This window comes from Cupressus sempervirens, chromosome 2 (assembly GCF_028749045.1).
Source record: "Cupressus sempervirens isolate cs-2001-9-10 chromosome 2, ASM2874904v1, whole genome shotgun sequence".
NCBI lineage: Eukaryota > Viridiplantae > Streptophyta > Pinopsida > Cupressales > Cupressaceae > Cupressus > Cupressus sempervirens.
In genome coordinates this window covers 732697676-732769764 of record NC_143119.1, presented here as the reverse complement: position 1 = coordinate 732769764, position 72089 = coordinate 732697676, and the positions used below count along the sequence as shown (strand labels likewise).

General features: G+C 34.2%; 1 protein-coding gene across 1 annotated transcript; it reads right to left on the bottom strand.

The window, feature by feature from the left end:
• Positions 1 to 25220: 25220 nt before the first annotated feature.
• Positions 25221 to 50287, bottom strand: LOC149575469 (peroxisomal 2,4-dienoyl-CoA reductase [(3E)-enoyl-CoA-producing]-like). The gene is made up of 3 exons (XM_089816043.1): positions 50086 to 50287; positions 49790 to 49934; positions 25221 to 25299 (listed from the first exon to the last, which is right to left on the bottom strand). Exons 1-3 carry the CDS (start codon positions 50285 to 50287, stop codon positions 25221 to 25223), a joined length of 426 nt encoding a protein of 141 aa, XP_089672169.1.
• Positions 50288 to 72089: the final 21802 nt, after the last annotated feature.

The following is a 72089-nucleotide window of genomic DNA, read 5'->3' as shown; positions in this document are numbered from 1 at the left end:
TTCATTCTCTAAGGCATATTTTACTATCTTAGGATCATGCATGCTTAAAAAACCTGTATCACTTCTTAGCCTATTCCTTTTCATTGGTCTAGCTTCTTTATCTCCAATAATTTCCTTAGTAGGGTGATGTCTTCTGACATACTTTAACAATCTTGGTTCTGCTCTTCTTTCTTCAATGGGTCTATCAACTTTAGAATCACTATGTAATTCTCTATTAGGTAGATCAACATTCCTTTCATGTATAGTTATCTCATAATCATAATGTACTCTAACTTCTATTAGCAACTTGGTTCCTAAATGCAACTCGACATTCATTGTATGTGACTCTACAGTCATTGAAACTTCCTGTTGATCTAGAACTTGGTTTACATAACCTTCAATAGTAGGCATACCTTCATAAAAGTTTATAAAATATTTTTACTCTTTAGGTTCCTTCATAGGTTTAGCTTCATGTACCTCTGTATATTTATGAAACTTCACATTTGCACTTTTCACAATTTTGTTAGTGTTAGTATTCAAACACTTATAAGCTTTACTTCTTTTGGAATATCTGAGGAATATACCTTCTTCATTTTTAGCATCTAATTTACCATTCTTAAAATTCTAAGAATGTGTTACTTGCTTCCAAATACCTTAAAATATTTTACATTGGGTGAGTATCCATACCATAGTTCAAAAGGTGTTGAATGAGTACCTTTCTTGACTAGTACATAGTTCAAGGTATAGACAATTGTACTTACAACTTCTCTCTAGTATTTTAAAGTAACATTCTTCTCCATCATGAGTGTTCTAGTACAATCCATTATAAATTTATTCCTCCTTTGAGCAATCCCATTTTGTGGAGGGGTCCTAGGTGCATAAGTTTGTCTCTTGATTCCTCTATCATTACATAATATCTCAAACTCATTTGATGTAAATTCTCCACCTCTATCAGATCTTAGACATTTCAAAAATTTTCCTAACTTTTCAACTCTAGTCAAGTACCACTTAAACATTTGGAAAGCATCAATTTTTTTTTTTAGAAACATAATTGTCATCATCCTAGAATAATCATCAAAAATAGTATAATTTACTTTTCACCTTTGAAGCTTTTCACATAAGTTGGTCTACACAAATTAGTATGAACTAATTCTAGAAATTATTTAGAGTTGTGAGTCTTACTTTTAAAAATAGATTTTTTTATCTTGCCTAACTGCCATTTTTTGCAAATGATATTATCTGGTTTCTTCAATTTAGGCAAACCTCTGACTCTTTTCATGTTACTAATACTCACTTAGTTATCAAAGTTTACATGACATAACATCTTGTGCCATAACCACACATCATCAAATTCTAAAACAAGACAAGTAGCATCATTCATGTAAAGATAAAATAGACTCCCTCTAGTCTGATCACCTTTTCCAATTATTTTCCCATCAGGGTCTAGATCTTTTCTATCTTATTCTCAAGCTGAACTTTGTAACTTGAACTATTTGGTTGTGACACACTCAACAAGTTATAGTTAAGTCCTTCTACATAATAAGCATTTCCATACATGATCTTTTCTGTTAGTTTGATTTATCATTTATCTTTTATTAGACAAGGCACATCATTACCAAATCTTACACTATTTCCATTGTAATAATCAAGGGTAATGAACTTACTTTTATCTCTAGTCATGTGATGTGAACACCCACTATCAATGATCCATATATCACTCTTGTTCACATAAGATACTAGTGTAGTTGACTCATCCTCATCAGAATCATCCTTCATTGCACATACACCATTTCATCATGATGCTCATTAGATCCATCTTTGGTTTCCTCTTCAACAATGTAGCAAGTCTTCTTTCCTTTATCTCTATAATCTTTCCTGTCCTCATCTATTTTTCTTCTATATTTTTCTCCACTTCTATTTTTCTTCCTTTTTGGACATCTAGCAACAATATGACCAACCTCATTATAATTAAAGCACGTGATAGGTATCTTAACTTTGAATTTTCCTTTGCCTCTATGAAATCTCCTTGCTAACAATGCTTCAAGCTATTCTACATCTTCTTCATCTGTATCCCTATCACTAGAAACATATTTGACCTTTTCCTTTTTATTTATAGGTTCTTTAGATGACAGTTTAGCTTTGAAAGTAGATTCAAAATTTTTCGTTTTGAAATTATCAAAATTAGAGAGTTCAAAAGTAGTGAGCCTACCCATCAATCCTTCAAGGCTTAGATTATTGGCAGGTATACATCTTAGTTCTTGTATGTTGGAAAATCTAGTAGCATAGATAAGTAGCACAGTCTTGTCATCAATGATACCATTATCTCCTCTAATAGCATTCACATCTTTTATTCTAGCGTAATATTGAACAATGTTCTCACCTTCTTGCATTCACATGTCATTGAACTTCCCTCTAAGACTTTCAGATTTGGCTCTTAGACCATTTCTATCTGCTCCATAATTTGTGTGTACAACATTCTACATCTTCTTTTCACTATCACAATCTTTTATATCATTGAACTCTACGTAACTTAGGGTAGAGGCAATCTCCAACATTGCCTAATTGTGTTCTTTCTTCTTTTTCAAACCATCTACAGTGAGGGCTCTAGTAGGATCAACATTCATAGTGGCAATGGTAGATTGTGCATGTTCTCCAAGACCTCCTAGGTGTAACTTCATCAAAATTTTCCATGCAGGAAAGTTTTCCTTGTTTAGTTTGGGCACCTCCATTTTATACATCTTGATCTTTAGCTCTTAGTACCTTCAAACTATTTCCTGTCAAGCACTATGGCTCTGATACCAATTGTTAGAATTCTTTAGAATAATTTAGAGGGGGGGTGAATTAGTTATCCAAGATCAATAAGTAAAGAATAAAACTTTTTAGAACTAATCAGATCCATACCCATAAAACCTAAACATGCATACATCTATTAGATCATACAATACTTTAACTTTGCAAGTTACTATCCTAGGTCAAAACAACTTTATAGAAATGTAAACATGAAACATTATAAAAACATTCACACAATTTGACACAAGGATTTTACGTGGAAACCTAATTTGGGAAAAACCACCAATAACATGCTACTAATTCTCACTCTTTTGAAGTGATGCCTTGTGAAAAGCCAACCCTATTAAAGGTTACAATACACACTATTAAATGTGACTTGGTTAAAGGATTTCAAACATCCTATTAGGAGTGAGCCTTGTTTCGAGGAATTTAGATCATTCCATTAGAATGTCACCTAGTTAAAGAATTTACAAATGACTATTAGGTCAACCTTAATCCAAAGGATTTTATCTACATTGGTACAATTATTAGAAAGTAATAGTAGGACTTGATCTGATAAAAACTTACAACTCAATTGCAGATTACAGATCATTATTTTGGTCCTCCATTCTACTTAGCATTCATACTCTTTAGATTTGATAACTTGTTCACCATTCAAGCATTCATCCCCTTAAGCCTCCTTGCTTTGTATGCCAATTTTAGCCTCTTCTATTCAACCATTGAATGAAGCAATACCCTAGACTCATTGGCTTCCTTAGGTTCTTGCACATGAAAATCTTTTCTTTTGACCAACTATCCCTATAAATATAGAACTTAGATTTTTTTTTCTTAACCATAATTGTCCATTTTAGGATTAGGTAGGATTAGGTAGGATTCAATGAATCTATCCACTTCTCCATTTTGTTCCTCTAGAAACTTCCTCTATAATCTTCCTTGAATTCACCTCAAAATACTTTATCTTTGAATTTTGTGCCACCAACTCATCATAGTTATCTTCCACACACTTCACATGATTCAAGAAATTAAATTAGTCAACTTACATTTGTCAACTCTATGATTTAAAACTATTTGTTGTCACTCGACATCTATACTATTCTATTACTTGGCCAACACTAGTTTATTGATGCTCAACATCGACTAAACTTTACTCGATAAATACTAACATTCACTTAGCTTGTACTATTTACATCTTTTCTCGACACCTCTTGATTTTCACTTGGCTTCCACTAATTTCTCCTTGGCTTGCACTGACTACTTGACAAGGCTTGGCAAACACTTTTCTTACTTGATCTTTTGCTAGTCTTAACTTGAGTAATCTTTCATTTCAGACTTTAAGTAGATAAAAAATACACTATAATATCAATGTATTACTTGGTCTTAGTGCTTCTTTTAAATACCAAATAACTCAACCTTTCTCTAGGTTCTCTTGTTATCTCCTCTTTTCAAATCCTCATATTCAATCAACTAAATGATAGCTTTCAAACCAAAAATCAATTGCCTCACCAATAGGTAGCAGGTTTGACATCATTGAAAAAATAATAATTGTTCCATTATAGGTTCTTCACTTCAAAATAATCTCATATCAATAATTATTTTCTATATACCATGTTGCCTTAGGTTGACTTTGATCTAGTGGTTATGTTTGTGGGTAGTAGATAAGGTTTTTTTTCCAATATTCCATAGATAACATCGAGTGGTTCACCCAAGGGGGTGCATATGTGAGGTAGTCTTTGGACCCACAGTTTTGGTCCCATTTCAATACTGATGGCATTGGTTTGATTCGTTAATACTTGGTGACGGGGTGTTTGAGAGGTGTGTTGATATTATTGTGGTGGAGGTTGTTGGTAGCTTTGTTGATAGTAGGTGTTTTGTAGGTATGATGATTATTATTGTGGCTATGTTGGTTGGTAAGGAGTGTTTGATGTATTAGGTATTGCATCAACCACTTGGATATGTCAGGTGCCAGTGGCACCATCTATGATGATATTCTTGTTTTTGTTTGAGTATTGTGCTTTTTCATTCTATTGGCCTCTCTCTTAGGTATTTTCTTTGTAGATTTTTTATGACTCCATCTTTAATGAGTACTTTCTTGAGGCCCATTCCCTTTTCTTTGATTTCATTGTATGTTTATAAGCAATTCATAACCATGTGGTGTGCAAGACTAGGGTGTGCATTGTTGATGAACATCTTGACAAGGTGGCGCTCAAGTATATTGCATGAAATCTAGGTTGTGAGAGTTTTCCATCATTGGAAGTAATTGAAAAGGATTTCTCCTCCCTTTTTTCAGTGTGAACTAAATCCACTATAGCTCAGTCTCCACTAGGTTAGTGTATTGGGCCACAAAAGGTTCTGAAAGATTAACAAAGGTGTTAACCATGCGTTAAGGTATTTGATAGAACCATTTGAGAGAGGGACCTGCTAAACTCTTAGGAAAAAGTTGCATGATGAATATGTCATTGTAGGAAACTTCTTTATAGTGCATATAAAATTTGTTGACATGTGTGATTGGATTTCCTTTGCCTCTGAATTTATCAAATTTGGGGATTTCAAGGTGTTTAGGAAAGGGTGCATTGTTATGGACCTATCAAATGGACATGGATACTCATTTTAAAACTTGAAGGTTTTGGATTTTGTTCCATCTTTTAATTCTTTTAAGGCACTTTTTATTTCCTCTCACTTAGGGTTGATGAGTGTTATTGCTGGTGCCCCCAGTGGAGGGTATGTATCAGATGGATTAGGTGAGTATGGATGATTTTGGTGGATGTATTATGGTGGGTGGAATATGGATTATACTTAATACAAGGATGATATTTATAGGTTGTTGGAGTGGTGGTTGGACATATTATTATGCTTGCTAGATGTGGTTTTTGTAGGTTGTTTGTTGTGGTAGAGGGTAGATGTGGGGCTATTGTCTAGCCAGATGATTCTATATGAAGGTTTTAATATGTGGCTAATGTAGCAAAGTTTCTTGTAAGGGTGGCGGTGGATATACTAGGGCTATATGTTGGGATTGTGCACTTGATTGAGGTGGCAGTTGGTTTTGTATGGACCCAAACAGTGGGGGTAAGGGAATTCTCCTATTATTGACAGTGATCATCGTGGTATTGTTTGGTTACTTCCTAGGGGCAGGATGGGAAACTAATTTGTGATAGTAGGTACAAGGTTGACTGAGGATGGTGGTGTTTTTTGAAATTGGTCATAAATGGATTGCCAGTGAAAAGATTTGTAGTCGATCCTTGTGACTGTGGAAAACTCGAAGGACCAAGTGGAAATATGGAGGTGATGTTTTGAATGGGAAAAAATGGATTGATATTGATATTGGGTGTGATAGAGGGTGGATTGCTAGACCTTGGTGAAGGCATACCTATGGTATATTGAATTGCTAATTGGATGTTTTACTAGAAGGGATTGGTGGTAGCACTGGTGGATGTGTATGAGTTTGAATTGGTAACTTGAGGAAAGGAAGGTGTAGTACTGCTAAGTGGAAGGGAGGTGGATTGTGAAATTGGAGTAGTGAAGGTAGAGTTGTTTGTAGATGCAGACAATGTAGTAGTGGTATGCTGGGATGTTGCGTGGACTAATGATTGTGCCATGGTTAGGTGATTACTTTGTGGGATGGGAGCATTGAGTTGGGTGGATGGTATATTTGGATTCATGAGTTCTAGTTTTATTGTTTGATGACCTCCTTTTCATATGAAAAAAAGGTCATTAGGATTAGATGGACCAATGGGTGGTGGTAGTCTTCCAAATAAGGGATGGGTGGGATTTGATATGTCCAAACGTGGTGGTTGCCCAAAGCCAAAGGCAACAACATTGTCTCTTAGGAAGTTGGTTGTGATGACTTGTCTATTTCTATCTATGATACCATTGACTAAGACTAGGATCCATGTCTTTCTTCATACTTTTTCTGAGACATGTGGTAGGTGGCATAAAATGTAAATGTTCCTAAGATGCAAGATGGTATGTTTTATGTGTGCAAAGATGTGAAGGGAATCTATGATGTGAAAATTTTCCTAAGATAAGTATGTATGATTGTGTAAGGGATTGTTAAAGATATCATGCTTAAGTTTCCTAAAAGGATTTATAATGTGGTACTAAGTGTAGATGAGATATCGTCCTGATGTGTAAGCTCAAGATGTGAGGATATGTCAACTTTAGGATATACAAATGATACTGTGGAAGATGCATGATAATCAAATATGGAACCTGACCTTTAGACCAAGGTGATGAGGAGCACAAGTGAGAAACAAAAAAATAATACGTTAGACAATTATTAGTAAAAGGGGTGATTACGATGGAATGATGGATGTAGGATGCAAGAAAGACAACACTAACAAAGTGACACTAAATGTTTTAAGGATGATGATGATGAAAGATTTTGATCTATGATAAGATTTGGATGGAGGTGGATTTCTGAAATATGATCTAAGGATGATGGATCTAAGGAATCCTAAGGGGAGGATAATCTATTTGATAAACCTAAGGGGTAAACCTATGATGTGATAAGTGCAAAGTGTGTGTTGAAGAAGAGGCCCTAATCAAAGTTGGTGTAGCTAGTGTAGTTGATGAGGCTTTTATTGACACCACATCTTAAGGTCATGTTTTGAATATTTTGGTCCCACTTGGTTTGTAGGGAAACCTCAATACCTTCTTTCTCAATTCTATCTAGTTTGGCAAGTCTTGGATCTAGTGTTTATTTCTTACATTCAGCTTCAATATCTCTATAGACTACTGGTTTCTTAAGTTTGACCTTTTTAAACCTAGGTTTTGGTTGATCTAAAATGAGGTTTTTTGCTAGTTTTATCCCAAATTTTGTTGTAAGGTAGTAACTACACTGAGTAGGCCTATTAACTTAGGTTGGAGAAGATGAATTCTTAGATAGAAAATGAGTCTAAGTGGGAAAGGAATGATTTTTACCAAAGGATGATATAATAGAATTTTAGAAGTAAGACATAAGATGGACCAAAAATAGACTTAGGGTTGTTGCAAATATACTTGATAACAATCATTTTGAAACAACAAGGATAATACTCTTTTGATAATGGATATGGTGTATTGTAAATAAATAGTCTCTCAAAGGACAAAGAAATTTTGAGAGAGACAAACAAGGGATCTCTTTAGCAAAAGGATGTGATAGAACCAAAGTAAGTGGTTTCAATGTATTACTCATTAGGCCTACCAAGAGGAGCCCATCTCAATGTTTCTTGGATCCAGTGTGCTATTTCCTTTTAATAAAAGAGGTAAGTCAATACAAGAGTCAATCAAAAAACTTACATGTCAATGATCCATTAAGGTATGACAACCTTCTGTAGGGACAATGACTCTGGGGGATGAAGTCCAAGTAGCCTTATGCCTCTACTAGGGAAAAGAAATATGTTAGGTAACTTCAGAGAAGCCTTATATTCTCTTGCACTATGAGTAACACACCAAGACTAAAAGGCTAGCAACTAATTTGGTTTGTAATAAGATGCATGGAGTCATGTAAAATGGTTGTTACACACATAATTCACTTAAGAATCTATCTGACCATGCTTAAATTGTGGAAAACTTTTCCCACCTTAGGCTACCATTAGAAACACATCACCTGAACTTGTCCTAGATTGAGAAAAAATATTAGGTTTCTTCTCATTTATATACTGGCTGGAGTGGTTTACTAGTTTATGCTTCTATCCAAGGGGGAGACACTTTCTAAAGGATGATGAACTTGCTAGAAGCACTCATAGGTTGTTGCAAATGATTTTGCTAATGAATTTCAGTACATGCGTAGCATAATTTAATGGTTCTACTTTGCAAGAACATAAAAGATAGCTCAAAGATGTGTTGAAAAATATATCTTAAGACACACAAAACACTTTGTTCATTCCAACTTTGGAGCTTTTATATTTTCTATCTATGATTGGTGACACTTGTGATTGGCATAAAATGTTTATTCCTACTTGAAAACGATGGCCAACAAAGTAAATCGAGTCAACAAAATAAATCATGCATGAAAGTTTTGAAAGAGATTGGAAGAAGGGCATTTTATCCTTAAATCATTCAAGATTGCGTGATTTTTTTTTAAGCCCTAAATTTGAAGTGTTTCACTTTTAAATGTTCATTGATTTTTTAAGCACTCAAGATTGTGTGAAAGTATTTTATGCCCTAAATTAAAGTTTGATTCATAGCATTGGTTCTTTGGTCTTTGGAATTCAAGATTGTATGAGTTTGTTTAACCATTCATTCCATTGAAAATGAATTTGTTGATTTCATTTAAAGCACTCAAGATTAGATTTTTGACCAAGTTTTAAGCCCAAACTTAAGGTATGTGAGTTTTACAAAATGGTTAAGTATAAAAGTAAATTATTTTAAAAAAACCCTTAAAAACTTAATTAAAACCTGCAAGTTTCTCCATTTGTGAAGATTCTCACAAAATAGATGAAGTAGAATAATAGTGAACCCACCAAAATCAACAAGTGATCTCACAAGGTGGAAATGCGGTCAAAGTAACAAGAAAGTTGCCTATAACTATCAAGAAAAATAATTAAAAGTGGGCCATAGAATAAATACTCAGAGATCTAACCCACCAATCAATGATCTTGCACACTTGAGAAGTGTTCCTACTGAAGAGTTGAATCACAGTTTAGACGACAAATAAAAAAAGTTGCAATCACTTGTCTTTTAGTTTTATGTAGCGTGGTCTCACAAGACATACGTATGAACTTGCAATATTGTACAAGTGTTCCCATGGATGTGGGGTAGGTGGGAATTAAATAGAAGATCTAGGTAAGGGAAAATGGCCATGTGTTAGGAAGGATAGATTATAATACTGATCCTACTTTTGTAGGTTACACATTCTTGCAAATAATTGATCTCAAACTTGTGACCATGAGATCATGAAAAGTTAACTTTTTAGGTTTTGTTGTGTTAGTAAGGATGAGATGGTTGGAAACATGTTACCTAGATTGGTACTTGTAACCTACAAACAAGCTAAAAAAAACATAACACACACAACCGTAAATGCAATACATTAGTTCTTTTATTTTTATGGATTAGTAAAATCAAGCAAGGAAAAGTGATTGAGAATGATCTGAATGTAGGTTCCCTTTGGGCATGTCAAAATATATGATATTAGATTAGTGTACAAAGGACATCAAGAATTAGGCTAACATTCACAAATTAAAAATAATAACAACATATAAGAGGATGAAAGAAACAAAGAAGGAGAATGTAAACCAAGTATGGTGAGCTCCCCAAGTGTAACCTTGATTCTTAGATATGTCCAAATGATATTTGGATGTGTGCCCAATAATTCTCAAACTTCATGCTAGTTTTCAACCATAGAGGTGAGTGAAGGATTCAACAATGTAAGCATGGATGGATTTTTCCATTATAATGGTATTTTTGTGGTTTATGAGCTCTCAAAATAGCATTATAAGTTTGCATATAAAGGTGGATGATTTACAAGAGAAGGGTCTAATTTATAGGCCAAAGGGTAGTGAGATGGAGGACCAAGATGTAAGGATGGATGAAGGGTGAGGGAATACTAAGATTGAAGGAAAGAGAAGCACATAGATTGTGCTTCTTCAAATCCATAGTCTTGTGACAAGTGTCACAAGGGGATTGGATGAGAGAGGAGGGTCAAAATGGATGGTCAAAGGGAGTTATGAGGGAAGAGGAGTGTGGAAGAGGGATGTAAGAGACATTAGGCTTAAGATATGAATGTAATAGGGGTGGGATGGAAATTTGACTTTGCTTTAGGTTAGGACTTCTTAACCCTTCATTAAAGTTGTGCAAATGTTTATAGAAGGGATTAGGCTTAGCTTAGGAGGGGATTAGGATGCAAGTAGCATGTTGGAGGGTTGCAAGTGGATAGCATTAATGATGTGGGTCAATTAGTTGGCTAGGAGAGGTTAGCATGGGTGAATGGGTCGAATTTAGCTCATGATAAGGATTTAAGAATAGTTAAAGGTTGGGAATTTATTTATTAAATGATTTATTTAATAAAATGGGACATAGAATTAAATAAAATAAACATGGAGAAATTATTTTATTTAATAGGAGAATAGGGATTTAACTGATATTTAGACTTTGATTTGTCATTTAATTTTATCAATTGGACCATAGTTAATTAAATGGATTAATTAACTAGGGGATGAAAAAATTAATTAAATATTAAATATTTAATCAATAATTTCCTAGAAGATGTTTAAATAAGATTACATTAATGATGTAATTAGATTTAGGTGTCTACAATAGCAACGGAGTTGGATTTGGTATTCTTGGAGCTTAGATGTTTTTCATCTATATTACTATTAATGAAAAAGGGGGAGATTGTTAGCATGACTACTAATGTTATTTCTTCGAGGGAGTATCCTAAACATTGGAAATATTATTAGGATGATTGACATATTGCATTCATGGTTGTGTTTCTCATTGATGTCAGTATATCCTTATTTCTATAAAGATTGGTAAAATCACATATAGGAAATGAGGTCGTATAGACTGTGTATTAATGATGAGGTCAAGAATAGTTAAGTGTATGTTCTACATTGTGTCCTAATGAAGTGTACAAGTGCATGTACAAAGGGTCAAAGATATGCAATAGTTATTCAAGAATTATAGAGGATAATGTATAGACAGAGTACCTGAGAAGCAATTTTTAATGTTTGGATTGTATCTCTTAACGTGGATAGAATAATGATGAGTGAAGTTAGACAATAACCGTAGACAAACTGATGATGATGTTAGTTAGTGTGCAAGGTTTGAGGTTGTACATATGAGAATTTGTATTTACTATGATCCTATAGTGTTGTGTAATTTTAAATTGAATATTTATCTTAATGGGGTCCTATTATAATTAATTGAGAAATCCTCAAGGTTGACTCAAAGAATTATTTTTAGGATATGGTATAAAGGAAGGTTATTTTCCTTGTGGTAAAGTATAGAAATGATATGAATGATTGTACAAGTGATATGCAAAGTTGATAAATGCATGTGAGTGATCCGAGAGATTATTAGATGCAAGTTAGAAAATGTAGTATTGAGATCTAAAGAGGTTTGGTTTGATCAAGAGGATAGAGAAGGAGTTTTGGTTATTTAATTTTATTATTTTGCAAGGAATAATATAGAGATCAGTTAGACAATGTGTTCGGTGGTCTTTCTTTGAAGCTTTTTGGATAGTGGGTACTTCTACCTTCTACAACTCCTAACATGGTTGGCACAACTTCTAATAGGGTTGGAATCTCCTAACAGGGATTCAAAGTCTCCTAATAGGGATTGATATATACTAAATGTGTTTCATTAGCTATTAAGATAGTCCATCATATATTAGTAAATTATTTTGTGGGTACCATCCCCATTAGGGTTTTCCCTTTGATTAAGGGTTTCCTTTGTTAACATATCTAGTGTTATTGTGTATTTGTATCTTCTTATGGTTTCTAGTTATATTGTTCACATGGTTAAGGATTAATACAATTGATAAATGTTTTATTATTTAGATAAATAATTCACCCACCCCCCTCACAATTATCTTGGTGGACTTTATTTTCTAACAGTTTTTGTAAATAAGTATTTACTATTTACACTTTACCTAAGTTTACATAATTTAATTCATTTTCATATTACTTGTCATGTAGACACCTAGAGATTTACATATTCATATGAGTTCTCATGTAGATAAGATAGTAGCTTGGACTCAAATTGAGGACATGTCTCACACCTCTTTTTATGAAATACACCTTTGTATTCTTATCCTCTCATTGTTGCATGCAAATTCATGCATAATGGAGGATAATCCACTCTTGGTAGACATGCTCATAGTTTTTGTGCTTATCTCTTACATGAATTCTAGTCATCTTGATTGCCTTTATATACAAGACACTTCTGTGATGTATTGATCCACTTTTCTAATTAATCAATTCTCATTTGATGATCACTTGTCTCTCTTATGCTGTCTTTTGTGATTCTTGATCTTGGCATTTCATTCTTGCTTTAGGATTTTTTTTACATTGTGTAAGAGCTTGAGGGTTATTCTTACATGGCATCAGAGCTATAAGATTTTCATTGCATAGCCATTGGAGAGAGAGAAAAACTATCAGGTTATGATTGGATCTTGTTAGTGCAAATGAGATGTTGACATCATATTCAAAAGGTCCAAAAACCCCTAAATTTGACTCTTGTTTCATCCAAATAATACATTTAAGGAGAAATATATATTTTTGGAGGTACGACGATGATAATTTATAAAAAATAATTATAGAGGTGATTTTCAAACAATATCTCACTCATACAGACTCCTTTCTTTGTGTAATTTTTTTGTTTTGGGATAGAATTTTATGATTTACATAATGGTGTAGGTTATTTGTGATCTTGGTTCCTAAATTTTTAGGAAAATCATATATCCCAAATTTGTCAACTTCAAAGGCTTTGTTCAGGTTCATATGGACACATATTCATGTGCTATTTTTTTTGAAAGTTCATTATTTTTTGTCTACTTTCTAGATCTGGTATCAGTTTGGAGTAATTTGAAGTGACATAGTACTTTCAATATTTGGTCTTTTTTGGCCTATTTTGACACTTGTAACTAATTATATCCTTGAGAGATCTTGTGTCTTATCTTGTTGAGTCTGATATAGCTTCATATTTTCTATTGTAACCATCAAAATTAGAAGTCTACTTTGGTTCATTTTGACAAGTGGTAATTGCACACACTATAAGTATAAAGTGCCAAAATAATTCATTTTAGGGGGGGGGGGGGAGTCTTTTATTGAGTGATTTGGGGGGATGGGAAGGTTTATTCAGTGTTTATGCTTCTCTTTCTCTCATGTTCTTTCATTTTGCACCATGGGTTCTCCTAGATTTCCAATTTTTACTCCATATTGTTATGCTACAAAGAAAATAAGAGCATGGAGTAAAATGATGGAAAAAATAAAATTTGATGATATTGATGGAAGCATGGTTACATAATCTAATATTGATAAAATAAATTGATGGAATCATAAAAATAAGGTTGTTATTGGTACTTTGAGGAAGTATGTACATGATCATCTTATCTTCCATATTGACAATTGTAAAACTTTAAAGGAAGCATGGGATAAGTTTACTGGCTTGTATGCAAAAGTAGAAAAAGCTAGGGGTATTTAACTTGACGAGAATCAAATTTCATTGGATCCTAAGGATTTTGACACAAAAGAACATGAGCTTAGGTTAATAGTTAAGGATTATGGAATTACCATAGAGGATGAAAAATTGATCCATAATTTGATGAGAAAAATTCCTCCAGTGTATGCATAATTTTTTTCCAGCTTTGACACTCATAAGTTGACCTTAGGTTCTTCATAAACCATGACTTAATTTTATGCTTTCACATAGATGTTGATGGTAGACAAATTAGACTTAATGAGCATGGGGATTCTCAATTTTTTAAAGTCTCAAGCATTAGTGGCTAGTAAACAAAATCAAAGAAAAGAGTCTAACAAGAAACATAAATCATGGAAACAAAATTTAGAACAAGAAAAAGAAAACTCAACCTCATTACCAAAAGAAAATGTGGAGGGGGAATTGTCCAAGAAGGAGTTTCTTACTTGTGAAGATTGCAAGAAGAATAGACATGAAGAACATCATTGTTATGTAGGTGTACTTCTAGTTCCCCAATTTTTAATCTTTAAATGTCACCTCCCATGAAAAGAAATTCCCTTAATGTGTTCCTTCAATAAACACATTTGATCTTGGAAATTGTATTAGTTCTAGGAATTTAAAGCATGAGACTAATCTTTGAATTCTAAACTCCTCAAACAAAGGCATTAGAGGAATGAAGAATGGACTTTATTGAAGTCTTAGTGATTATAGACTATTCTACAAAATGAATTATAATCAATGCAAAATTAGAATTAGGATGGAGAATAAATTTTTATAATTTCTACAATGGGGCTATCTCATTATATAGTAAAGCCAAATTCATCATGCAGACTCAAGTTCGAGAGAAAGATGAAGATCTCAATACTGTTTTGAAGTTGAAATCGAAGTTGATTAGCATCCTGCATGTGAAAAATATGATTATGTTTGAAAGGTAATGAAAGAAAAATGCACGATAAAATAGAAGGAATACACAAAGATGTGAGCACATGGAGAATAACAATGAACTCTTTATATGGGTAAGAAGACCCCAAAACTCAACCCACGGTTACATAGATACAAGGTAATCACCAAGTGCATCACAGGTATGTGGAAGCACACATATAATAAATCATGTAAAATGGAATCATCTTGAGTAAGTGATTCACAAAGACTATGAGGCCATGTGAATTAAAAATCAAATCCCATAAATCGGGCAATCCCATCATCTATGTTCAATGATACCTGCAAGTGTAACACATCTTTAGTATGAAAGGTAATTGAGATAAAAGCTATCTAACTTTGCATAAACTAAAGTCACTAATCAAATTTGGAATCAAAATATATCTTTTGTACCCTCTTTTTTTGTCATGGCACGAGCCTATGGGTGCTAAGGAAAAGTTGCACAATCTCTCTAGCCACATGATGCGAAGGTCCAATGCTCGAGCTCAAGCTTCATAGCAGCCTAATGTAAAAGAAGATTTTGAAAATGAAATGAGGGGAACATTCCTAGTTGGAGTTTTTTTCCTATCACATGCTCATGTCTAAGAAGATATGCCCATGGCTAATGGAGGTGCCTTTAAATTCTATTAGTGAATCTTTCTTCATGCTGGAATCTGCAGATGTTATGGTGACTATTTGATAAAATGTCAATACAATCACCACAACACTAGAAGTCACAGGACATCAACCCTTCACCAATCATAGTGAGAAATGTACTTCACAACACTGGAAGTCACCTCAGGATCACATAAAGAATGACATTGCATTCAATATTGGCCAGAGATAAGTATATGCTCAGGCTCATATAAGTGTAATTGATGTAAAGTTTCAAATTCAAAAATAATAATAATTACAAAGGCATTATATTTAAAAATCAAAGGCAATCAGTTAGAAAGGGGATTAGATGAAAGCAACAAATCTCTTCTTTCAAAGAGGGAGTTACATTGGTGACTGAAGGGTCATGAAGATGGAAAGGTGTTAAATAAGGAATTCAATGATGTAAAAAAGGGTCTTCTTTTTCTGCAAGAGTAGGTATTGCTAGAGTAGAGGGGAGGGCATTTAACTTCTATATTTTCACTTATGTAGGGGAGATTGACATTCAATTTTTGTAATATATTTGGCTGTAGATTGCAAGCAAATATAATCAAAGTGTTGTGTTTAAAAAAAAGAAAGGTTTTTTTATGAATTAGAGTATTTGAGCATTACTTTTTTCTATTACTTTCAATTAGAGTATTGTTATAGTCAATTTTGAACACTTTCTTGCATTTTTATTCAAATAGTGAATGGGTGATAAATTAGAGTGTTGTCATTCATTCTTGTTGTAAAGATTAGGATGTTTATCATTTGATGTCATTGCATTCACATAATCTGCATTCATATTGTATTACCATTATCAAGAAGTCATAGAATTTGTGGGTTCTTGGCATTGGCTAGGTTTAGGAGCTAAAATCTACCAAAGTTAGTTCTATCTAGGGCTAGCTTGGTTTTCCTCTTTCATTCTTAGGTTAAGAACGTACCTAGTTAGTTTAGGAATAAAACAAGATTCATTGAATATCATTGATAAGGGAGTTGCACCTTTAAATTTAAAGGAAATATATCAACCTGATGACAAATTATCAAACTGTTGGTATCAAATTGCTTCTCACAAATTTGGGCATTTAAGAGTTAAAATGAAAAGAACAATCTATTTACCAACATGTTATAAGAAGGAGATACATGAACTCGAGAATATTCTTAAGAAGAATCAAACTAATCTACCTTCAAGAATGATTGCTTCACATTATTCTTCACATTTATATTTTGATAAAGGAAAGGATCACATGGGAACAGATCAAACATTAGTGTCTACTTCAAGTCATGATACCGAGGCTTCTCATCATATGACATCTTCACACTCTATGTTTTACTCTATCTATCTTACTGAGAAATCATACTTACATGAAAGTTATTGGGAAAGACATTATTGATAAATGGGAGGGATACTTCAAAGATGTGTTGTATGTGCCTCACCTAATTCATAATCTTCTTTCTATGTATCAACTCACTGATGGAGATACATGGACAACTATGGAATGCATAACTAATTGAGTTTTTATTTGAGACTTGGAGACTAGAAATATAATTTCTATAGGGGTGGTTGATCATGCATATTCACTCTACTAGTCCTCATACTTTTCTCATGATGATGATAGTGATTTTTTAGTAGATTTTGATCACATTTCAAGTAATGATTCAAATTTTGAGGAGAAATTTGGCTAATTGAACTTGGGTGCTCTCACATGTGATCAAGTTCTTGAGCCATCCACTTCTTCTCCTCCTATTTAGATGACATCTACTATTGTTATTTATGATTACATTTACATAGTCATGGATTTAGGTGATTTAGTGTAGGAGAATATTCATTTTCTTCCAAACTTAGTTCCATGGGATGACTACTTGACATACATTGTAGGTTTATTTGTGGATTCCTACATTGCATATTTGGGAGACACTATTGATGACATTAATATTCTCTTTGGTGAAGATGATCCTTATTTAGTTGTTGTGAGGCAACACTCGGACCATCATCTTCATTCTCTACTTGATCATTCTTTTGAGGTTGGCATGATGGTAGATACTTTGATACAATAGTTGGAGTAGGCCACTTTCTCTTTAGAGGAGACACTTGGGTCTTTGATTCATGTTCTGCATTCATCCTTAGTTGTTCCTGACTTTTCTTTTTTAGTAGAGTGGCATAGGACACATGATTTGGAGGAGACACTTTTTAGTATTGACATGGGCACACTTGAGGAGGTTTCAAAGGTTTCATACATTTTGAGGTTTTTGGGAGGCTTCACTAATAAACCTTTGATTTTTTTCTTCCTAAGGGGAGGAATACTGTTCTATACTCATGGCACAATTCCTACATCAATCCTAGAGCATCTACCATAGGTGCACATTCTACATTGAGGGGATTCTACTTGGTTTCTCTTCCTCTTCTCTTTTTTTTTTGGGTGGGGGGGGGGGGGGGGGGGGGGGTGGTGGATAATATTTTCCTTACATGAGCTCTTCTCTCTCATGTTCTCTTATTGTACTTATCTCTCTTTTTGAAGGGGGGTTTTTACAATGAGGTTTTTCCTCTTTCTCTAGTTTATGGGAGATTTCATTACATCTATCATTTTCACTTAAATCTTGTACATGGGTACCTAACATGGCCTAGTAGCCAAGATACATCTTGCATTATTATATAGCTTTTGTGAGCTTAAGTTCATTTCCCTAAGTTGCACTTAAGGGGGGGTGTTGGTGTAAATAAGTACTTACTATTTACACTTTACTTAAGTTTACTTGGGTTAATCCATTTTCATATTAGTTTTCATGTAGACACATAGGATTTTGCATATTTATATGAGCTTTTATGTAGATAATATAGTATTTTTCACTCCAATAGAGCACATGTTGTCTCACACCTATCTTTATGAGACACACCTTTTTATTCTTATCTTGTTATTGTTGCATGCACATTCATGCACAATGGAGGATAATCCACTCTTGGTAGACATGTGATTAGTTGTTATGCTTATCTCTTGCATGACTCCTAGTCATCTTAATTTCCTTTATATACAAGACAGTTCTATGATGTATTGCTCCAATTGTTTAATTAATCCATTCTCATTTAATGATCTCTTGTCTCTCTTGTACTATCTTTTGTGCTTCTTGATCTTGACATTTCACTCTTGCCTTAGGGAAATTCTTACATTGTATAAGAGCTTGAGGCAGATTCTTACACTAAAAAATTATTGTTTATGGTACCTTTAGAAAATCCCAATTTCACCAAATACTTATCCAATCTTTTATACCATGCTCTAGTGCTTGTTTCAAGCCATACAATTCTTTCTTAAACTTACAAACCATATCTCCTTCTTCTGTTAAAGGAAAACCTTCAACTTGCTCAACGTAAACTTCTTCTTCAAATTATCCATTTAGAAATGTTGATTTTGCATCCATCTAATACACCTTGAATTTCTTGTTAGTTAGATATACTAAAAACATTGTAACTTCTTTTGTTGTAGAAACAAGTGCAAATGTTTCCTCATAATCGATAACTTATTTCTATGAATACCCTTTATATACCAATCTTTCTTTGTTTCTCATAGCCTTGCCTTGTTCATTCATTTTATTTATAAAAATCCACTTACTTCTTATAAAATTCCTATTCTTAGGTCTAAGAACCAATTCCCATGTATCAATCTTCTCAATATGATCTAATTATTCAAAAATTCTCATAACTTTAATCAAAAAATCATCTTTACTAGCTCCATCAACACTTTTAGGCTCAACTTGTAAAATCAAACATAGTTCTTTTCCTTCTACCTTATTCCTTTTGATCACTCCTTTGTCCTGGCTTCTAATAATCTAATCAGTAGGGTGATTCTTTATCACATTCCTATTAGGTGTCATTGTCTCAACTCTAACTTCAACTCTTGGTTCACTCCTTGGTTCTTCTCTCTATTCAAAAACTTGTATGTCATCCTAGAAATCTATGCTATTCTCATAAAAAAACTCAACATTCTCCTAGTTAGTCCTCATATTAATATATCCATCAACATTATAATCAAGATTATTTCTTGAAGTTTAAACTTCTCATCCACTATAATATTTGTATGCTTTTCTTTTCAATGAGTAACAAAGAAACATACCTTCATCACTTTTTGAGTAAAACTTACAAATGTCATCTTCTCTCTTAATGTAACACTTAACCTCCATAGATTCCAAAATATTTAATGGATGGTGCATTTCCAAACCAAAACTCATAGGGATTTCTATTAGCGCCTTGTCTAATTTGTACTTTATTCATGGTGTATATTTTTTAGATCACTACTTCTCTCCAAAATATCTTTGCAACATTATTCTAAAACATCATAGCTCTTATTGCCTCTATTACCAATCTATTTCTCCTCTCTACAATACCATTCTTCTTAAGTGTCTTGGGGCTTAAACGTTGTCCTTTAATTACATTCACTTTAAATTTTTTTTTTTTTAAAACTCATTCAAAGTAAACTCTCCACCTCTATTAGATCTTAAACATTTAATCTTTAAGCTAGATTCATTTTCAACTCTATTCTTAAACACTTCGAACTTCTCAAATGCCTCATATTTCTCTCTACTAAAATTTACCCATGTTATCATAGTAAAATCATCAACACGAATCAAGAAATACCATTCACCATAGAATTCTCTTGTTTTTTAGGACCACTCAAGTCTCTGTGTACAATCTCCAACTTCGTTAATGTAGTAAACTTCTAACTTGGAAAAGAAATTTTCTTATGCTTCTCCATAACACATTCCTTGCATACCATGTTAGTAGGCTTCATAATTTTAGGCAAATCTCTAACATCAAGTTTAGTGCTTACTTTCACAATGTTATCAAAGTTTATGGGACAAAACCTCTTATACTATAGCCAATTTTCATTAATCTTGGTAGCTAAACATGTCATCTTATTAGGATTCGATTGAAAAACATTACCTCTTTTCCTTGTACCGATAGCTATCATCTTACCATATTTAACCTTGATAATGCATGCCTTATTAGTGAATTATAATTTATATCCCTTGTCAACTAGTTGTCCAACACTCAAAATATTATGTTTTAGACCATCAACCAAATAAAAATCATTAGTGTTAGTATTTCCATCAAAAGTAATAGATCCTATTCCTTTATATGACAGGTTTTATTGTTTCCAACTCTAACAATTCATCCAGCATAACTTTTGAATTCAATGAACTCATTCATATCTCCAATCATATTATGTGAACAATCATTGTCTATGATCCAATCAGATTTCTTTCTTTCAACTTGTGATGCTAATGTTTTTTCTTCTCTAACTTCTTAATTTTAACAAATCTTATTTTAACACTTTCACTCAAAAATCTTTCTACACTAGCTTCTATATTTTCATCATTTTCATAAAGATATTCTCTAGTCTTCCTAGGCTTGAAATTCCTTCTATATTTATTTAATCTTTAAGGTCACTAAGAATCATAATGAACATATTCATTACAAGTCCAAAATTAAATATTTTCTTGCCTTCAGGTTCTCTTTTCACAAGTAGGGAACTTCCTTCTTTAATCTTATTGTCTTCTTCTAATTTTCCTTTCTTGCTGATAGTATAATCTCCACTAGTACTTATACTTCTTATCAATATAGGTCAAAAAATTAATGTGCTAAAAAAAATCTCAATTTTAGGTAGATCTCCACTCTATCTCAAATTAATCTCAGTTGATTCCGATCTTCCAAGAAGAGTTTATCTTGTGAAATTCTCTATGCAAGGTATAACCTATTCAACCATCTATATTATATTCTTACATGTAGGTGCCAAAGTTTTCAAGATATCCCATACAATATCATGTTCATCCTTCTTTCCATTATAAGCCTTAATTCTTGTAATAATAGTTGATATTCTACCAAAACTACTTCTTACAAATTCATTTTCCATAGTTTTAGCTTCTTGAAATAAACATATCCAATTCTGCAATCTAACCTTTCTAGCATGCAAATCACCTTCAAAAGTAGATTCCAAAGATTTCCATATTTCATATGCTAAATTTAAAGATTTTATCTAATTGTACTCATTTTCAAGAAGAGCTATCAAAAGTGTTCCTCTAGAAAGCACATTATACACAAAAAATTCTCTCTAAGGTTTAGTATAATTTTAAAGCTTATCTTCTTTAACTACTTCTTTTGTTTCTTAGTGATTATCCAATATCCCAAACCCATGCATAGAAAATGTATCTTCATTTTCTCCTTACAAAAATCATAATTGTGTTCATCAAACTTTAGACTTTCCATTCTAAAATGACTCACCATAGATCTCTTTAATTTGTTAACATTTTCCTTCAAGGACCTAATTCTCTGATACCAATTTTTAGAAAGTAAAGTCCACCAAGATAATTAAGAGGGGGAGAGGCATGAATCAAATATCAAATTAAAATAACTCTTATTAACTTTATTAAATTTGAAACATGTAATCAACAAACGTGAAAACTATAAGATGATAACCATATGCAATAACACCATATTTGTTAATAGGGAAACCCTTGATTAGAGGGAAAATCCTAGTGGGGATGGTACTCACAAAATAATGAACTAATATATAAACTCCTTGTAAGAGGATGGACCCTATTAGGATTCAATGAATAAAATTCAATACATATTAGTCCCTATCTATTAGGATTAAACCACGGATAGAAATAATAATTACATGCAAATATAACTAATAATAGAAAATAATAAATCACACAAAAAATAACACAAGACGCAAATATTTAACATGGCTCACCCAATCCCTAGGCTACGTCCACCAAATAGCAAGTTTGATATTATTATGATCTAGTGATTATAACTTGATTGCAATATGTAACTCCTTACAGTTCAACACTACTGCAAGAACCAATTTTGCATCACAACTATGAAACAATCTAACAATCTCCCACTTGGGGACTGATCAGGCTCCACACTAAAAAACATTATTATGATACTTTGAATCCATGTGAAAATATTGCAACCCTATTAGGAGCTGTGCCAACCATGTTAGGAGTTGTGGAAGGTAGAAGGACCCAATGTACAAATAGCTTTAGAGGAAAGACCCCTAAACTCATTGTCCAATTGCCCTTAGTAATATTCCTTCTAAGAACAAGCTCTTTGCCAAATAGAGACTCTTTATTAGATCATCATACCTTAACTACACCAAAAAATTCTTTGATCCCAAGATATTCAATATCAGGTCATTGGATCTCATATCCAAGTTTGCATACTCGCATTTCATAATTTCACTTCAACCACACAATCACAAATCCACTTCAACCAAACAATCTGTAATGCCTCGCCAAGGGATCCAAAGTATTTAACCTAGAATTTCACTAAGTTTGGTAGCATTTATTTATTTATTTTTAAACATAAAAGTAAATACCACAAATAACTTATACACAATAAAGGAAGCAATAGCAATGTCCATATAAAAATAAACATAACATACATAACAGATTACATTCTTTAAGGATCCCTTAATGTTGAATTACATCTAAGTCAACTAACATTATTGAATCCATCAAATATAACAACCACTTGAAATAATGATAAGTCCAATGTTTATACATTACATTTCTAAATGCTCAATCATCTACTGTACATGTCACAGGGTATGAAAAGCTTAAAAGAATATACATATGTGGAATAAGATATATCATCCTATTCTAAACCATGATACATCCAATAAAGATAATCACATGATACACATGATACATCATCATAGAAGATATATACATCCATCATAAAGATCAAACATAATAAACTAAGTGCACGGTTCCTCCCAACTGTTAATAGCATCATTAGACCATCGTGGGCCCTAGCCATCCCTCCGTGCATAACATTCCAAATCACTGAAGAGATCATCGGTATTAACATAGTAGGAATGTCACTCCTATCATATACTACATCAGATGTAGAAAGTAATCTAACATGCAAATAAAAGCATAAGATAACATCATCTAACATATGCTAATAATCAATGAAAGGATACATATCCACCATCATGAAGGATGCATCAGCCATGATGTCTTAATAAATCTCAAATGATAAGAGTGGAAAAACACTACCACTCAACTGCGTGGTACCTAAGTGGTCCACTGCCACCATGCTGAGGAGATAATCTCAAGTCCCAAATAGGCTATCCAAAACACATAGCATAAATCTCTATAAGTCCAGGAATCCTAAAAGTATACTAACTCAAAGGTTCCAAGCACAAAACTGACATCTAATTCCCAGAGGCACACAAAGACATGTAGGAACCTACTATGCAAGCGGAAAAGTGTCATTGCATATATCATGTACAAGTTACCCTGGCAGTTGGCTAAACTCCGCGGGTCCATACTGATCTTCATGCAGCCACTACTATCCTCTCATACTGACGAGGCATACTATGGAATGTAAGGTCGCAACCATGTGTTCTCTCTACTCCCATCCTAGTCTGTACAAGCACTCGAGGCATGGGCGAGAACAAAATAATTATCTTTTTAGGTTCATTTAGTTAGTATTAGGTGTGAATGTTTTCACTTATTAACCAACTTACAATGAGTTACCCTGGCAGCCTCTTAGGGCCCCGGCCCCCATTGCAAGCCACTTCTCGACACTACAAGCAGATAACCTACCCTAAGCTCATGGAATCATAAATCTCAAAATCATAAAGATAATCCATAATAAGAACATTAAATATGCATAAAAGCATCAAATCTCCATGAGCAAGTATCCATAGAAAATCATGACCACAACAGCTCTCTATTGGCAACTAAAGTGTCAGTGATGATCAAAGTATCCAATAGTTCTCAATAACCAAAATATATCTCAAATCATACTGATCAAAGACTCCAAAATGGTTGAGTCAAAACATGTCACAACATGACATCATAAATCACATTTCAGTCCCATCACGGCGACTAGAAAATAAACCAAGGACAACTGATCGATGACTCAAAAATGATTGGTTCAAGTGTCTCATAAATAAGAATCTCAACTATAACAATCAGTAATTACAAACATTACATAGAGCATTCCATCACATAACCATGGTTGGGTTTATAAAGATCGGGATTAAAACATCATCATGACATCACAATCATAACCCCCAAAGCCTCTGGTAGACATCCTATAACTGGTCAACACTGGTGAACCCAAAACCCAAAACAAATAGCATTAAGAATACACAATGCAAACACATGTTTTGGTTTTGCTAAATTTACATTACATACTTGAATTTAAATGTGGAGGTCTCAGTTTACGTTTTCCAATTTTAAACATTGAGTAGAGAAATTGCATGTTTTACCTAACACATGTATTGTTTTGGATGGATAAAGGTTTTCCTTTAGAAGTCTAAAAACCCATTTTCCAATTATAATATTTTGTTGAAAACGTCCCCCATCAAACTATCAATTAAATTCCATATATATATATTTTTTATAATTTAAAGCAATTAATTAAATCTTAATAGTTGGATATTATAAAAGAGTTCACCATTATAAAAAATGAACCTTTGATATAAATCATTTATCAATTATATAATAATTTAAATTTATTAATAACATATTTACATACTTACATATATATATATATATATATAGATAAATAAATATAAATATATATATATATATACATACATATATAAATATATAAATAATTATTATTACATTTTATAAAATCGAATTACAACAATTTTGATTGATACAATATAACATATTTAAATTTATTAATAATGAAAATTTGATTTCATATATAACATGAAATGACTATTATATAAAAAAACTTAAACAAACACATATATAAATATGTACTACCGGTGATACACAGGACCCTGCAATCGCAGGGCTTGCGACGTATGTGGGTACAGTGTACCCCTGCCGTCATAGTACCTGCGACAATAGGTAAATTGTGACCACAGTGGGTACGAGTGTGTGGGTCTCGTCGCCCTCCACTTTTAAATTTACATATATATTTTTTAAATCGCATAAACGATTTCATTTGCTATTTAATATATGCAGTTTCAATTTTTAACAAAGTTTTTCTTTGAATAACATTTTAAAAACATATTCAATCAATCATGGTGAGATATCATTTGAATTTTAATTAAATAAATAAATATATGTATATGTGTGTGTGTGTGTGTATACGCAGAGTTTTATCAAGTATCATAGCATATATACATGTATGCAAATTCAAAAATATAAACATGTATATTTTACAATGAACATATACACAATTATTTAAAAGTTCCAATTTTCAGAATTTTCCTATAAACTATTTGATCTCTAAATTTATCCAATAATTCATCTAATGGGTTTGGCTATGAATTTAAACCCTAGCCCCATGTTCTTTTCAGATTTATGCATATACAGTTTCTCAAATAAATTTTAACTACCCATATTGAGAATGCATAGGAAAATCCTCAGAAAACATATGGAAGACATGAAGAAGACAGGAAGTGTAAGATGCGGAAATAGCATAAGTAAAATCACAAGAATCTACCCAGATTCTGATGCCAAATCGCTCTTCCTCAGAAAACCCACAGAGAAAGCTCCTCCCTTCTTCAAAGTTCTCGAGTCCTCCAATGCTCCAAAATGCTCTCCAAACGCTATGTTTAAGCTTCTAGGAATGCTTGAATATAAAGAGCTCTCAAGAAACACCTAGAATGTCTCTAGAAATAGCTAGAAGGTGTCACCAACTAAGCATGTGTCTTTTCCAACCTTCTAGATGAGTCTTAAGGTTGTAGACACCATGTGCTTAATTGGTGCACTAACCCCTATGTTGTTGACATATGAGAAATAAAAAGGTGTGTTAACTCCTAGGCAAGCTTATAACTCTTACTTAATTTTTATATAACTTCTATTTAAATTCTTATAACTTTCATTTTAATTTTTATAACTTTTATTATTATTATTTATTTATTACTTTATTATTATTTTATAATTATTATTAATTTTTAATTTCTAATTTTCTTTTATTTAATTCTTTTTCCTCAATTAATTCTCATTTAATTAATTATAATCAAAATATCAAAGATCATGATATTTTATATTAATTTCTTCAATTAATTAATTTATTAATTAAATCTATTTATTAAGACTTAATTAATAGAAAATTCACCATACACCTCCAAGATGAAATATGAAAACTCATCATAGAACAATTCACACAAAATCAGTCTAAAGGGTTAAAATCACAAAATATGTCACCTGACACATTCGGTGGGTAAAATATATAGATACTTGTCCTACCTCACTAGGACAAATGGTTTAAGGGTTTGGGATTTGGACTTGAGAATTTATTTCCCTTCTCTTATCATTGAGATAGTGTAATAGGGTATGCTCATCCTGGAAATTTAGGGAAGTCGATACCCGGTACCTACATCCTGCATAAAAAACCATGCATGTACATACAATATATATATATAATGCTAAGCTAAATAGGCAATGGCAGGAAGTGGTGCATCGTGTAGATCCCGACTAAGCAGGCGACTATGACTCCCTTCCTTAACCATATCAGAAATTCCATACAATATGAACAAACATGCACACCATACACATGCAAGTATGGGGTAAGTATCCATAATAAAGTACATGAGATAATAAACCATCTAACTAATCATCAACAATAACTGAAAGCAATGTAATGATCATCATGCATACATGAAATGTAAAGTCTAAATGATCTCATCATATACCAATTGAATCCATAACATAGTATCTGATAGTCTCAAAACAATACTACTAATCCATCAACATAAAACTAGTCTAACATAGTCCGATAATGATAACAACAATGTCCAAAAAGATGTGAACAAGGGTAGGCACTACACAATCACAAATCCACACAAGGAAAATAATTTTCCTCTATACCAAGTCCTAAAACTAATTATTGAGTTGATATTGAACTTTTCCAAATTTAGAATTATAATATAGGACCACATTACGATAATATATTACAAATTACATTAAATCTTTACAACTTTTCACAATTAGAACCAAATTATCAGCTCACTATCTTCAGAAATCTTCATGTAATGCTCATTGAGATTTATGCATTTAATGACTATATCTTCATCATGTCTTCTACTTCTATACAAGATCACATAACCAAATTCTATCTCTTTTAGGAGATATAATCAAAACATCAGTAATTGCTTCTTAGGAACTCTATCTGAATCTTGTCTTCAATAAATCTCATATATCTATCAGCCTTCTTCATATTTCCACATGCACACTTAACCACATCATTAGGACACTCTATAGAATAAATCTTCAAACTATGCATAGTCTCATCTTCAATCCTCAGATTACACAACCTCAATCTATGTCTACTATTCCGTCAAATCCCACAGAATAACATATATGTCGACATAAATGACAAACACTAATATGAATGCAACATATGATCATTCCACCAATTCTCCAGCAATATTAGGATACTCCCTCATAGGAATATCAATAGAAGTCATGCTAACATTTAGTTTCATCAATGGATATAATCTAGGCTTCCACTTTTCCAAGGAAATGATGTAGTTGTTGAGGGACAAAGAGCCCAAAATAACTAAAGTGAGGTCCTCTTTGGCTATGAACTTATACAGGTAGAGGCTACTGGACATAGAAGAGATATGTAGACTTATATGGATAAGCTAGTTCAAAACCATGGGAAACAAGAAAGTTGCAGAGAAATGTGGGAGTCTTAATACCTTTTTTGGTGAATCTTTTAGTTTTCCATATGCATTCCATGTAGTACTATTATTGTTAATATTATGAAGGAACTATTTACTCTTATAAAATATTTATGGATTTCCTCTAGTTCTATTTGTGCATAAAACTCGTATCTTTATCAAGTATCATTGTCCATTCCTTTGGTATTGGTGCTTCACCTAGTCCCAAAACTAAGAGACAATAAGATTAGTAGATAAATACTAAGTTGACATAAAAATGCATTTCATTATGCGAGATTTCACTAAGTATAATTCCACAGTCAATAAATTGACTCCCCTTACATATGATAATTATAAAAAAAGCACTAAATTTCTCAAACCCATTTGACTCATTACTCTCCATTAATTTGTAAAGTGAGACAATAATATTGGACATATATTGAGAAAAATAAAGTTCTATGAAAGATCTTGGTAAACTAAGTTTTTCCTCCTTTTAGATCTTGTAATTGTTTTTTTGCTATGATGTTGAGACATAATTTTTTGTTCTTAAGAAGATATTGTGCACAATATCTTGACTAATTCTCATAATTTGGCCCTTGGTAGACAACTTTAGAATAATTCAAAAAGAAATACCAAGTTGACTATCAACTTTACATCAATCATTAAGAAATTTCTAATGTCTAGGTTACAATATTTTTGTTCCAAGTTTATGCAATGATAGATGATTCCAAATTTTTGCACTGAGTTATGAAAATAATTAAAATATTTGCAAGTCTATAATCATTCTATTTATTTTTTTTCTTACATTTGGTATGAAAGTAACAATTTGGAGGTAAGTTTGACCCACAAATAGGTTTTCACTTCTATAACTCTCTAACTTTTTAGTGCAACTTTTCATTTTTTAACTTGAGAAATAATATGCTCCTTCTCTTAGACAACTTTGAGAAGAGTTAAAATTAGTTAGGGAATATGTTATGTTGATTTTAAATGAATTTTACTTTTAATTTACATTTCTTAAACACCCAACTAATGTTGGAATCAATTATTCAATTGTGTATTGCCATTGATGTTTACACAAATGTCAGTATTAACCAAGAAATATAGAGTTTTCAGTATTAACCTTGTATATCTCAATATTAACCAAACATTCAAGTTATGAATACTTTCCAATAGTAACTGATGAATTAAAGGAACCTTCTTGCAACATTGACTGAGTGGTTGGGCATCAAAAGAGTTTAGTGTTGACCTAGTGGTCGAGCAATGAAGATGTCATAGTGTCGATTGAGTGTTCAGTTCCAGTGTTGATCGAGTGACAACAAATTTAAATTGTAAAATGTTTTATTATTTGAGGTTGACTAATTGGTTGTTTAGTGATGTTTTGAAAGTATTTTCAAGCCAGATTTTTATAGATTATGATATATAAGAAAGGTGAAGTTGTGAGGATATGATGTGGAAATAGAAGATTAAATAAATGAATATGTGAATCAAGGAAAAGAAGAGTAGGAAAGTGTGGAAGTTAAGCTGCAAAGAAAAATCTCATTAGGAAGGATCCAGAGGTCAATACAGAATAGAGATCTAAATCAGAAAAGAAATTTGCATCATAAATCAAGGTAAATTACTTTTGCTTTCTAAAAAATGTAGCAGTAATCTCTTAATAGAGTTGACTTAACAGTCATTTTGTAAATCCTCTAACAAGGTAACATTTCAAGATTGAAGTGTTTGAAGACCTCTAACAAGGCCACTCCTAATAGGTTGATCTAAATCCTCCAATAGGGTCATACTTAATAGTATGTTTTGTAACCTTTAACAAGGTTGGCTCCTAACAAGACTCACTTTAGAAGAGTTAAAATTATTGTGACTAGTTGTAAGGTGGTTTTTCCCAAATTGGCTTTCCACATTAAATCTTTCTGTTATTTTTGTTCATGTTATTTACTTATGCTTTTCATTTTTGCAACTAAGGTACTAAAGGTTAAAATAGACTAATACATCTTAAGATTTCTTTGTTAACCAAGCATTAGTCAAATTCTAATGTTAACCAAGCTATCTAGTATTGCATTATCAGTTGAATTTTGTATTGACATCTAAGGGTCAAGGATTTTTTTTGTGGTAACTAATTCACTCCTCCCCTCTTAGTTACTTTTATTACATTTCCAAAAATTGGTATTAGACTTGTTGGCACTTGTAGGAAAAGGTTTTAAGGACCTAAATTAAAGATCATCGTGTCTTACAGAAGGGAGATTCCTAAACTTAATAAAGAATGATATTTAGCATGGTAGGAGTTGATGAAGCTTCATATATCAAGCATCAATGATGATGGTGTATTCTACCCAGAGAACAAATATGTGGAACCACCCAAGCTTATGTATGTGGAGAAAATAAAAGAAAAGGTTCATAATATTATGATGATTGATATTGCATCCTCTTTAAACTATTCTAAATTTGATGAAGTCAAGGATTTTCCTACTACATTTGACATGTGGGAAAAGTTGAAGAAAGTCTTTGGAGGTGACAAATATGTGCAAAGAGTCAAGGCAAAAAGTTTATGAGGAAAGTTTGATTAACTAAAGATGAAAGAAGTTGAGAACATCACCAATACTATGAAAGGGTCAAAGAAAATGTTAGTGCAATCAAAGATTCAAGAGGTACAATTGATGATGAAACCATAATCAACAAGTTACTAAGAAATCTTCTTCCTATTTATATAATTAGAGTTTCATTTATTAAAGAGATTAGATGAAATCAAACACATGATCTAACCCTAGATACTCTTGTGGGAAGATTGAATTCTTTTGAGTTGGATAACTTTGATAATTATGTTCCTTTTTCTTACAATCTTGAATATGCATTCAAAGTTAAACTAATCCTTGGTAGAAAAGGAGGGAAATCAAAACAAAAACAAGTTGAAAATGAAGATAAAGATGATTCAAATGAGGATCTTGAAGTTATTGAATCTCTCCTAGCAAAAAGAGCAGTAAAGGGAAATGGAAAATTCAAAGGAAAGATTCCATTGATTTGTTTCTCATGTGAAGAAGTTGGTGATATTGTTGTAAGGCATCCAAACAAAGAAGACAAAGATGAAAAGAAATTCAACAAATTCAAAGGAAAGAAAGACTTCAAAAACTAAAAGGACTTTAAAGGAAAAGGTAAGAAATCATGTTACAAAAGATTTTGATAGTGATGATGATGAGGATGAAGTAGTTTATATTGTTGTCAAAGATGATACTTACCTCTCATGTTAGAAAAAATGATATATTGATCATAGATAGTGTTTGTTCTCATCACATGACTAGTGATAAAATAAAATTTGAACATTTAGAACACAATGGTGGTGGAAGTGTAGATTTGGTAACAATGAACCATGTTATGTAAAAGAAAATGAATCATATAATTAACTGATAGAATCAAATTTGAGAATTATAATGCCCCACTTGGAGGTCCTTAGAACAAGGATAAATAAAAGCCAAAACACATTGTATTTCTCTTTAGAACAAGCATGGAATCAAACAACATCAACATGCAATTGATCAAAAGATCACAATGGAAGACTTAACCAAGCAATCTAAACATCCAATGATCTTCAAGCATCACTACATACCAATGCATTCAAACTAACTATGAAAATTTAAGGAATTAAGAAAAATATAATCTCTGATCTGTCAAAACCTAGGAAGGTGTGAAATCTAATATGGAGTCCAAAACACCTAAACCCACTTCCCAATCACAAAAAAAAAAATGCACCCTCTTTTTTGTGTGAGGAAGTACAAAAGAGCTAGACTCTACTTGCTTGTGCAATCAAGTGCTACCACCCATGCAAGGAAAATTTGCTGCCATGCAAGGAAACAACCTATCATGTGAGGAAACACTCCTTTGCGTGAGGGACCTTTCCTTTGCACGAGCAGATCACAAGGTCATGCAAGGAACACCTAGCCACTTAAGCTAGTACTTTATCACACTAGGAAGCTCTATGTTGCACATGAGAGAATGCATTCTTGCTCAAGCATCTAGCTAGGCCTACATGAAAGAATGCTTTCCTCATGCACAAAAACACATCTCTAGCATGAAAAATGATGAAAACAATAAAGAAAAGATAAAATAGAAACATGGAAAGAATAATTCCTCCACACTGGGGAGTACCAAAAAAACATAAATTGAGGACAAGGCACTCAAAAGCATGGAAATGAAAATGATATGAACATGAGGAGAACTAAACATCTAACCATGTACTCCATATCATCTAGTAATCATGCAAAAAAGTAACATCATAGTGAACATAAATCAACTATCACTATAAACTGAAATAACATAAATCAAATGGAAACAAACTTTAAAAGATATAAAGAACTACATGAGCATCTAGCTCTAAAACTAAACATGGAGGACTGTACACCAGTCCCCAACAATAGTAAAGGTAGTTATGCTTCCTAACCACGTTGAACTTGTAGGCCCACTCTCACTATGATGATAGATATAGTGATTCAACCACAAACACACATAGTACAATCATCCATGGCTAACACACATCCCCAGACACTACAAAGGACTAAACACAAGATCATGAGATAATGCAATACAACAGGTCTTGGTTAGACACTCTATGGGACTACTATTTAGGGACTCTAGTGGAGAGTAGATCTCTTGGAATTGTGAAGCCCAAACTAAACATCGTGCAAAAACTCTACCTTGGGAGGCCATCACACTGTGACCTTAGAAGATAACCATATAGATACCTTCCCTCAGATATACCACTAGGCACTCACAGTTTTATTATCTTAGTTTTATTACTCAATATTTTATTTAGTTATCACTTATTTAGAAAACTATTCACACTACCTTGTCAAAATGCAACCAGGGTAATGAGAGAAGCCCCTCCACATGTTTACCCTACATACCCATGCTCTTCACATGATGATTGCCTATAGGAAATTAAGTTTCCCAACCAAACCTCAATGAATCATAACTCCACTAATATCAAATGTGAGTTCAATCCTTGCAAGAACCTAACAAAAGCACATGCATGTGCTCATATGTGGGTACACCAACAACAAGGGTCAGATGAGAAACAAAAAATTATAAGTATAACAAAATCTCTCAACCGACCTATATTCAAGAGTATGGATTCAACACAAATCCCAAAGAAATAAAATACATCTAGGGTTAGATAGATATCCCTACATATAATTTATATCCACGAACAACTTTAGTGCCAAAAAAATTGAGAAATTTGGGTGACACACAAATCGAGGCAAAAACCAAAATGCTCAAAAATTAAAACCCATTATGTCATTGGGTATAAAAGTCACAAATACCAAATCAAAATTGGGTTCAGAGTTCATATGGAAAAATGACCAATATAATGACCCAAAACCCCAAATCTTGAAGTCCAAAAAGCCTCAAATGCTCATACCTGTCCAACTAGGTAGAGCTATCATGCATGAATGAAGGGGAACACTAGTTCTTAGCCTCGAAAAAATTTACTACTAGAAAGAGACTCCAAAATGGAGTGAAAGAAATAAAATGAGAGAGCCCTACCTTGCAGCCAAAATGGCTAAAACAAGAATGCACATGATAAATTAATCACCCTGTGGTCATTGCCAAAAATCTTAGCAAACAAAGGTCTCTCCAAGACGGATCCAATGAGCTTAACCTCGCGATGATCCCATGCCCATTGCCCCTACAAAAAATCAATCACTCAAATTTTTTTTTGTGAGAGAATTTTGGAATCTACTCTCCAAATTTCTATTCCACAAGTGAAGAGTGACTGAATAATTTCCCTTTTGGGATATATATTCACTTTTAAAGTGAAATATAAAATTAGGAAATTGATTGTGAGAAGAACCTCCTTATAGCAATATCGTGAGAATGCTCGAAATAACAGAATACAAAGTGATAGCAGAACTCAGAATAAATCTACTGATCGCAGGCCACTTCGAGGGGGTAACCTCCTTTGAGCAAGCTCAATACAATAAATTCGTCCGTGCCCATCAAGGGCCTCAACCTATTCTTATATACTGGGTACGATCTAGAAAAGTAATACTACCTATGCATGTGGGATAATAAAATAAACTCACGGGACGACTTACAAAGCATATGCGTCCAACAACTCTACTCTAACAAAATAAACAGAAGGAACACACAGGTTCCTAACAGATTGACCCACTAAAAAAACCCTTTCTCAACCCAAACAAAATTGAGTGATTCCATTTAAAATGAAATTCAACTATGACAAAGCTATTGGAAATTAAAATAATTAAATCAAATATTAAATTCCCATAAACTATTAAATTACAATATTTCTTAATAAATTTTGTGACAAATGCGAACCTTTATATGCACAAACATGCTCACAGGTCTAATCACATTATGCAAATGAGTTTGGATTTATTAAATTGTAGGAGTATTTAATTAATCAATTGCCCCTGTCAGGGATATAAATCCTACACATTGAACAACATGATCAAGTGCAATTGCATAGAATAATATAGCCAAAGCAATAAATGCGTTAAATCACTTAATTAACCATTTATTTAATCACATTAAAATAATCTATTCAAATAAGTCATTGCATCATAAAACACCTCAAAGCAAGAATGAAGTAAATAACCATAGAATCAAATCAAAGTATCCAAAATCTAATAAGTCCATCACATAATCACAATAGAGTACATGTTTGAATAAAAAATAACTAGATATCATCATAAAGCATCATGTCACATTAATAAGCATCATCATACAGATATGATCAAATTGAACATCATACCATCTCACATCTATCATACTGGCAAATCAAAATATAGTATGTGACCATTAGGGCATCCCAAATTTCATCCAACATGATTATCAAAGTATCTATCAAATCAAAATATATAACAAGGTACAAAATGCAAACATATGAGGCACTACATCCTCCCCTACTAGGCATAGTCTTACTCCTTAAAGGTTGCAAAAAGATAAGGGTACAAATCTCTCAACTGTGTAACATCTTCACAAGTAGCATAAGTCTCATCATTCGAGTCCCAATAGACCCTTACCTTCTCTATGTGCCGACCTCTGAGGGTCAACCTATGATGCTAAAGGATATGAATAGGATCTAAAGAAAGGTTCCCATCCTCCACCTACAAAGCATCCCAATCATGTACATGGGCCACATTGGGAATATAAAACCTCAAAATAGAAACATGGAAAACATCATGGATGCATGATAGGATAGGTGGAAATGCTAGTCAATAAACAATAGGGTCAATCCTCTCAAGGATCTCAAATGGTCTGAGAAAATTTGGTGCCAACTTAGAGCCTTTCCCATAACAGATGGGGCTCTTCCATGGATGCACTCTAAAAAAACCTAGTCACCAAATAAAAAGTGACAATCCAACCATAAACAATAGGGTCAATCCTCTCAAGGATCTCAAATGGTCTGAGAAAATGTGGTGCCAACTTAGAGCCTTTACCATAGTAGATGGGGATCTTCCATGGATGCACTCTCAAAAAACCTAGTCACCAAATGAAAAGTGACAATCCAACCTATGGGCATATGCATACTTCTTTTGCCTATCTTGAGCAGTAACCAAACGCTCTCTAATACAAGCAACCTACTACTCCATATCCTAAAGCATCTCTAGACCTAAAATTACTTGTCCTCTAAACAATCCCAACTCAAAGGGGTACAACATGGTCTACTATACAAGGCCTAAAAAGGTGGCATGCCAAGAGAACTATGGTACCCATTGTTATCAAAAAACTCAACAAGATATAGATAGTCCTCCCACTTCACCTTTGTGTCCATCACATACATGTGAAACATGTCTTCTAGAACTTTTTTCACTCTCTATTTGACCATTGGTACCTATGTGGTAAGCTGAACTAAAATTGAGTTGCATACCCAAAGCATGCTAGAGATATGTCCATAGTGATGAAGTAAACATTGGATCTCTATCCAATATAATATGATGAGGGATTCAATGCAATCAAAAAATGTCCTCCAAGAAAACATGTGCTATAGAAGAAGTTGTGTAGGATTTTCTCATGGGTGAAAAATATGCTACCTTAAATAACTTTTCCACTATCACCATAATACAGTCATGTCATCGTAATGACATAGGAAACCTTATGATAAAATTAATAGATATGGTATCTCACTTCCACTCTGGAATGGTATGTGACTGCAAAAGGCCTATCAGATGCTGATGCTCTACCTTCACTCTTTCACACTCAAGACATCAAGCAACAAAATTAGAAACATCACACCTCATTCCTACCCAAAAGTACAATTTTCTAAGGCCAACATGCATCTTCTTGACATTAGGATTTGTGGTATATGATGCACAATGTGCTTCTGACAAAATCAACATACATAGATCACCAGACGCCAGCACATAAATGTGCCCCAAGTATCATAAGCCATAAAAATATAGGTAATAACCTAAAAACCTCACTTCAAGGGTATGTCTAGACTCAATCTCACAAATCCACGTGTCACTAGGAAAAGCCTTCGAGATACAACCTTACAAATCCACTCCCAATGACAAAACTGATATCTCATGTTGTCTCCTACTCAAGGCTTCTACAACAATATTCTTTTTCCCTTTGATGTAGTAAACATCAAAAAAATATTTACACAAGAACTCCATACAATGATGCTATCATGCATTCAGGCTTGGATGAATAAAGATATAATGTATGCTATGATGGTTGCTATGCAGCTCAAACCTATGTCTCAAAAGGAAATGTCTTGAGTGCACAAGCACATGCACCATTACAACAAGTTCTAGATCATGGGTGGGGTAGTTAAACTCAAGGGCCTTGAGTTTTGAAGACTCATATGCAATCACACAACCATCCTACATCAACACTACACCCAAATCCTCCAAAAAAGCATATGTACAAACCATAAAATCACCTACAAGATTAGGCATTACAAGGACTAGTGCACTGGTCAAACACTCCTTAAGAGCCTTAAAAGCTAACTCACATTGATTTGAACAAACATACTTCTTTCCTTTCCACTAAAGAGAACTAATGGGATGAGCCACACATGAGAAATCTTTCACAAATTGATTGTAGTAACCAACTAATCCCATGAAACTACAAACCTCGAGAACACTAGTGGGTGCTCACCAATCTATGATAGCTTGGATTTTCTCTAGATACACTATAATACCATCACCTATCACAATGTGACCCAAATAATTCACCTTAGACTAGAAAAATATGTATTTGCCTAGGTTTCCATACAACTGATGGTCTCATAAACACTACAACACCTAGCATAAATGGACCTCGTGCTCTTCACTATGTTAGAATAGATCAATATGTCATCCAAGAAAATAAGGACACACTGATCAAGGTACACACAAAATACTCCATTCATAAGACTCATAAAAATTTATGGCACATTGGTTAACCAAAAGGGTACAACTTTAAGCTCATAATGCCCATAGCATGTACGAAAAGATGTTTGATGAATGTCAATCTCATGAATTCGAAGCTAATGGTATCCTAGTTTAAGAACAATATTTTAGAACACTCTCACTCCCTTCATCTAATTAAATTAGTCATCAATTCTTGGTGAATGATACTTTTTCTTCACCATTACCATAATTAATTACTAGTAGTCAATGCATAACCACAATTATCCATCTTTCTTCTTCACAAAAATGACTAGTGCACCCCATGGGAATACACTAGGATGAATATCGCCTTTGGCCAACAATTTTTCCAGCTATAACTTGAGCACACTCAACTCCTATAGTCATTTGGTAAGGAGCTCATGAAATAGGCTCTACTCCTAGAATGAATCAATGCAAAAGTCAATGTCACATTTCAAAAACATTCCTAGTATCTCATTAGGGAATACATCTGCATACTCATGGAGGAGTGGGTGATCATCTAGTGTCACCTCATGAATCTCAACCTCTTCAAGGTCATTAAAAAAGACCAAAAATATCTTACATCCATGCTACACACTCCACTTTAATTGATTAGCTAAGATCATCCGAAGTGAGATAGGCCTCTAGATCCCTACAAGCTCTACTTGCCCACCTGTGTCACCTACACATTGAACCAATTTACATTAAAAATCTATATTCATCTGATGGGAGGCTAACCAATCCATACCCAATATGATGTCATAAGATCCTAAGAGTAGGATACGAATATCAAATGTGGTGGTGAAGCCGCTCAAGTCCAACACACAACCCTTAACTATAGAATCCACAGTCACCTTGGAACCTATAGCTAACTTAACCTATCATGTAGCCACTAGGGCACATTTCTAACCAAGGGATGGTGAAATAAAAGAATTTGAAGCACCTATAACAATTACTAATATAGAATAAATACCATGCAATGTACCTATAGCCTCGACTATGGTACCTTGGTGCTCAACTTGATGATTATCAACTGCCTCAAACACCTTATGGGCTTTACTTGCATCTCCAATGGTAGGCTCCAACATAGTTGCACCTCTGCTAGGCCCTATATATTTCTTTAAAGGATACTCCACTTCTCTATGGCCAAGCTAACCATAAGAAAAACATGCTCCTCTAGTATTGGAACCCTATCCACATCCATTATGAGAAGCACTAGAATAAGGTGTAGTTCCCTTGCTAGAGTTTTGGTAACTACTATGAGATGGGTGATTATGATGGGGATTTTGACCTCTACTTTGGTCATGCCCTTTTTCTCCTATGAAACTTGAACTGTGTTCACCCTTAAGCCAATATTGATGGTTCTATCACTTTTGGTAATCATGAATGCCTTGCAAGGGTGCTGATTGGGTTTGACCCTTTCTTGAGAACTATTTCAAAGGGGATTATGCATCCTACCTTGAAGGTCATGTATTATGTCTCTAAGAGCTTGATTTACCACCAAACTCCTTAATCACATTACCTTCTGCAATCCTTTCCTTTTTGGCAGCAAAGGCAAGTGTCCTAGGATAATGCATTTGGACATCTCAAATGATGGAGTTCGTAAGAACTTAGAAAAAATGCTGAGTAAAGAGTATCTCATCATGGTTATAGAATGAGTACTACCTAAGCTCAAAGAATATCATCTCATATTGATCCACCAACACATTCCCTTTTTTAATCTCATGGAACTCATCTGCCCGAGCCTCGTTGAACTAAGGGGATAAGAACCTCTCTCTAAATCTCTCCACAAAGATCTCCTAGGTAAAATATGCTATACTGATATGGAGATTTTTCCCCTCAATGTTCCATCGAATAGATGCATGGTCTCTCAACTACATGATAGCACAACAGGCTTTTAAGTTTCTTGCATATGGATACATAGAAAAGAAACATTCCATATCAAGTAACCATGTCTCAGCCTTGGGGCCACCTCCCTTACCATCAAAATATTGCAGTTTAGACTACTGAAGGAATTTCATCATGTCCATTTCAATGGAATCCTCATCATTATGTTCTTGACCTCTCTCATGGTGCCCTCTGTCACTAGGTGGTGTGTGAGAATGCTCATGCTCATAGTCATACCCACATTCCTCTTCATATCTATGCTCTGACATGTGGGAATCTCCATGGTGAGATCCCTCTTCTTGGCCATGGTCATGCTGTTTTTCCTCAACTCGAGGTCCCAATTGAGCTATAATCTCTTATAATAAAGGCAATAGTTCCCTAACATCACCCTGATTGTTATTACCTTGTCCTCCCTCAACTTCTTGATGTTGTTCCTCATGATGTTCTTCTTCATTGTCATTCCATCAATTGTTACCTCAACTGCCAAGTCTACATGTAGGAGGCATCACTAAAGGAGCAAAAAGATAAGAGTTAGAGTCATAAGAAATAACATAAGTATCGTAAGCATAAGCTAAAACTATTGGCATTATGTTATATTTTTCATTAGTGACAACACTTACTCAATTCTGAATGCTTACCGAGCATTCAGTGGTTACCTTGTAAGCTTAGTAGTTAAGCAGTTTACATCGAGCATTCCTGAAGCTACTGAGTGAATACATGAAATGTGAAGACTAGTAGTGTCTATCGAGCTTCTCAGTATCTATCATGCTTCACAGTGTCTACCAAGCATTAAGTTTGTGTCATGAAGTTTAGTGTAAACTGAGCATTGGAAGAAGTAGTGTTTACTGAGTGAAGCAAGGTAAACTCAGTATGCAGTATCTACTAAGTGACACTACATGTACTAAGTCACTAGTTGTTACTGAGTTCAGAACTACATCGAGTGATTAGTATGGACTGAGCCTTCACTTCTACCAAGTGCATGACAATATTGAGTAATGCAGTCGACCCTGTGTATTAGAAGGTCACCGAGTCAATTCAGTGAACCTAAGTTATTTATTGTTGGGCTGACTTTGTAATATATTTGTTCACTTGTATTTTAGCTGACCTTTTAGTTTTGTAAATTTGAAAGGTATATATGTAAGGTGTATTGCAAGATATCAAGGGTATGAAGAAATAGCAAAGTAAAATAAAAAGATATGTGAAGGTTTTTCAGCAGCAGTTCAAGGAATACGACAAGGTCAATACAGAGGCAAAAAAATTATATCCACCACATAAGGTGATTAGTGTATAAAGGATCTTATCAACAATCAGTTGTAAGTAGATCCACTGCTTCGTCTTAATAGGTAAATCGGATTTTCTAAATCCTCTAACAAGGTAGAATTAACAATCTTTGTATAAATCTCCTAACCGAGTGCATACTTCATTGTATGTTTGTAAATCCTTTAACAAGGTGGACCTAGTAGTCCTTCATGCTCCTAACAGGACAGATCACCAGAAGTGGTCAATGTAAGCCTTAATGGGCCAACTTTATGCTGTAGTATTGAAGTTTTGTGGGTATCATCCCCACCCTAGTTTTACTTTCTATTTGGAAGGTTTTTGGTTCACCAAAATATTGTGTTCTTTTATGTGATGAATGATTTACCTTTCAATATTGATGTATATAGTAGTATAGATGGATGTGTGGTAAATTTAAAGGAAAGTTTTAAAGTTATTGATTCACCCCTCTCCTCTTAGTAACCTATCATATATTGAATATTTCCAACAATTGGTATCAGAGCTTTGTGGTTCTCAGGATAAAAAGCTTTGCAACTTGAGCAAAGATCTAAGGACAAATTGAGATATTTAGACTTGGCAAGGCAATTGACAATGAAAAGCTAGATCTAGAGATGACCATAGCTCAACTCAAAGAAGCAAAAGAGCATGTTTCCCAATCCCTGAAAAGAAGGAAGGAAGTTGCAAGACAAAAGGATGACCATTAGTATGTTGAAGAGAAGATTGAATAATTTTTCCCACCAAGCATCTCAGATGAAGCTAATGAGGCAATCAAAGAATTCCTAGCAAAGAATGGCTCTTTGCAAGAAGAAGTAAGGAAACTTAAAAGAGAACAAGAAATCCAATCAATTAGGCTATGTGAAATTTTGGAACAAAGGGATAAGGAAAATGAAGACTTGGAGGCAAGAAACAATGAAGAACAGAATCAATCCAATCAGCATGAAGACCTCATTGATCAAATCACTGAAGCAAATGAAGAAATCAGAATTCTCAAAGCACAGAATGAAAGAATAAGAAGTGATCTAAATTATGAAAGGGAAATCAATGAAAGAACAATGAGAGAACTAAGATGTGAAAAGAAAATAATTGAAAAATTAAAGGATGACCTAAATGTTTTAAAAAAAATCAATGAGAGAATATTGAAATCACAAGAAGACATGAATCAATTGAATCAGCAAAATGAGAAGAATCTTCATAGGCAAAAAGGTAAAGTAGGACTTGGATACAATGAAGAACAAGGTCAATCTTCTAAGAAAGGAGCAAAAAGGAATCTAAAACCCTCATGAAATAATTGTGGGAAAATTGGTCATACATCAAACAAATGCTGGAGCAATGTAAAAGGAAAATTCAATGGAAAGTGCTATAACTATAATCAACATGGTCACAAAGCCAATGAATGCAAGGAGAAACCAAAATTTGAAGGTAAATGTCACAAATGAAAAAGGCATGGTCACAAGGCATCTTAATGTATATTTAAATCATTCAATCTAGCTGAACAATTAGTAAAGGCAATATTTGGATGGAACTACAATACCTGGTGCAGATGTCATTATTGTGGAGAATATGGACACACTGGTATAAATTGTGCAAGGCATCACCTAAGGAAGAAGGAAACTACTATAAGGTGTTACACATGCACTAAAATCAATCATATAGCTAAAAAATACATGAATATAGGCAAAATTGAAGATGAAAAGAAAGCAAGGGCTAATAACATAAGGAAACAAATGAAGTAGCAATGGATTCCTAAATCCACTGAAGATACAAGCTCAAATCATGGAAATGTAGTCACTCAAGAAGTGGGTGACTCCATCCCCTCAAACTAAATTCCTAAGAATGTGTTGGAGTTTTACTCAACAAGAAAATCATTAGTAGATCCAAGAAATATGAGGAATATAAATGATTCAATCAGTATTCTAGATACACTAGGATCATAGAAAGGTTATTTTTTATTGAGGTGCATTAGACTCCACTGAGGAAAGTTGGTTAAAGACCTTACCAAGCAAGGTCGAGAGCAAAAATAATTTGGTTCATCTGTCGAGTTGATACTCTTACCGAGTTAATTCAGTGGATGATAGTCTATTATGCACTATCTTAGTGTGGTACCTAGCATTAATGGTAAATTTTCATCAAAAAAGGTGGAATTCAACTTCATTTTTCACCATGTCTTCAAGAGCAAAGAGATTTCTAGGTGCATTCAAGTGATTCCAAGTGATTTTGAATGAATTTGTAGTTAGGGAATTCATTTGAATATTTCATCACTTATCGAGCAGAAATGGCATTCAGAAGTACTAGCAGCAGCAAGGTGAAAGAGGATTAGAGATGTTGGTCAAGGGTGTAGAGTGGAAAGCACCAAATTTCAAGTTAGTTCTAGTAGTGGCAAAGGCACTCGACCCTAGTGGCACACAATCAAAAATTCCACCAAAGGTACTTCTGATTAACGATATCTACACTCATTTTAAGTGTTCAATTCAAGAGATAGGAACCCTAGAAATGGATAGTGCTTTAGAAGAAATGTGTGTTGATGGCTCGCTGAAACTTTAGCACAAGCATTTGGAAACAAAAGGGTAGACATACATATCACACTTTCCAAGAAGCTTTCAGATAAAATGGATTAGGTATATTCTTAGCCATGTTCACAATGGTCAGTTATGGTCAGAGCAGCCTATATTGATCAGCAAAAAGATGATTCACAAGATTACTGGCCTTCCCATTCTAAGCAAAGCTAAATCTAACAAAACCCTAGGTCAAGATGAACTCCAAAAGAAAACCCTAGCCAAGTGGGATGGTAGAGACTTGAAAATTAGCACCGTTACTGATGTAGAGACGAGGTTCAGAATTCATGTAATTTCTCACAAGATTTATAGTTCCAGTCATTTGAACAACATGTCATGTGAGGTAGTAGAATTAGCATTCAAAGTTGTGAAGAAAAACTTGGAATTTGACCTGTCAAAACTACTACTAAAGCAACTAAACAAGAATATGGATAGCATTAGGTCATCAAAGAAAAATCCCTACAAATTTGGTTCTTTATTAACATGTTTGTTCTTTTATGTGCAAAAATTCTTTCCATCCAAAGGTTATATCAAATGGAGAAACGATGTTCCCATTTTGTATTAGATAAATGAGTTTATAGCATAAATGAGTGTAAACTTTGACAATATAATGGATACTAATTTTGAAGACTTCAAAGAAAGAATGAACAACAAGTTCAAGATTCCTCCTAAACTTGTTGAGGACTATAAAGATGATGTATGTTTCATGGTAGACTGCGATAGAGTATACATTTAGGTAGTCAGGCCTCGAGTTGCATGGGTGAAACCTCTCTCTTATGAGGTCAATATTGATGAAACTAGGGACATCATTGAAGCACTGGTAAATGAACCTATAGATCCCAAGCAACTAGTCTTTGGAACTTATGATGAGGCAAAAGCCATAATTGAATTGGAAATTAAGCTACCTCGAGCAATCAACAAAGGTAAGAGAAAGATTGCTAAGATGAAAATTGTCACTGGTCCCTTAATGCTTACTAAGGGAAAATGAGAGGATGAAGAAGAGGATCAAGAACAAGAAGATGAAGAGAAAGAATCAAAAAAGGAGGCAAAGCAAACAAAAAAGAAAGGGATGGTTATCATTACTAAACCTCCAAAGGCCTCCAAAACTATTTTCACTAGGAGAGGTAAAGGAAAAGATAAAGGTGAAGTAGTATTTAACAAGCCCCAACTCACCTTCCAAGAAAGGCTAAGATAGATGGAAGAAGGAGTTGGCATCATAAACTTCAAGGCTTTAAAGTTTGAAGCTAGAACTAATGCCAAGAAGATACAGATTGAGGAGCTAGTACTCACCAAAATGGGAAAGTGGAAGTATTCCCCTGACTAGATTGCTCCTCAGATCTCAAAAGAATTATTAGTAAGACTACAACCAAGGTGGGAGTTAGCCACACAGATAGCCAAGGACATCTATGAACAATCCTTGAAGAAACTATTGCCAAATCTCACTGAGGTAGAAATAAAGGCAGCCATGAAGAATAATGAAGGCAAAATGATGATCATATTTCATACATGTTTGATTCTAATTAAGGACATTGAGAATGTTGTAAGAGATTCAATAAACATGTGGAAGAATATCTATCATCTGCATAAGCCTAGTGATGATCTAGTTGAGATCAAGGATGATGATGGTGATAGTGATGGTGAAGAAGATGACAACACTCCATGTACTACTTTTGATGTTGAAGATTATCAAGCACTAAGGGCTGATGATGAAGAGATAAGGGAAGAAGCTGAAGAGGAAGAAAAGGAGGAAGTGGATGAAGAAGATGATCCAATAAAGATTGCAACAGAATTCATTAATTCCCTTCCTCACTCTCCACCTAAGCTGGCATCATCATCAGGGTTGGAGTCAGCTTCAACAGGATTGATTGCATCCACATTAGAAATATCATCTACTCCTACCACCCCACAGCTCCAGGTATCTTCTATGGAAGTATTAGTTACTTCATCTACCAAGCTAAAACCCTCTTCATCAGTACCTGATCAATCCATCACAGCAACATGCACAACTGTAAGTTCCACAACTTCATGTATAGTAAGTCTACCAACCCATTCTACAATTTTGTCTGCCATAGATTTGATTGCACCAATTTTTGTTAGTTCTTCAATTGTAAATATTCTAGCTTATACATTACCTATTAGTAAATCATTTTTGGGAAGCACATCAATTTTGAATATAGTTGTTAGTTCTCTCAGTATTCCTCCAGTTGGACCAATTCAAGTTTTTTCTACTAGTCCATCTATATCAACTATTGTTTCTATTTCAAAATCTAAGGAAGCAAGCACTAAAGTAAAACCAAAGACTCCTCTAAAACTTCTACTTACTGGTAGGGAAATTGATGAAGATATAGACTTGGATAAAGAAATTATCATTCCCAAGATAGATTTGGACACTACCTCAGCCAACGAAATGAGATTGGTCAGTCAGCTTTTAGAACAAAAGGTAAGGCAAAAGCAGCTAAGAGAAGAGAGGGATAAAGAATACACAATAATCAAGAATGCCAAAAGTATAATTACTGAAGCTATTGGTGTTGATGTTGATCCATCTCAACACATTTTGTTACAATTAGAAGAGGTTGTAAATAAGTTCAATGAGGACACCTATAGCCAAGAGAATCTCATTGAAAAGGTAGAGAATAAATTTGACAATAAGGTGCTTGAGCACATTGCCATAAAGCAAGTAGAATTATCCACAATTTTGAGCAACCTTGAGAAATCTTTTACAAATGTAACATTACTTCTTGGCAAGCTTTGTGATGTTATTGAGTATACCAAAGATATTAAAGAAAAACTAAATAAGATTGATGTGGATATGAAGGCTAGTGCTCAAAAGTTACAGCTTGACCATAGTTCAAGCTCTTCACATCACATGAAGGTGAAATTTTTGTTAGAAATGCAAGTAGAGTTACTTAGAGAAGAAGCTAGGATCAAGTCTACACTGATTGACATCTAGAATATGATCCTTCTAGTCATGGACCAAATGGAGAAACATATTGCTTATTCAAAAACATTTATCCAAGACAAAAATTTTTCTATAGTAGATCATATGATTGAACTTTCTACAGAAGCTCAAGTGGCACTCTCCACCTGCAAAATTTTGCAAGATAATTGGGATAAGACATTGTCTCTTATTCTCAAGGTACACTCCAAATTTCTCTCACATTTTAGTGTCTCTATTTGAATTTATTGTATATACTCTTTGGCATTATTGTCAAAAAGGGGGAGTATGAGATGAAAAAGAAAAGGGAGCAAGGGGAGTAAAAGAGACTTGTGAAGAAATAAGAAAGAAAATAATTTGACATATGTACAGATAAAAGCTATGTATATATATTATGCCATATGTATGGGGGAGATATGTAAGATATGTATATACAACAGCTTTACAAAGATCAATTTTGAAAAATCAAAATCAGAATGTTAGTTAACATAAGTTTTGGTTCATAAGTGTTTTTTTCACTAATGCCAAAGGGGGAGATTGTTGGCATTATGTTATATTTTTCATTAGTGACAACACTTACTCAATTTTGAATTCTTATCGAGCATTCAGTTGTTACCTTGTAAGCTTAGCAATTAAGCAGTTTACACCGAGCATTCCCAAAGCTACTGTGTAAATACAGACAATGTGAAGACCAACAGTGTCTACCAAGCTTTTCAATATCTACCATGCTTCACAATGTCTACCGAGCAGTAAGTTTGTGTCATGAAGTTCAGTGTAAACTGAGCATTGGAAGAAATAGTGTTTATTGAGTGAAGCAAGGTAAACTTAGTATGTAGTATCTACCAAGTGACACTACATCACTAGTACATTTGAGACCATTTTTTGACCATTATTGGTCGAAATTTTGACCCAATTTTTGACCAAATTTGACCAACCCATTGGTCGGAATTTTTTCGGTCAAAATTTTGACCAACCTTCTGGTTGGTCAATTTTTTGACCAATACGTTGGTTGAAAAACCTCCATAGCCATGGTACAAGTTCTGCCAAGAATTGGTCAAAATTTCGACCAATAAAGGTAGAAAATTTTGACCAACAAAGGTAGAAATTTTGACCAATGAAGAAAAAAATTTTGACCAATAAAGGTGGAAATTTTGATCAATAAAGGTAGAAATTTTGACCAATGAAAGTCAAAAATTTTGACCAATGAAGGTAGAAATTTTGACCAATGAAGGTCAAAAATTTTGACCAATGAAGGTAGAAATTTCGACCAATGAAGGTAGAAATTTTGACCAATGAAGGTCAAAAATTTTGACCAATGAAGGTAGAAATTTCGACCAATAAAGGTAGAAATTTCTACCAACAGGTAGGTGTAAATTTTTTTTCAGGCATTCTATAAAACAGTCACATGCCTTACATATGATATGACATTTTGCATGCATCCTGCACTCTCTCATCCGGCTGATGATGGATTACGGAGAGTGATCTGAAACCATGATGCTAAAAAACACACACAATCAAATCCAAAACAAACTTGCATTACAAATGGATTGTGGAAATCTGATATTGTTAATTTTGCACGCATGTCTACCAAGACAAATATATGTTTAAGTTGTGATTGTCCTAGTAGAAATGCATGCAATTTTACCAATATCAAATTTCCACAATCCATTTGTAGTGCAAGTTCATTTTGGATTTGATTGTGTGTTTTTTAGCATGATGGTTTCAGATCACTCTACGTAATCCATCATTAGCCAGATGAGAGAGAGTGTAGGATGCATGCAAAATGTCATATCATACACAAGGCATGTGAACTATTTTATAGAATACCTGAAAAATACTGATAGTAACTAATATGAAAAATATATAATTAATTATATGATTGAGACAAATCATGTATTAGTGAGTTGGTCAAAATTTTGACCAAATTTTTTTTGACCAATGGGTTGGTCAAATTTGGTCAAAAATTGGGTCAAAAATTTGATCAATGAAGGTCGAAAAATGAACCCAAATGCACTAGTGCAAGTATGCTCACCAAGTTGACTCTTTGAGTTCGGTCATCAAGTCACCCCACCAAAGTGCCTCATCAAGGTCAGTCTTTAGGTCTTCTCATTGAGCTTGCTCACCAAGTCAGCTTGCCATGTCACGTCTCTAAGTGGCCTCGCTAAGTCGGCTTGCCAACTTGCCCCACCAAGTTGTCACTTTAAGCCCACTCACCATGTTAGATCACCAGGTTGACTCCCCAAGTCAGCTTGACAAGCTGACAATTGAAGTATGCTCACCAAGTTGACTCTCTAAGTTTGCTCACCAAGTCCGCCCCTTAGGCCAACTCTCCAGGTCAGCTCACCAAGTCACCCCCACCTAGTCACCTCAACAAGTTGACTCATTAAGTTAGCTCACGAAGTCGACTCACCTAGTGGTTTTACCACCTTGCCCCAGAAAGTGGGCTCACTTAGTGTGCTTACGAAGTTGCCCAATAGAGTTGCTTCTCTAAGCTCGCTCACCATGTAAACTCACTTGGTCAGCACACCAAGTTGACACTTTAAGTTTTCTCATCAAGTCACCCAACCAAAGCGCCTCATCAAGGTCAGTGTTTAAGTACACTTAGTAGGTCGGCTCACCAAGTCGCTTCGCAAGGTCACCTCACCAAGTGGCCTCGATAAGTCAACTCACCAACTTGCACCACCAAGTCGCCACTTTAAGTCGACTCGCCATATCAGCTTGCCAGGCTGACTCCCATAGTCAGCTCGCCAAGCTGACAATTCAAGTACGCTCACCAAGTCAACTCTTTAAGTTCATTCACCAAGTCTGCCCCTAGGTCAACTCTCCAAGTCAGCCCACCAAGTCACCCCCACCGAGTCACCTCAACGAGTTGACTCTTTAAGTCAGCTCATCAAGTCTACTATTCAAGTATGCATGCCAGGTTGGCTCGCCAAGCCCACCAAGTCATGTCACCAAGTCGATTGTTCAAGTACACTCACAAAGTTGACTCTTTAAGGTCGGCTCGCCAAGCCGGCCCACCAATTCATGTCGCCAAGTCGCCTCACCAATCTGGCTCGCCCACATGTCCCACCAAGTCCCCAAGTCTTCTTGCCAAGCCGACAATTCAAGTGCACTCACCAAGTCGACTCTTTAAGTTTTCTCACCAAGCCCAACCCCTAGGTCGACTCTCCAAGTCAGCTTGCCAAGTCACTCCCACCCAGTCACCTCAATGAGTTGACTCTTTCAGTCAGCTCACCAAGTCTACTATTCAAGTACGCATGCCAGGTCGGCTCGCCAAGCTAGCCCACCAAGTCATATCACCAAGTCGATTGTTCGAGTATGCTCACAAAGTTGACTCTTTAAGTTCGCTCATCAAGTCACCCCACCAAAGCACCTCATCAAGGTTAGTCTTTAAGTCCGTTCACCAAGTCATCTCGCCAAGTCACTGCACCAATTTGACTCATCTCTCGCCTCACCAAGTGGACTCGCTAAGTCAGCTCGCCAACTTGCCCCACCAAGTCGACTGTTCAAGTATGCTCGCCAAGTTGACTCTTTGAGTTCAGTCATCAAGTCACCCCACCAAAGTGCCTCATCAAGTTCAGTCTTTAGGTCCGCTCATTGAGCTTGCTCACCAAGTCAAATCACTATGTTGCATCTCTAAGTGGCCTCGCTAAGTCGGCTCACCAACTTGCCCCACCAAGTTGCCACTTTAAGCCCACTCACCATGTTAGATCGCCAGGCCGGCTCCCCGAGTCATTTACAACATGACTAGGAATACCTTCAATTGGACTAGATGCAATACCATTTACACATATTCCATAATCTGCCCCCCACTCTAAAGCCATAGATCTTGTAAGACTATCAACAGCTGCATGTAAACAAAACAAAACTTTGCTAGATAACTTATTTAAATTATTATGTAAGTAAAATGAATCTCATGTTTATGTTGAAACATTTAAATTTATTAAATATTTAATTCAAATCTTAATCCAAGAAGAATATAATGATTAAAAATGAACCTTTGCAGCAGAGACATGAATTTGATACTAGAAAGCTGAGGTACTGTATTGTAGCACTTAAGTTTAAAATAACACCAGCCTCTAAAGGAGGCTTTCCAATTCCACCTTCCCTCAAATACTTCAATGCTGCTTGACTCATTGTAAATGTGCCAACAACATCAATATCTAGTACAACAACCACATGTAATTTATCTAACTTCATGCTACAGTTAGGGAGAAAAGCTAAAACATCTAAAAAGAGTTGACAAAAACTTAGCACTTCCTCCATTGACATACGTCATAATGAACTAAAAAGTATGAGTCATCTACACCCTTCAAAAACAAGTCCTTAAGAAATTATGCTTCAATAGAGAGATCAATTCAAACATCCAAGTGACTTGGCACTATTTCGCAGAACATCAATGTCAAAGCAACTTCAATAAATCACTCAACCTCATTAGGAAACCAGTTTGAATTTCTTTCCCCATCATTTGCCATAGCATAACTAATCAAAAACATGCGTTCTTAGACAATGGAAAATACTCAAGTTGTAGTCTCCCTATGTGTGCTCCCACAAAGCACTCAGTCATTTCTCATCCACAGGTTTCAATACCCTCATTAGATCATCCACGTTCGAGATAATAATTGTGAAAGACTATAATGCACAATAATTAATAAATATTGTATAGATTATGTCAAAACTTAATGAATTTCTTTTGCTACTCTTTGTTTGAAGGAATTACATCGAGGGAGTGCTCACAAAGATGAAGCACCACGACTTGCTCAAAGGCTCAACAATTCCAGTACTACTCCAGCTCAAGAAGGCTTAACTATGGAGTTTCCTCCATGGTTTAAACCACTCTACTTGGAATCCCATTTGCAAAACCTATAACAAGTGTTGTGCCTTATGAACCATTCATTAGAAAGCCCCTTGAGCTCATCAATAGATAAGCTTAAGATATTTTCCACAGCAAGTCAAATTGTGATATTGCTATCACGATTCAACTGTACATTTTTTGAGTCAAACCCATTGACTCATGAATATAATATATGACCCAAGAAAGAGGGTGAAATTGTAAATGTAATGGATTATACATCCTTTCCTCCTACTACTAGATGACTAAAGGTGCTCGTGTGCTAATTGTACCCCCTTTTCTTGTAGTTATTTGCAATTCGTACCATCCGATCAGTATAGAAATTTGTCTACAATTAGCTGATGTAACAGATACAGTATAGTATGATAAAAGTAACAGGAGGGACAAAAGCTTCAATTCTTGTATGAAAATTACCAGTTCAATTTTTGAGTAGAGAGAGAAGTAACAACAGAAAAATGATATATGCATTCAAGGTAAGTGGAAACGCAACTTAATATAAATGAAGCAAATGTTTCTAATCAGTAATGACACTTACAAACTGAGCATAAGTATACAAGAAAAAAGGATGCATTATGATAGAGTATAAAAGACTAGGCACACCTATCCAATTTAGAGTTGTAGAATGTTCTACATTTTGAAAAGAAACACTGAAATCAACAGAGATGTAGATTCATTACAGAAAATAGAAAAAGATGTAACAAACTGGAATCTTTCTATAGATGTTTTCATGTCAAGATTATCTACAGCTGAGAGTAACAACAAAAGATATCCAGAAGCCATCACTTTTATGCATATAGATAATGGAAATATTTTACATTTTGTTATAGGGGGCAGTTTAAGACAAGAAATAACCCCTTAGTTATGATTCTGGGCATTTTAAGCTACAACATGAAGAAATCAGGAAAAAATTGAAATATACTTAAGCTTTCATACTAAGTTCTAGTAGCTTAACATACAAACAGAGCTCCAAGATAAAAAGAAGGAAGAAAGAAGATTCCATTTTAAAAGCCACATCCAAAAAATGTGAATGAAGGAGTATGAACCAGTAATAAGTAGCTACAGCATAATGAAAATCAGGCGGATGAGAAACATGCAAAACGCTATGTGTTCTAGCTTTCTCAACATTTCCAAAAAATGTGAATGGAGGAGGCAGAAAATGAATAAATGTGCCATGGGAGCCATCTATAAATGCCAAAAACAATAGTGTACATCCAGATTTGACTAAGAAATGCAAAAAATAGGAATTAATCAGTGATACCGGCCTCAATATCTCGAAAAATGCTTAGAAATTGTAACAATATTTCACCTTATAGCAGGAAGCAAGTGATAGTCACAACTGGAATGAAAGGTTGAAAAGGGAGGAAAAAGATACCCATCAGATGTGCAGCCATGATAGTAAGACTCCAAGAAAAATAACACACATCTCCAATGGTGGCAATAAAACCCTATCTCCACAAAAAGATAGTCAAGATTAGTCACGACAAGTAAAAATCTTTACATTTTCTGTTATCCCACTCATCCTTGGCGGCTTAGATAAAAAAGAAACAACAAAAGAACAAGTGATGACTGCTCCTAGTAAGACTCCAAGTGCAGAATCGCGTCAAACTTCAATTTGCAGACCCAGAAGTAACTCTCGTAGTAAGAAGCAGAAAGTAAAATAAAATTAACTTAACTCTGTGGCTATAGAGAGATGCCCCTTATGACCTGTTTCAAGTCCCTAAAGCCTCATTTGTGCAAATAGAATAGGAATATCAGATGGATATAGATGCATAATGGTTTATGTAAACTGATAAATATTTAAACAATTATGATATTGCTATTAACTGTATAGTTTTAGAAAAGAGTAATTTTGGAAAGCTCATATGTAACAATCCATCGCTCCTCTACGAGAGGGTGACTGTAGATAGCTCAAGGCAAGGACCTATAGGTAATTGTAGCTTATGTGATAGAAATCTGGAGAGAAAACATATTAGTATCTGCTTAATGTTTGTTATATGTACTGTAGTTCTGTATTGATTAATTCGTAGGTTACTCTTCCACATTGTTTACAAGAGGCATTATTGGACATCTGTTCTACTATTTTTCTTTGAAGTCTCGAGAAAAGAAAAAATCATGGAGACTTCTTTTCAAGGCCTCTTTCATGGGGCATCATGTTTGCTAGAGTCGGCTCAGGAATAATTCTGAACCAAGATTTGATTTTTTCTCTGGTTAAATGCATAGTTAGGGTATTAGAAGAAGTACTTATACAGCTGCAGCATGGTTGTGAGGTTTTCCTAGAATGGTAGCATTATGTTTACAAAATCATGCAAAAAAAAAATTTCATTAAATTTAAGGGACATATTTTATTGCCCAAATATCTTTACTGGTGGTATGCAGTCGCAACCTGACTATGAATCATGGAATCACTGATAAATGCATATGTTCTTATGGGTACTATAGATTCTAATTTCTTAGACTACGACCTCTAATCTCTTTCAACCATTGCTACAGGTCAAAGACTTTTTTATGAAGATCAATATTAAAAGTTTATAGGCCCCACTGTCTCTTAGTAACTCATGTAGCCATGGAATTGCCTTTCCCTGTATAGTTTGTTAACAGATAAGGATCTGCAAGACTAGGCAGATTCAGTTCAATCTCAGCTTTTTTCATAAAAGCAAGAATAACATTTCAAAAAAATGCTACTCGAGCTCAATGCATTAAATTTCTGGGGAGTTGTGACCTGAGCCTATGCTTGGATCCTTAAAGAGTTCAAAACAGTCGAAGAAACCATTTCCAGTGAATATAAATATTCAATTTTGTAAGCACAAGGGTCTTTTGATAACCCATGCATACACTTTATCCTTCACTGCATGCTGCTGATAGAGTCAAAAACCGATAAATGCAACCGTTCTCATACTATTCCCACCAATTTTTTGCTAGAAGACTATCATTTCAACCAAAGTTTCTTGTCAAGCTCACCACATCACAAACTCATCCTTCACAAGGAAATGTGAGCATGACATTGGTACTACAGAATGTTTGTTAAAAAATCTAATTCCAGAAGTCTTAATATGGACTCTATGGTAGGGCATCTGTCCCTCAACCCTGTCTTGCATCATGAACCTCCCCCCCCCCTGCACAGAACCCACTAGGGCACTGCCCCTCAACCCCATTAAGGTCTCCAGTACTAGACCCCCATTACTTTCAGGATCTCCTATCATGTATGAAACTTGATTATAATGAAGAGGTGACAAGGAATTGGGATACGACCTTTGAGTGTATTGACATAGATGTTATTGTTGCACAATTTGCTAGAAATCTCTTTACATGAGACAGTTGTACAACACATGGATAGTGGAAGTGGAATTTTCACTCATTCTGGTTCAAGTGAAGTTCTATTTTCAAAGTTCTAGGTGTTCATTTCATTGGTAAACCCAACTTGCTGTCCTACTAGGCCTAATTTGCAATTAAGTCTCCAGTGAGCATTTTTTTTTTCCTCCTAGATGTTCCAAAAGACTCTCATAATCTCATATTCTGATACCCAGTCAGCTATATTTCAACATATCTCAAAATTAGATATTGATGTTTTGGATCAGTTGTCCCCAATAGATGACTGTCACTAGTTTTTGGCCTATTTGACCTCACTTTTATAGAACAAGTGTGTGACATATGTGGCTTCTATCCCTCAAGCTTTCAACAGTGTTGTTTAACCCCAATCAAAAGAAATTACAATCAATTTGGTCTCATATACCCTATAACTATGAAAGCCCCAAATTGCTCTTACAAACCCTCATCTAACTAGGGCTTGCTCATTATAAACTAGTAAGGGTAGAGAATTCATATTTATTGACTCAAATTTCTAAGACACCTTACAAGGGGATATTACAGTTACAATATTCCTCTAGTTTGATTCTTCCTGCTTTCAAATGCATTGCATGGGATGAATTTCAGAGACTTGCATTTATATGTTTCAGTTGCTTTGCTATCTAACAACATACCTGTGTAGATGACTAGTATCAATAGGTCAGGAAATTTGGTAGGCTGTAATGATTAAATATAGAACATATGGCAAGCTATAACAATAAAATATGTCCTTCCCACAACAACTCATGTCAAATGGGATCAATTAAATTGCATGTTAAGCTTTGAGTTGACTATAAAATAATGGGATTAATTTATATTAGTTGATTTAAAATAATTTTTGGCTTAGATTGTGTGTGATGGATGAATGGACACACAATCAAACTCATAAATTATCTCTAATGAAATATATCTTATACATATGAAGAAAGGGATTCTAATTTATGATTTTTAAAAAGACATTATAATAAATATACACATTTATATAAAGCTAAATCCTTTACATGAATAATATCTACATTCAACACAATTATGATTTTCTCCTAAAATGTAACAAATAATAATTTCTATAAAAAAATTCAAAGCTACAAATATAATTATATTATGTGAATAACTATATATGTCCCTTTAGTGGTATTTTCTTTGTACTATATATAGTATTTACAATTTAAATCTATTTCCTTATCCTCTATAAGAAAAATGTTTATAGACAAGCATCTATGTGAATCCTAGCTTGCAACTATGCAATTCAGAAATCTATTATCTTTTGTTATCATATGCTACATCTCTACCAATCGTGACTCAACTATGTAATTCATATATCAATTCTCTTTTTTCATCATTGGCAACAAAAATGGTTGGAAACATACATTCTTATGAGTCCTAAAGATAAGTTATGAAAGATGAAGCTGAACCCACAATCACATAGACACAACCTTGCAACTACAATGACTCTAAAAGCTAAAAGCATGTTTGTAGTGGGCATGTAGCACTCTTTGTGATTTTTCCAATTATGATTATTAGATGTGTAGTGTACCCATTTGCACTCTCCTCCATTGATTGGGAGGACTTTCACATAGTTTCTTTTGATTCCTTTCCTATAATGCTTATGGAACTAACCTAATCTAATTATCCACCAATTGTCTTTGGACAATGTGTATGAAAAATGTTGAGATTTTAGAATGTTTTATCATCATATGTGAAGGGCTTATTTCATTTTGGAGACTCTACTTATCTTTCAGATGTTCCTCTTCTCGTCACACATTATTTATATAATGAAGCAAGTGCGGTCTTGAGTAGAAGATTATTTTATGCACTACCTTAGAACATGTAGGTTTCTTCTTGCTTGGTCTTATTATTCCAAGCTTCCATCTATTGCTTGTTCTAGCTGGTAAAGGTATGGAGCTTAACTAGAAGGGCAAAGAACCCTCTTGAAGCCATTAGTGGTGGGGCATCTAGTTGGCGCTGCCCCTCCCCTTACGAATGACTTGGGATACTCATTCTCCTACCTGAATTTGATAACTCAAGCTCCCACAATTACACCTGATTTGGAGGCAACCTGTGATGCCACCATTACACCTACAGTCATGTCCTACAGCCTGGAATCATGCTCGTGATTGTAATCATAATAGAAAAGTTCTTACTTTCAACATTAGAAAACTTGGACATATGTCCCCTTAACAATTTTATGCATTTTGACTTTGAAAAAATGATCAGTATTGTTGAGAATTAAACTAATATTCACACACCGGTTATGAAATTCCCAATGCACAAAAACAATTTAAACACCATTACATCTCCACAAAAACTATATCTTCACGCACTCAATCTAACAATTTTATCTCACATTTCTACATAAGATACATACAATAAAGCAGAGCATTTCTTTTCTAAAAATAGGACAATGTTTAAAAAGATCTATCAATCTCACATTTCAAATGAGTTTTTACAAACAACTGATGAAACCATTGTCATCGGAAATTAATTGGCAGATGTAAATTGATAATCAAGCAAAATAAATCCTTCTTATATTGAAAACACCAAACAATGACTTGAAGCTTAGTGGTGACAAGGTGCTCATCCATATCAGCATAGTTCTTATTGATCGCTTCCATTATCAGCTTATTACACTTAGGTTCCATCCATTTTGTCACAAAGGAGGCCACTTTAAGCTTTGGATTGCTATCAAGCATAAGCTCACACTGTAGCTTGTGAATACCACAAAGATGCATCTTATAAGGAGAAATGAAATTCTGAGTCATGCTTGGTATAATTTATGGAAGAAGCCATGAGCATGACCACAGTGCAGTTGTGGATGTTATTCTCAAGCTTAAGAGCAACGAAAACTGATTCATTGAATGCTAGGAAAGTTGTTGCACTGTTTCCTCAGATACAAATGAAGACTGTGGCAATGGTTGTATGCATAATTTTCTTTAACAATTCAGTTAATTGCTTCACTAAGTATGTCCCTTTGAAAATGGTGTATACCCACTCTTGTAAAGAGTTCACACAGCAGAACTATTTTTTAAGGGATGAAGAATTTCTTTGAAACCATGAAAAAGGATATTTAGAAGTGACCAAATACTGAAACCTGTGAAGCGAAGGCTCAAATGCTAAAAAAGGCAGAACATAGTTGGTGATCTATTATAGTGTATGTGCAAAAGGATTGATTTGAAAAAGGCTAATGTAACAAATTACAATGAAGAATGCTTGTCAATACAAGATTCCATGGAAATAGATAAGTGATTATTATTGGTGATAATAACAAGCTTGAAGTATGCAAATACAAACAAACCTTATTTCTTCTTGCACATAGGTAAAAAGCTACTGCAATGAACACTGGATGACCAAAATCAGCACTTGATCTCTGGGACTCTGGTAGAGCAGCTATAAATCTTTCTTTGTATCTGTATAAGGTTAATATTAGAATTGCATATTCGATCATGATTTTGGGCTGACAAGACTCGGAGATCATATGGTAACCCCACACTTATCAGAGAGCTCAAGGTCAAAGTATAAAAGCATAGGATTTCATTTGGTATGCCCTTAGGCCTTACTCTGATGAAATCATTATACCCACCCTAATAATTTCCCCAAGCACAGAGCATACTATAAGCCTTTGAGCCATAAATTTCAAAAGATTGGAAATCCAAGAAAACAAACCATTTGGGTCCTGAAATCTGAACTAAGGAAACCTGGTTTCTCAAGTTCCATAGAGCACTATATAAATATTTGACTAGTAAGTTGCAAAAGGTCCGAAGTTTAAGTAAACAGACCATTTGAAAGCTGAAAACTGAGTCAAGGAAAATGGAACTTACAAAGACAAGACCCTTTGGGCAGACCCAATCAATCTAAGACATCCAAACTGGATTCCAAGTTCTCAGATGTGTAGCTTTGGCCTTGCATTCAATTTAAGACATCCAAACTAGAGTCAAGTAGGTTAATTATCTAAATCAAATCTAAAGACAAGACTCTTTGGGCAGACCCAATCAATCTAAGATGTTTGAATGAATCAAATGATTTTCATATGACTTGAAAGTGTAGATGTGACATTTGATTACAATGAATACTTTTCTGATCTTTAACAAATTGACTCTGTTTCTGCAAGTGATCATTCAGGGATCAAATTTGTTGAAGATGAAATAAACCTTATCAAAAACAATAGTAATGAGTGTAATAGTGCCTGTAGCGGCTATAATGGTGAAATGGGCCAGCATTCTCATTGCCAAAGTGCCCACAAATATTTTTGTCACTGCTGTCACATTTGCTCTTGTGCTATTCTACTCCATTTTCAAAAAATGACATTAATTAGCATTTCATAAATCTTTCAACTGCCCAAATAGATTTGGGAAAGCTAGTATGTTTTATATGCTGTAATTATAAAAAGTGTTACTAGTAAGAGTAAGAAATGGCTCTGATGATGCTTTGATCAAGCCAATGCTTTCTTTATTGTATATAGTTTTCAATTGACTCCTCATATTTTATATACGAGATTGTTGAAATGAAATCTTTCTTGAGCAATAACTCTTATTTTACAAGTACCACCGTTGGGCAATCTAAATGTCTATTTTAGGTTTCTTAGAATTTTAGTATGGTTTAAAACATATATTTGATTATAATATTTTATAATAATTAATCACTAATTTATTTATTTATTTTTGTTGTTGGAAGGTTTTATATTAAATTTACATAATTCTTTTAGTTATTTGATATATGATCATGAGTTTTAGGTTGAAATTCTTTTTCTAAGAGTCAAAGATTAAAAAGTATCTATTTACCAAAAATCTTGAAGAGCATGATTTCTTATCTCTTATGATATTGAGGTCGATTTAGATAATTAATCTACCTAACTCCAAGTGCATTTTGCATTGCATTCAAGGATCTGGTATATGCCTTCTCAGACATGCCACTTAGCCTAATGGGCTTCTGTCTATCAAAGGGAACTTGTAATCTGTACAAACAATGCATTCAATCATTGCAAATTAAATGTCATTGTTGCAATTTTTCTAATAAAATCATAAAGAATGAAAACTAGAAATCCATGAAGGGTAAGCAATGGGAATCATCTAATGTTCAAGGAACAATTTCTCCTCTTGTTAAATTATTTCTTCCTGGACAACATAGATCCAGTCCTGAGGAATGTAGTGTAATGGCAAGGATAGATGACATTAATAAGATTCGACCCAGTGTTATATTATCTCACTGTCGGCATGTGGCATGATCTTTGTTGTAAGGATTATGCTATAAATTTGAGAAATGACCCGATCCTTTTCAATGTAAAATCAGATGAACCCATCTGAATAAGGTTCAAGAAAAATTACTTTGTAGCAGCAAGTTCAAAGAAGAGAACCGATTTGCAAACCTTGCCCTGTGGATGAAAAGGGGTTAAAAAAGGGCTCAATGATATATATTCCCAATAAATTGCATTCCAGATGATAAAAATTGCACTAAATTTGATGCATTTCTTAGATAAACATACCACAACAAAAGTGGAAGAATTAAAATGCACATTACGTCTCAGCTTCTCGGCTTTCCCGATAACCTTGTTGTCTTCTGCAAGGCCCAGTTTTCTACCCAGCCTATCCATATCCATGTTTCTCTGCAACGTATGGCTGGGAAATGAATGTTACCCTCCTTCAGCCACTCCAACCGAAGGACTTCTCACCCTCTGTAGTTCACGAGCCCATCCTCCAAATGGACCAACTACAGTTCCACTCGCAACCTGCGCAAATCAAAAGCCACTATTCACTAAGAGGTGACAAAAACAATGGGCAAATCTGATGTCCCAAACACAATACCAGCACACAAGTTAAATAGGTTTTGAAGATTATTAACATGCATGATAGAACATGTAATGATAGAGAAAGAGGATGAAATGCTAAATCATTTGTCATCAAGATACAGGCATGAATAACCCACAGTTATTATATCAAATTTCCTAAAGATTTCAACTTCAGACTCAAATAAACTAGCACACTACAACTTGTGCAAAAGATTTAGGTGACCATTACAGTGTTGTAATCTTATGGCCATGTCTATGGAAGCCATTCAAGAGGTTGTTACAGCATACAAATAATAATTTGTTGCTATCAATGCACAAATGTACAAAGAAAATATGATATATGGAGATATAGTTGTTGTGAATCAGTATATTCATAGATAATTATTGGACCATGCCTGCATGCTAGCAACTTCGAACTGGGCATTGGGACCGGGGGTTCAGCAGTTGGCAGGATCTGAGCCAAAGTTAACAGGTGGGTAACCGGTTGCAATAGAATTTTAGGCCAATCAAAGGGAGCAGGCTCTATGTTGGCAATCCCATTGTATGAAACATATTCTCAGAGTAAAGCATAATCATGTTGTACCATGGAAAAAATTAAGGTCAGTGATTTAGTTATTAGTGCAATCTACTTCAAAAAAAATAATTCATCTCTTTTATAAAAAAAATTGTAAGGAAAACCTAAATAAGATATGTTTCTTCACCTAAAAAGTAAAGACATTTAAAATTGGCATAACATGTAGGTTTCTCTATAAAAAGTAGCGTAATATGGGGATGCATCCCCCCCAAAACTGGGCCATCTCGGAGACGGGGACATCATCTCTACCTTTCAGGCAGTACCACTTAGAGTGCCACCTCTACTAGAGATGGTGAGACATCTCCGAGATGGAAAAATGTCTCCTTTATTGTGGGTGTGGGGGGATGCAACAGAGTCTCCTTTATTGCAGGGGGGTGCAGTGGAGTCTCCTTTGTTGTGGGTGCAGGGAGACTTGTAGTTTTTGTTTGCATTATAATATTATCTACTTATTTTGATATCATGATTCATGGCACATTATACTTATTGCAATCAAAACAGATGCTTTCTAGGCATGACATGATGCCAATAGCACAAAAAATAAAATGCTACCCATCAATTTTTGGGTGTAAAAATCAACAATAGGACAAGTCTAAATCACAAATTCCAGAAAATAGTTTGACGAACATTTTAAGGACTAAACTAAAGGCTTGCTAGTCATGGCTTGATGCTCATAGCACTCCCTAAAAAACAATGAGGAGGTCATCAACTTGTGGGCCTTAAGGCCACAAAATAAGCCTACAGCACAAAAAAATGGCTATAAATTGTCAATTCTCGAGCCCAAAATGAGAACAGATAATATCATGATTTTTGGTGGCTTGATTGGATGCTCATACTATGCAGTACACATGACGTAATATTCAAGCTCTCTACTTTGGAGATATTTTATAGAAAAAAAAAAATTAATTGTTTTATGAAAAGAAAAATAAACATCTAGCTTAAGTTCAAAAAATAAAAAAATTCATTCATTTTATTAAAGGAAAAACAAACATTTAGGTGACATTCAAAATTAACATATGGGTCTTTAAGTTTCAAGAGAATCAAAAGATGTGCCTTTACTCATTAGGAAACCCATACTGCAAGTGTTTTCCTTCGGAGCACTTTCAAAATCCAATTTGAGCCTTCAAGACATATTTTGCAAAGGCTCAGTTGGTAGCTCTCGATGTGTATTCTTGCAACTCAACTAGCACTAATAGTAATGATCCCAGTTTCAGTTGGCATGGATAATCTCACAATTTGAATGTCTATTCTATATTTGGATGGGGTTGAGGATTTTTATTATTGAATGCTTTCCAAGAAGTTACAACACTTTAGTAACTTAGTGTTTCTTACCCTTCTCTGGAGTTTCAACGTACACAAGACAACTGTGAAATACCATTTGAGCCCCACCAAGGTTTTGCAAATATTTTCTAGCATGCTTTCATGGATATCTAGGCCCTATCCATGTTTTGCATACATGTTTATTAGGCCACTGAGTGGAACAAAAAATGGTATGGAAACCTAAGGTTGGGAAGGATAATGCCCATAAAGAAGATTCAGAAAAGGATCCTCAGGGAGAAGCTACTAAGGTTGTTGAAGAAAATAAAGTTAATGTTGAAGGGGAGATGGTAGATTAGAATGAGGTTAATTTTGAAGTTCAGGGGGAATCTAGTCCCCTATCCTCCCTAGATGGGGATATTGGAAAGGAAGAAACTATTTTTGGTCATGAAGTAAAGGAATCACAATTAGAGAATATTCACTAGGAAAAAGATCATTCTACTGAAGTCTTGTCCCCTAACTCAGGTTTTTACAAGAGTCAAGGGGATTTTATTGAGGAAGAGAAAATCAAAGAGAATAATTGTGAATCTTATTCTAGGAATATGGCTAGCAGAGTGGAATACTCACTAGAAGGGGGTAGCCATTAGTAGCCAGAACTCTACTTTGAGGCTCAAAAATATGGAATTTCGGGTTTTGATTCATCCTTAGATAATTTTGTGAAGTCAACCTATCGAGAAGAGTGTACTAGAGATGAGGTATCATAGGCCATCAAAGATCTCAAGAAAGGGAGCACAACTATAGTAGAAGAAAAAATGCATAAAATTGGAAATAACTAGAAGATAGACAAGGAAGGGGGTTCTTCCTCTTCCACTTTATTTGGGGATTCAACTAGAAGAAAGAAAACTAATTTGGGATCTCCTATTTTGAAAGAGAATGTTGGTTCTCCATGTGAAGTTGGAAGGAAAAGCCAAAAAATAAAAAGAGAACAAGAGAGTTTGTAGAATATAGCTGATGAAAGTAGGCGACTATTCTAGAATTTAAACCAAAAAAAAATGAAAACCATAAAGTTGATGTGGTTAGAAATCATGTTCGTGACCATAAGCCAATTATTATAGTACTTTAGGAAATCTAAGACAGGCAAGGAAAATATGGAGAAGATTAGGCCTTTTAAAAATTGTTTAGTGGTAGCTAGTAGCTTTGAAGGGGATTCAGGAGATACATTAATTCTTTAGAATCAATCCTTGTTAAATGGACAAATTATTGATTCCAGTAAGCATTTTATGGTCATCAGGCTTCACCACTCCAAATTAGACTTAAGTAGGATTTTGGTCAATATTTATGTGCCAAACAATAGCAATGCTGAGTTGTGGGAGAAATTATCTTATTTAAAGAATATGGTGGATGTTAGTAGTTGCCTAATGTTGGGAGACTTTAATGTGCCTCTTTATGATCATAAAAAAAGGAGAGTAATCTAAGTCATTTGGAATAGAAAAATAACATCTGGCAAAAAATCCAATCCACTCTTTGGCAGGAACATCACTGCACTGCAACCCCTACTGTGCAAGCATATGTTATAGTTTAATTCACTTTAAGTCAACAATAATCTGCATAGGAACAATTTCCATGCTTGAAATGTGGAAATGGTCTGTGCACATACCAATAATTTCTTTCTCAAAAACTTTCGAAATATACCTGGTTGCAGTGTGGCAATCACCACATACTCGAAGGTTTTTGATAATTCTAAGCATTGTTCCATCATCCATGTAACAACCCATCGCCAACTCTTTTGTATGATGGGAAAGGAGAAATTTCTTCTCCCGCTTCACATCCATTCATTACAAATTCTCGCCAAGGAGTGTCGCCATAAATTCTCCCAGCTGTATGTTCACATTTGATTTATAAGAGCCAAGCAAACTCATCCACACAATTGAATAGGGCTTCACTTGCATTTCATGAAGTTTAATATACCTGATATACCTATAGTTTGGTGTAGGTAGGGCAGGTGACTCATAAGTAGCTATAGGCAGAAAGAATTCCTTTGGCGACCATGGCGGAGGAATGCAGAGGAATGATTTTCTATAGCCGTTCTTTGCACTCCATTTCTTGTTTCGTTTCTGGTCCTGCTATCAAAAATTAAAACTTAAACTCGTAACCATTCTCCCGTTCCTTTGCGTGCTTGGGTAAATGATTTTTCATTTTAAGTGAAAGCCCGTGTTGGTCAAAATTTTGACCAACACGGGTTAGATTTTTAAAAAAGAGAAAAATTTCCTTCTACAATCCGATGAAACTAAACATGGTCAAAAATTTTGGTCAAAAATTAGAGTCAAATGTAGTAGTGCATCTACCAAGTCACCAGTGGTTATCGAGTTTAGAACTGCATCAAGTGATTAGTATGGACTAAGCCTTCACTTCTACTAAGTGCATGATGATGCCAATTAATGCAGTGGATGTCGTGTATCAGAAGGTCACCAAGTCAATTTAGTGAACCCGAGTTATTTACTATTGGGCTGACTTTGCAATATATTTGCTCACTTGTATTTTGGCCGACCTTGTAGTTTTTTAAATTTGAAAGGTATATATGTAAGGTGTATTGCAAGATATCAAGGGTATGAAGAAATAGTGAAGTAAAAGAAAAATATATATGAAGGTTTTTCAACAGCAGTTCAAGGAATATAACAAGGTCAATACAAAGGCAAAAAAGTTATATCATTCACATCAAGTGATCAGTGTATAAAGAATCTTATCAGCAATCAGTTGTAAGTAGATCCACTAGTTCATCTTAATAGGTGAATTAGTTTTTCTAAATCCTCTAACAAGGTAAACTTAATAGTCTTTGTATAAATCTCCTAACCGCGTGCATACTTCATTGTATGTTTGTAAATCCTTGAAGAAGGTGGACCTAGCAGTCCTTTGTGCTCCTAATAGGGTAGATCACTAGAAGTGGTCAATGTAAGCCTTAACAGACCAACTTTATGCTACAATATTGAAGTTTTGTGGGTATCATCCCCACCCTAGTTTTACTTTCTATTTGGAAGGTTTTTGGGTCACCAAAATATTGTGTTCTTTTGTGTGATGAATGATTTACCTTTCAATACTAATGTATACAATAGTATAGATGGATGTGTGGTAAATTTAAAAGAAAGTTTTAAAGTTACTGATTCACCCCTCCCCTCTCAGTAACTTGTTATATCCTAAATATTTCCAAAAAAAATAAGATACCATAATATGTAATCAAAACAATATCATAGTGGGAGCATAACACAAAGATCCCAATGTCGCAACATGAGCTCTAATACCAGATGTAATGCCTCACTAGAGATCCTTTGAACAAGGATAACTAAAAGACAAAACACATTTGTTTCTTTAGAAAAAGCATGGAATCAAACAACATCAACATGCAATTGATCAAAAGATTGCAATGGAAGACTTAACCAAACAATCCAAATATTCAATGATCTCCAAGCATCACTACTTACCAACATATTCAAATCGACTATAAAATTTTAAGAAATGAAGAAACCTATAATCTCTGATCTATCAAAACCTAGGAAGGTGCACAATCTAATTGGGAGTCCAAAACACCCAAACATGCTTCCCAACGATAGACAAAAATGCTCCCTTTCTTCCGTGTGTGGAAGTACGAAAGAGCCAGACTCACCCAAGGAAGTACTTTCTCACATGAGTAAGTGCTATGACCCATGTGAGGAAACTTGTTGCCATGTGAGGAAATACCATCTTGTGTGAGGAAACACTCCTTTGTGCGAGGGACTTTTTCTTCATGTAAGCAAACCAAGTATAGGACCACATGAGGAAGCACCTAGTCACTCAAGCCAATATTTTCACACACAAGGAAGCTCTATGTTGTGCATGAGAGAATGTATCCTTGCGCAAGCATCTAGTTAGGATCACATGAGAGAATACTTTCCTCACATGAGGAAATGCATCTCTAACATGAAAGAGGATGATAGCTAAAATGGAAACATGGATAGAATAATTCCTCCACATCGAGGAGCACCAAAAAATATGTAAATCGAGGCTAAGGCACTTGAAAGCATAGAAATGAAAATGACATGAAAATAAAGGAGAATTAAACATCTAACCATCTACTCCATAATATCTAGTAATCATGCAGAAAAGTAACATCATAGTGAATATCAATCAACTATATCTATAAATTGAAATAACATTAATCACATCGAGACATACTGTGGAAGATACGAGAACCATGTGAGCATCCAACTGTGGAACTAAATATTGAGGAAGGCCAACTCTATATATTGGTCCCTAGTAGTGGTAAAGCTATCTATGCATCCTAACCACGTAGAACCCATAGGTCCACTCCCACCATGTTGATGGAGATAGTGATTTGACCATACAAACATAGTAAAGTCATCCATGGCTAATAGAGATGCCCAAATAGTATAGACAATTGAACCCAAGATCATGAGACAATGCAACACAATAGGTCCTGGTTAGACACTCTATGGGACTACTATGTAGGGACTCTAGTGGAGAGAAGATCTCTTGGAATCACAAAGTCCAAGCTAAATATGATGCAAAAAATCTCCCTCAGGAGGCCATCACATTGTGTTCTCAGAAGGTAACTGTATAGACACCTACCCTTGGATATACTACTAGGTCCATTCCCTTGGATCAACCACCAGGTACTCACATTTTTATAATCTTAGTTTTATTACCTAGTAATTTATTTAGTTATCACTTATTTTGAAAACTTCTTCATGCTACCTTGTCATAATACAAACAAGGTAACAAGAGAAACCCGTCCACACGTTTACCCTACATACCATTGCTCATCACATGATGAGTGCCCATAGGTAATGTAGTTTCCCAACCCAACCCTAATAAATCACAACTCCACCAATATCAGTTGGGATTTTGGGCCTCACAAGAACCCAACAAATGCACAAGCACATGCTTGTGTGTGAGCACACCAACAACATGAAGATCATAAACAACAAGAGTTAGACGAGAAACATAAAAATCACAAGTATAACAAAATATCTCAACCAGCCTATATCCAGGAGTATGGATTCAACATGAATCCAAAGCAATAAAATAGATATAGGGTCAGATAGATATCCCTACATATAATCTAGATCCACAACCAAATTCAATGCTAAGAAACCCAAGAAAGTTGGTCGGCATGCAAATTGAGGCAAAAACCAAAATGCCCAAAAACCTTGAAATTAAAACCCATTATGTCATTAGGTACAAAAGTCACAAATACCAAATAAAATTTGAGTATAGATTTTGTATGCAAAAATAACCAGCATAATGACCCAAAACCCCAAACTACCAATTCCAAAAAGCTTCAAATGCTCATACTCGTCCAATCGAGTAGAGCTAGGATACAAAAATAGAGGGGAACACTAGTTCTTAGCCTATAAATAGTTTACTACCAAAAATAGACTCTAGAATAGAGTGAAAGAAATAAAATGAGAGAGCCCTACCTCACAACCAAAAGGGCTAAAATAGGAATGCACGCGATTAAATAATCACTTTGTGGTCACAACCAAAAATCTCAACAAATGAAAGTCTTCCCAAGCCAGATCCAGTGAGCTCAACCTTGTGACGATCTCATGATCATAGCTCCTACAATGAATCAAACAATAAGTCCTTCTGAGAGGATTTTGGAATTTTCTCTCCAAATTTATATTCCACAAGTGAGAAGTGAGTGAATAATTTCCCTTTTGGGATATATATTCACTTTTAAAGTGAAATATAAAATTAGAACATTAACTAGCCTACTAAAACAACCCTTTCTCAACCTAGAAAAATTAGGTAATTCCATTTAAAATTGAATTCAACTAAGAAAAAGCTACTAGAAATAAAAATAATTAAATCAGATATAAAATTCCCTTAAACTATTAAATCAAAAATTCTCTTCATAAATTTTGTGACAAATGTGAACCTCTAAATGCACATACATGCTCATGGGTCTAATCGCATAATGCAAATGAGATTAGATTTATTAAATCACTAGAGGGTTTAATTAATCAATTAAATTGGATACGTCAACCATATAGGGATGACATTGGCTAAGTAAGAATAGTCAAATCACTAACTCCATAGACCACTATTGAGGATATAAATCCTGCACATTGAACAACACGATCAAGTACAATTGCATATAATAATATAGCCAAAGCAATAAATGCATTAAATCACTTAAATAACCATTTATTTAATCACATTAAAATAATCTATTTAAATCACTCACAACATCATAAAACATCTCAAAGAAAGAATGAAGTAAATAACCATAGCATCAAATCAAAGTATCCATAATCCAATAAGTCCATCATATAATCATAATAGAGTATATAACTAAATACAAAATAACTAGGAATCATCATAAAGCATCATGTCACATCAATAAGCATTATCATGCAGATATGATCAAACTGAACAAAATAGCATCTAACATCTATAATATTGGAAAATCAATATTTAGTATCTAACCATCAAGTCATCTCGAATGTCATCCAACACGAGTATCAAAGTATCTCTCAAATCAAAATATATAACAAGGTACATAATGCAAACACGAGAGGCACTACAAGAATTCCTATTGGGTTGAAGGATTAAGAACAAATCTACTTAGTGTATCTCAGATGAACAATATAGTATACAATGTTGAATTCATGAATGACAAAGCCAAACTATTGGATGGAAAAGGAGAACTAGTTGGAATTGGAAATTGTACAAAATATAATTTGTTTTACCTAGATCTCAATGAAAGATCTTGTTTATAAGCTCAAGTTGAAGAAAGTTGGCTATGGCATAAAATAATGTGTCATGTTAACTTTGATAACTTGATCAACATAAGAAAGAATATTAGAGTAAGATGTTAAATTGGTAAAATATGTAAAAGATGTTTCAAAAGTAATTCCTATAACTATGAAGATTTTTTAAAACTAGTTCACATAGATCTTTGTGGGATAATTGACATGGAAAGCTATAGTGGAGATATATATTTTATTTTATTTGCTAATGATAACTCCAAAATGACAATTATAACATTTTTATAGGATAAGTCTAATTCTTTTCAAAAATTTAAATGGTATTTGGTTAGAGTTGAGAAAGAAATAGGGAAAAATCTAAAATGTTTAAGATTAGATAGGGGAGGAGAATTCATCTCAAATGAATTCACTGAGTTCTACAATGAAAGAGGAATTAAAAGGTAGCTATCAACAACTAGAACTCCAAAGAAGAGAGAAGGAGTAGATCCATCATGGAATGTGTAAGGAAAATATTGTGAGAAAAGAATGTTGCACCAAATTACTAGAGAGAAGAAATCAACACAACAGTTAACTCACTGAATTGCTTTCAGTTGAAGAAAGGTACAAACAAAACACCTTATGAATTATGGTATGGATATAAGCCTAATGTATGTTATCATAGATTGTTTTGAAGAAAATATTATATCTTAAAATATGTAAGAAAAGGAAAGCTTGATGCAAAGAGTGATGAAGGAATATTCCTAAGGTACTCCAATAAAAGAAAGGCATACAAATGTCTGAATCTTTCTACTCACAAATTCATAGAAAGTGCACATGTGAATATTGATGAGTTTTCTAAAAGAAGTGAAGAATAAAGAAACAAAGAGCTTGAAGATTACAAAAAGTTCATATACTATGAAGAACTTGAAACCTTACCTTAGAAGGTTGAAGACAATTAGTAACTAAGTGCACCTAACAATTCATTAGCAATTCAACTTGAGTCACATACAAATAAACCTAGGTCACAAACAAAGGAACCCAAGTCATAGTTAGTTCAACCTAAGTTGCAACCCCAGGTAGTGCAACCTGAGTTACAAGAAATGCTACTCGACATACAGCCAGATCAGTTAGAGGAATCTAAGAAGAAAGATGAAGATCTTGAAGAACCTAGTGAGCCAAGTTCAAAATCAAGTAAGAAAGATCCAAGGCTTGAAAGGTACATTAGAAGGAATCATGCACCCAATCAAATAAGTGGAGAAGAAATAGAAAGAATATTGACAAGGAACAAATTAAAAGGTATATGTCTACGTCTTCTTAGTGAATTTGAACCTAGATCTGTAAAAGATGCATTAGAAAATGAAAAATGGATAGAAGTAATGAATGAAGAAATTGAGAAAATAGAAAAGAATAAAACTGAGTCTCTTGTTCCTAGATCTAAGGATAAAAATGTGATTGGTACAAAATGGATATTCAAAAAAAAAATTAATGAGAAAGGTGAAGTGACAAGAAAGAAGGAAAGACTTGTTTGTAAATGTTATGTTCAAGAAGAAGGTATTGATTATGAGAAACAATTTTCTCCTATTGCAAGACTTTAAGGAGTAAGAAAAATTCTAGCATATGTAATACTAAAGGGATTCAAAACATATCAAATGGATATCAAATCAACTTTCTTGAACGAAATCTTGGAGGAAGAAGTTTACATTGATCAGCCTGAAGGTTTCATAGATCCAAGCCATAGAGACATGGTATGTAAACTTCATAAAGCCTTATATGGATTAAAATAAGATCCAAGAGCATGGTATGAAAGACTTCATGGATATCTAGTAAAAATTAGTTTTGAGAAGAAAAATGATACTAGCAATTTATATATCAAGGAAGGACCCCAGGACAAGATATTGCTTGCAAAAATATTTGTAGATGATATCTTATTTATAGGACATGATAACTTATGTAAATCATTCTCTAAAGAAATGAGGAAAGAATTTGAAATGCCTATGTTTGGAGAAATCAATTTTTTTGTGGGTCTTCAAGTCAATCAGATGATAGATGGGATATTTATCACTAAATAAAAATACATCAGGGAAAAATTGAAAGTATTTGGAAGAAAGATTCCAAACTAGTTGGAACACCTATGTCTACTAGACATGAGCTCTCAAAGAGTGATGATTGAAATGAGGTAAACTAAACTACTTATAGATCAATGATTTGGAAACTTTAGTGTGTGGTTTACACAAGACATGATATTGCATTGGCAGTTGGCATAGTTGCAAGATGTTCTATTAATCCTAAAGAAAATCACATAAAGGTAGTCAAAAGAATTTTGAGATATCTAAAAGGAACTAAAGATTATGGGTTATGATACAAGAAAGGAGGAAATATTGAGTTAAGAGCTTTTACTGATATAGATTAGGCAGGAAACATTTATGATAGAAAAAGTACTAGTGGAGGAGCATTCTTTTTGGGAAAGAGGCTAGTGTCTTGGACAAGTAAGAAAAAAAATAGTATTTCTCAATCCATGACATAAGTAGAGTATGTTGCTACAACAATTAATTGTTCAAACATAGTGTGGATCAAGAAGTTGATGTTAGGAATGAAAGTAAATAATTGGTTCAAGACAAAGAGGTGAGACTAGAATATGTGAACACCTAGGAAAAGATAGTAGATATATTTACCAAAGCTTTACCTAAGGATGCATTCATGTATCTAAGAGGTAAAGTAGGGGTTATTCCCCTCTCTAGTGCTCACTAAAGAAAAATTTAGTGAGGTATTTGTTGGAAATATATGTGATAGGCTAAGTTACTGAGAGGGGAGGGGTGAATCAAAAACCAATAAAACTTAATCCTTTATTAGCAATTAATCCTTCATGAGTATTCTAATCTAATTGCATGTATGAGAAACTGAAAACATAAAAACATTCATAACATTTTGACACACAATTTGGTGACCCAAAAACCTTCCAAATATAAAGCAAAATTGGGGTGCAGATGATACCCACAAGCTTTAGTACCAAAGTATAAAGTTGGCCTATTAAAGCTTACAATGATCACTTTTGATGATCTTCCCTATTAGGAGCAATAAATGACTACTTGGTCCACCTTGCAAAAAGATTTACAAACATACAATGAAGTGTGCACTCGGTAAAGAGATTTAGAAAAGACTGTTAGGTCTACCTTGTGAAAGGATTTAATTGATCCACCTATTAGGATGAAATAGTAGCTGATCTTTGATCTACAACTTGGTTTGCTAAATGAAATTCTTTTGAGTGTAATGATCACCTTGCTGTGATAGATAAATCTTTCTATCTCCTTATGCTATTGTAGCCTTTGTAATTTTCTCTTCTTCTCTTCTCTGCTTGTTATATTACTTCATACTTCTCATTCCATGTGATACAAATACATTATATATATACCAATATAAATTATAAATTACAAAGTTGGCCATAATACAAGTTTACACAA

Bases quoted from the DNA above. Each gene is read 5' to 3' on its own strand.
- LOC149575469 (XM_089816043.1), bottom strand. From the start codon at position 50,287: ATGAAGTTAGATAAATTACATGTGGTTGTTGTACTAGATATTGATGTT. The intron at 49,935-50,085 runs GTTCATTTTTAA...GTTTACATGCAG, and splicing joins TTCATGTCTCTGCTGCAAAG to CTGTTGATAGTCTTACAAGA. The intron at 25,300-49,789 runs GTGAGTGGGCTT...CTATTGTCGCAG, and splicing joins CGGCCTGGCGATCTAACATG to GTACTATGACGGCAGGGGTA.